General features: G+C 50.6%; 2 protein-coding genes across 2 annotated transcripts; one reads left to right on the top strand and one right to left on the bottom strand.

Moving 5' to 3' along the window:
- Nucleotides 1–28481: 28481 nt before the first annotated feature.
- Nucleotides 28482–33396, bottom strand: LOC100286172 (digalactosyldiacylglycerol synthase 1). Its single transcript, NM_001159060.1, is given in 7 exon segments — nt 28482–29190; nt 29302–29651; nt 29726–29992; nt 30075–30541; nt 30624–30711; nt 31240–31272; nt 32655–33396. Coding segments are annotated over 7 exon segments (2379 nt in total). The 5' UTR covers nt 33303–33396; the 3' UTR covers nt 28482–28664.
- A 432-nt stretch (nt 33397–33828) lies between these two features.
- Nucleotides 33829–38120, top strand: LOC100272272 (uncharacterized). The gene is made up of 5 exons (NM_001146760.1): nt 33829–33954; nt 34076–34724; nt 36424–36499; nt 36595–36721; nt 37511–38120. Exons 2-5 carry the CDS (start codon nt 34165–34167, stop codon nt 37708–37710), a joined length of 963 nt encoding a protein of 320 aa, NP_001140232.1. The 5' UTR covers nt 33829–33954; nt 34076–34164; the 3' UTR covers nt 37711–38120.
- Nucleotides 38121–71848: the final 33728 nt, after the last annotated feature.

Raw genomic sequence — 71848 nt, 5'->3', positions numbered from 1 at the left:
CAGCAAGGCCGACCGAGCCGAGGGACTCCTACGCCTCCGGGATACGGATACCTCACTCGTCACCTTGACACGGGGCGACTCATGCTTGGTGAAGCAATTCAGATAATCAACAGACGAGTCTTAGCGCTCAAAAATGAGGAAAAAACACGGCTCCGTGCCGACGTTACATACATGTTTAGGCCCCGAAAGCCGTAATGAACAAAAAACCCTGGCATTCGGAGTGCCATTACAAACGGAACTCCGGTTCCGTCTCCACGGGTATGGACGACCCCCACGCCGGGGAAGCCCGTGGAGCGACAAGCTCTGGGCGAATCACCAGCAAAACGCGGGTCGCCCCCAAGCGTACCGGCAGATCCTCGCTGCCGTCCTCGTCGCGAATGCGAGGAAGAGGGCAGAATGTTGCATCCTAGCTAGGCAGCAACAGTTCGCCTTCCCCGGCATGGCTGGAGGACGTCTCCGCCGTAGGGCTAGAGGGCGATTGCCACCACCAGAAGCTGGAAGAAGAGGTGGTCCGCCGACCCGCGCAGAAGGTGGAGCCCCGGCTCGTCTCGCTCCCCGCCCCAGCGAGGGTGACGAACACCCTCAACACTGAGGGCGGGACCGGGATCACAGCCCGGTTTGCCTCTCCCCATCCAGGAGCTGGAGGTCACCGTCTTGGGTGACCACCAGCGGAGAGGGGCAACCGGGCTGAGTGATGAAAATCCTTGAAGCCGAACGATGGCTGAAAGGTACCAACTCCCGCGGAGTTGCGTTCCTCCAACGATGAGGCGAAAAGACGGCGGGTTCCCCCCGTCCGGGGGCTTGGAAGGTGGAAAGGCGCGGCGCATAAGGGAGCGAGGAGACATGGTCGCCTTACGAAAGGGGTCGCCCTCCTTTTAAAGGCAACTCTCCCTACGCGCGCCCCCAACCGTCACGGGCGGAGTCTTCTCCGACACGCTCCAAAGCCCTCCCCTACGGCGCGGGGGCTGGACCCCGCATGTCATGCAGACCGGCTCCGAGCAGAAGAAGCCAAACCGCCGCGCGTGGTGCACGCAGCCGCCCAGCGGTTACAAGTGACCCTCCACTTTTGCCCAGACCAACGGGCGAAAGGGGTGGGCAGCCATGCAGGCGGCATGCAACCGCGCCAAGTGGACGCACTTCTCCAACTCCCGACACACCAGCATGGAGGCCCAGGCCCACGCGTCGCGCAACTGGCGCGCCGTGTGCTGCATGCAAGCAATTGCACCGCCTGCGCCACCACCGCGCCTCTTCAATTGCGGAACCAATACCGCGACTCGAGGCGACCCAGCGCGCGACCCAGCAGCGCCAGCCTGACGCGGCGGCCAACGCGGCCAAAAGTGGGCCGGCAGTAATGACGGTGGCAGGCGCGCGGGAGCAGCGGTCACGTCGTCAGCCAAGCTCACGTCCCATCCGGGGGCAGCGAGAGAACCCCCTCTCACGGCGTGAAGACAACGCGCCCATGATCCGTTCCTCGAACGGCTCGCGCACGCGCAACGGCTGCCCCGCCAACTACTCGCCCCGTCGCATTAACTCCGCGGCTGGACAGGCGGCGTTTCTGGCAGGAGCAGCGGGCGACGCTTCGCCTTCGCCGTAACAACCGCGCCAGAAAAGGTACGCCGCGTCGTTCGGTTTCGTATCCTTTTCCCTTTTTCCTCTTTTCTCCATCTCTTGCGACAGGGACCGAGAAAGGGGGATACCACGAAAGGGATCCTTCCCCGTGAAGGAACCAGGCTCCGAGCCTCCTTACTGATCAGAGGTTCGAAGGCTGGCCCCCCGAAGGGTTCAACAGCCGCCTCAGATCGCGTGGGCCCGACACCCACTACTGGTCAGAGGTTCGAAGGCCGGCCCCCCGAAGGGTTCCACGGCCGCCTCAGGCTACTCGAGCTCCGCGCCCATTACTGATCAGGGGTTCGAAGGCTGGCCCCCGAAGGGTTCACAGTCGCCTCAGACACCGAGCGAGGGATGACCAGGGGTACGTTCGATACATAACCAAGGCTCGGGCTGCGCTCCCGAGGTACCCTAGGACATTTCCGAGACCAGCGGGAACGATCTTGTAACGGAATCCCATCGGAGGGAGGCATCGAGCCCTCGGACCCCGTCGCCAGGGGACCGGGTCCGGCAGATCACCCGCAGGTACTTTTGGGCGTGCCTCTGGGCCCCTAGCCGACCCCCAACGAACGGGGCACGGACGTTGTCGGTGTTTTGGGTCCGACCGCACACCCGGGGTTGCCCCTCAAGGTGTTTTTAGGAGTAGGGCGGTATCGACGACTGTAGCAAAATGGTTCGTGCCGATCGCACGAGGGACAGTGGACAAGATGTACAGGTTCGGGCCGCTTAGAAATGCGTAACACCCTACGTCCTGGTGAGTATGCTTGGTGGGCGTGGTTACAAGAGGACTCTCTGGATTGAAGACACAAAGAGTTTGGATGGGTGGCTAAGTAGATGGGTCGATCGTTCTGAAGGGGTGCCCCCTAGGCCTTATATACTCGACCGTGGGGCAATACACGTGGATATGATAACAACAAGTAACTAAAAGATAGTGAACCTCTCGAGTTTATCCTGCGTGATCCTCGCCGACTTATCCTCGCACGGCTCCGCTGCATGGGGGCTCCCGTGCGGGAAAATCGGGTCTCTGTTGCGATCATTCGCTCGACGATGTGGGCCGTTCGGGTTTGCACCAATCCGGCCTCATGTCGTTCTCCCTTTGAGAGCACCTAGAGGGGGGGGGTGAATAGGTGATCCTGTGAAAACTTAAGCTTATAGCCACAAAAACTTGTTAAGTGTTAGCACAATAATTGCCAAGTGGCTAGAGAGGAGTCACAACAAAACACAATACCACAAGAGATCAAACACAGAGATGACACAGTGGTTTATCCCGTGGTTCGGCCAAGACCAACGCTTGCCTACTCCACGTTGTGGCGTCCCAACGGACGAGGGTTGCAATCAACCCCTCTCAAGTGGTCCAAAGACCAACTTGAATACCACAGTGTTTTGCTTTGCCTTTCAATATCCCGCTTGCGAGGAATCTCCACAACTTGGAGCCTCTCGCCCTTATACTTAAGATTCACAAAGAAATACGGAGTAAGGGGGAACTAGCAACGCACACAAGACTCAAAATCAGAGCAACAGCACGCACACAAGTCGCAACAAGAGCTCGCAACACAACTCAATGAGTTCACAACTCAACAAGAGCTCTAGATGCTATCACAATGAACCAAATGCGTGGAAACGATGTCTTGGTGCTTAGGAATGTTGTAGGAATGCTTGGTGTACTCCTCCATGCGCCTAGGGGTCCCTTTTATAGCCCCAAGGCAGCTAGGAGCCGTTGAGAACAAATCCAGAAAGGCCATCCTTGCCTTCTGTCGTCGGGCGCACCGGACAGTCCGGTGCACACCGGACACTGTCCGGTGCCCGATTTCCTTCCTTAAACAGCGCAGTCGACCGTTGCAGATCTGGGAGCCGTTGGCACACCGGACATGTCCGGTGCACACCGGACAGTCCGGTGCCCCCTTCCGACCGTTGGCTCGGCCACGTGTCCCGCGCAGATCGCGCGGCCGACCGTTGGCTCACCGGACAGTCCGGTGCACACCGGACAGTCCGGTGAATTTTAGCCGTACGTCGCCAGTCAATTCCCGAGAGCGGCCAGTTCGCCCGAGGCAGCCTGGCGCACCGGACACTGTCCGGTGCACCACCGGACAGTCCGGTGCCCCAGACCGAAACAGCCTTTTGGCTGTACACAGCCAACTCTTCTCTTTTCCTCTTCTTCCTGTTTCTGATACTTAGACAAGTATATTAGTACACAAAACCAATGTACTAAGACTTAGAAACATACCTTTGCTATAGATTTGCACTTTGTTCATCCATGAGCATAGATTCCCATTTAAGCACTTGTGTTGACACTCAATCACCAAAATACTTAGAAATGGCCCAAGGGCACATTTCCCTTTCAATCTCCCCCTTTTTGGTGATTTATGCCAACACAACATAAAGCAACTAGAACAAGTGCAATATCACTTCAAATAAAAACTCAAATTCATTTTGATTCAATTTGGCATATATGGATCATCCTTTGCCACCACTTGGTTTGTTTTTGCAAATCAAACTCAAATCTCTATCTCTAAGTCAAACACACATGTTGAAGCACAAATAGAGTCATTCCAAAAGAGATTGATCAAAGATTTCAAAAACTCCCCCTATTTCCCATAATCAACACTTCTCCCCATAAGAGGCCAACTTTTGACAAAAAAACAATGCAAGAGTTTTGACAAACCAAAAGCTCTATCCTACTGTTTTCAAGGTTTCTCAAGTGGTAGCTGATCCATTTATCACTTTGGCCTTTATTTTCTCCCCCTTTGGCATCAAGCACCAAAACGGGATCAATCTTGGCCCAATAACCCCATTGCCTCACCAAAGTCTTCAATTAAGAGCAAATGGCAATAAGATTTCATGAGATGAACTTGGAATAAGTTACCCTCTCATCGGAGTGCAGTGGAAGTCTTTCATGGTCCAAGTCCACCTTTTCCCTTTCAATCCTCCTTCGAGACTAAATCATCAACTCAAGCACATGGTTAGTCTCAAAGGGTCAAGTTGTAACACATCTCCCCCTAAACATGTGCATCACTTTGCAACGGACTTGTGAGGTCCAGGGATTGTTTGTACAACTTGAGCACCACAATAAGCAACAAAATGCAAAAAGGAACATGATCAAAAGCATAAATACATGTATGCTACAATTCAATCCCAGTTCCGCGAATCTAAGACATTTAGCTCACTACGCAACCTGCAAAAGGTCTTCTCATCTAGAGGCTTGGTAAAGATATCGGCTAGCTGGTTCTCGGTGCTAACATGAAACACTTCGATATCTCCCTTTTGCTGGTGGTCTCTCAAAAAGTGATGCCGGATGTCTATGTGCTTTGTGCGGCTGTGCTCAACAGGATTTTCCGCCATGCGGATAGCACTCTCATTATCACATAGGAGTGGGACTTTGCTCAGATTGTAGCCAAAGTCCCGGAGGGTTTGCCTCATCCAAAGCAGTTGCGCGCAACACTGTCCTGCGGCAACATACTCGGCCTCAGCGGTGGATAGGCCAACGGAAGTTTGTTTCTTAGAGTTCCACGACACCAGGGACCTTCCTAAGAATTGGCACGTCCCCGATGTACTCTTCCTATCGACCTTACATCCAGCATAGTCGGAATCTGAGTATCCAACCAAGTCAAAGGTAGACCCCTTTGGATACCAGAGCCCGAAGCAAGGCGTAGCAACCAAATATCTAAGAATTCGCTTCACCGCCACTAAGTGACACTCCTTAGGATCGGATTGAAATCTAGCACACATGCATACGCTAAGCATAATATCCGGTCTACTAGCACATAAATAAAGTAAAGACCCTATCATTGACCGGTATGCTTTTTGATCAACGGACTTACCTCCTTTGTTGAGGTCGGTGTGTCCGTCGGTCCCCATCGGAGTCTTTGCGGGCTTGGCGTCCTTCATCCCAAACCGCTTTAGCAGATCTTGCGTGTACTTCGTTTGTGAGATGAAGGTGCCTTCCTTGAGTTGCTTCACTTGGAACCCAAGGAAGTAGTTCAACTCGCCCATCATCGACATCTCGAATTTCTGCGTCATCACCCTGCTAAACTCTTCACAAGACTTTTGGTTAGTAGAACCAAATATTATGTCATCGACATAAATTTGGCACACAAACAAATCACCATCACATGTCTTAGTGAACAGAGTTGGATCGGCTTTCCCAACCTTGAAAGCATTAGCAAGTAGAAAGTCTCTAAGGCATTCATACCATGCTCTTGGGGCTTGCTTAAGTCCATAGAGCGCCTTAGAGAGCTTACACACATGGTCGGGGTACCGTTCATCCTCGAAGCCAGGGGGTTGCTCCACGTACACCTCCTCCTTGATTGGCCCGTTGAGGAAAGCGCTCTTCACATCCATTTGGAACAACCTGAAAGAATGGTGAGCGGCATATGCTAGCAAGATATGAATTGATTCTAGCCTAGCCACAGGAGCAAATGTCTCCTCAAAGTCCAAACCTGCGACTTGGGCATAACCTTTTGCCACAAGTCGAGCCTTGTTCCTCGTCACCACCCCGTGCTCGTCATGTTTGTTGCGGAACACCCACTTGGTTCCCACAACATTTTGCTTGGGACGAGGCACCAGTGTCCAAACTTCATTGCGCTTGAAGTTGTTGAGTTCCTCCTGCATGGCCAATACCCAATCCGGATCTAGCAAGGCCTCCTCTACCCTGAAAGGCTCACTAGAAGAGACAAAGGAGTAATGCTCACAAAAATTAACTAATCGAGATCGAGTAGTTACTCCCTTGCTAATGTCACCCAAAATTTGGTCGACAGGATGATCCCTTTGAATCACCGCTCGAACTTGGGTTGGAGGTGCCGGTTGCGCTTCTTCCTCCATCACGTGATCATCTTGTGCTCCCCCTTGATCACACGCCTCCTTTTGATGAACTTGTTCATCGTCTTGAGATGGGGGATGCACCGTTGTTGAGGAAGAAGGTTGATCACGTTCATCTTGTTCCTGTGGCCGCACTTCTCCAATCGCCATGGTTCGTATAGCGGCCGTTGGAACATCTTCTTCATCTACATCATCACAATCAACAACTTGCTCTCTTGGAGAGCCATTAGTCTCATCAAATACAACGTCGCTAGAGACTTCAACCAAACCCGATGATTTGTTGAAGACTCTATACGCCTTTGTATTTGAGTCATAACCTAACAAAAACCCTTCTACAGCTTTGGGAGCAAATTTAGAATTTCTACCTTTCTTCACTAGAATGTAGCATTTGCTTCCAAATACACGAAAGTAAGATACATTGGGTTTGTTACCGGTTAGTAGCTCATACGAAGTCTTCTTGAGGAGGCGATGAAGGTAGACCCTGTTGATGGCATGGCAAGCCGTGTTCACGGCTTCCGACCAAAAACACTCGGGGGTCTTAAATTCTCCAAGCATCGTCCTCGCCATATCGATTAGCGTCCTGTTCTTCCTCTCTACCACACCATTTTGCTGTGGTGTGTAGGGAGCGGAGAACTCGTGCTTGATCCCTTCCTCCTCAAGGAACTCCTCCACTTGAAGATTCTTGAACTCGGACCCGTTGTCGCTCCTTATCTTCTTCACCTTGAGCTCAAACTCATTTTGAGCTCTCCTTAGGAAGCGCTTGAGGGTCCCTTGAGTTTCAGACTTATCCTGCAAAAAGAACACCCAAGTGAAGCGGGAAAAGTCATCAACAATAACTAGACCATACTTACTTCCCCCTATGCTCAGATAGGCGACGGGTCCGAAGAGGTCCATATGCAGCAGCTCCAGGGGTCTTGAAGTGGTCATCACATTCTTGCTGTGATGCGCTCCTCCCACCTGTTTACCTGCTTGACAAGCTGCACAAGGTCTATCTTTTTCGAATTGTACGTTAGTCAAACCTATCACGTGTTCTCCCTTTAGAAGCTTGTGAAGGTTCTTCATCCCCACATGTGCTAAGCGGCGATGCCACAGCCAGCCCATGCTAGTCTTAGCAATTAAGCATGCATCTAGACCGGCCTCTTCTTTTGCAAAATCAACTAAGTAGAGCTTGCCGTCTAATACACCCTTAAAAGCTAGTGAACCATCACTTCTTCTAAAGACAGACACATCTACATTTGTAAATAGACAGTTATATCCCATATGACATAATTGACTAACAGATAGCAAATTATATCCAAGACTTTCCACTAAAAACACATTAGAGATAGAATGCTCATTGGAGATTGCAATTTTACCTAGCCCTTTTACCTTGCCTTGATTCCCATCACCGAATATAATTGAATCTTGGGAATCCTTATTCTTGACATAGGAGGTGAACATCTTCTTCTCCCCCGTCATATGGTTTGTGCATCCGCTGTCAATAATCCAGCTTGAACCCCCGGATGCATAAACCTGCAAGGCAAATTTAGGCTTGGGACTTAGGTACCCAACTCTTGTTGGGTCCTACAAGGTTAGTCACAATTGTCTTAGGGACCCAAATGCAAGTTTTATCACCCTTGCATTTTGCCCCTAACTTCCTAGCAATCACCTTTCTATCCTTTCTACAAATTGCAAAGGAAGCATTCAAAGCATGATATATTGTAGAAGGCTCATTAACTTTCCTAGGAATGTTAACAATATTTCTCCTAGGCATATTATGAACAACATTCCTTCTACCAACATTTTTATCATGCACATATGAAGAACTAGAAGCAAACATAGCATGAGAAAAATCATCGTAAGCATTATAACTCCTATAAGCATTTCTAGTTTGTCTCCTATCATGATACAAAAAGGCATGATTCTTTTTAGCACTAGTAGCCATAGGGGCCTTCCCTTTCTCCTTGGCGGAGATGGGAGCCTTATGGCTTGTCAAGTTCTTGGCTTCCCTTTTGTAGCCAAGTCCATCCTTAATTGAGGGGTGTCTACCGATCGTGTAGGCATCCCTTGCAAATTTTAGTTTATCAACTTCATTCTTGCTAGTCCTAAGTTGGGCATTAAGACTAGCCAATTCCTCAGTTAATTTGGAAATTGAAACTAAATGATCACTACAAGCATCAACATCGAAATCTTTACACCTAGTGCAAATCTCAACATGTTCTACACAAGAATTTTTACTAGCTACTTCTAGTTTAGCATTTAAGTCATCATTAACACTCTTTAAAGTAGTAATGGTTTCATGACAAGAAGATAATTCACTAGAGAGCACTTCATTTCTTTTAACTTCTAAAGCATAAGATTTTTGTGCCTCTACAAATTTGTCATGCTCTTCATATAAAAGATCCTCTTGTTTTTCTAAGAGTCTATCTTTTTCATTCAAGGCATCAATCAATTCATTAATTTTATCTACTTTAGTTCTATCCAATCCCTTGAACAAACTAGAGTAATCTATTTCATCATCACTAGACTCATCATCACTAGAAGAATCATAAGTGACATTGTTTTGATTACATACCTTCTTCTCCCTTGCCATAAGGCATGTGTGACGTTCGTTGGGGAAGAGGGATGACTTGTTGAAGGCAGTGGCGGCGAGTCCTTCATTGTCGGAGTCGGAGGAGGAGCAATCCGAATCCCACTCCTTTCCGATATGCGCCTCGCCCTTGGCCTTCCTGTAATGCTTCTTCTTTTCCCTCTTGCTCCCATGTTCCTGGTCACTATCATTGTCGGGACAGTTAGCAATAAAATGACCAATCTTACCGCATTTGAAGCACGAGCGCTTCCCCTTGGCTTTGGTCTTGCTTGGCTGTCCCTTGCTTCCTTTAAGCGCCGTCTTGAAGCGCTTAATGATGAGGGCCATCTCCTCATTATTTAGCCCGGCCGCCTCAACTTGCGCCACCTTGCTCGGTAGTGCCTCCTTGCTCCTTGTTGCCTTGAGAGCAAGGGGTTGCGGCTCGTTGATCGGACCATTCAAGGCGTCGTCCACGTATCTTGCCTCCTTGATCATCATTCGCCCGCTAACGAATTTCCCAAGTACTTCTTCGGGCGACATCTTGGTGTACCTAGGATTTTCACGAATATTGTTCACCAAATGAGGATCAAGAATAGTAAAGGACCTTAGCATTAGGCGGACGACGTCATGATCCGTCCATCGCGTGCTTCCGTAGCTCCTTATTTTGTTGATAAGGGTCTTGAGCCGGTTGTATGTTTGAGTTGGCTCCTCGCCCCTTATCATTGCGAACCGTCCAAGTTCGCCCTCCACCAACTCCATCTTGGTGAGTAAGGTGACATCATTCCCCTCATGAGAGATCTTGAGGGTGTCCCAGATCTGCTTGGCATTGTCCAAGCCGCTCACCTTATGGTACTCGTCCCTGCACAAAGAGGCTAACAACACAGTAGTAGCTTGTGCATTTTTATGAATCTGTTCATTAATAAACATGGGACTATCCGTACTATCAAAGTGCATTCCACTTTCTACAATCTCCCATATGCTAGGATGGAGAGAGAACAAGTGACTACGCATTTTGTGACTCCAAAATCCGTAGTCCTCTCCATCAAAATGAGGAGGTTTACCAAGTGGAATAGATAATAAATGAGCATTAGTACTCTGAGGAATACGAGAGTAATCAAAAGAAAAGTTCGAATTAACCGGTTTCCTTCTCTCGTATTCGTTGTGGTCGTCGTCCTTTTGGGAGGAAGTAGACTCATCGCTGTCGTAGTAGACAATCTCCTTGATACGTCTTGTCTTCTTCTTCTTCCCATCTTTGCGTCTGTGGCCCGAGTCGTTGGACTTGTCATCCCTTGGCTCGTTGACGAAGGACTCCTTCTCCTTGTCGTTGATCACGATTCCCTTCCCTTTAGGATCCATCTCTTCGGGCGGTTAGTCCCTTTGTGAAGAGAACGGCTCTAATACCAATTGAGAGCACCTAGAGGGGGGGTGAATAGGTGATCCTGTGAAAACTTAAGCTTATAGCCACAAAAACTTGTTAAGTGTTAGCACAATAATTGCCAAGTGGCTAGAGAGGAGTCACAACAAAACACAATACCACAAGAGATCAAACACAGAGATGACACAGTGGTTTATCCCGTGGTTCGGCCAAGACCAACGCTTGCCTACTCCACGTTGTGGCGTCCCAACGGACGAGGGTTGCAATCAACCCCTCTCAAGTGGTCCAAAGACCAACTTGAATACCACGGTGTTTTGCTTTGCCTTTCAATATCCCGTTTGCGAGGAATCTCCACAACTTGGAGCCTCTCGCCCTTATACTTAAGATTCACAAAGAAATACGGAGTAAGGGGGAACTAGCAACGCACACAAGACTCAAAATCAGAGCAACAGCACGCACACAAGTCGCAACAAGAGCTCGCAACACAACTCAATGAGTTCACAACTCAACAAGAGCTCTAGATGCTATCACAATGAACCAAATGCGTGGAAACGATGTCTTGGTGCTTAGGAATGTTGTAGGAATGCTTGGTGTACTCCTCCATGCGCCTAGGGGTCCCTTTTATAGCCCCAAGGCAGCTAGGAGCCGTTGAGAACAAATCCAGAAAGGCCATCCTTGCCTTCTGTCGTCGGGCGCACCGGACAGTCCGATGCACACCGGACACTGTCCGGTGCCCGATTTCCTTCCTTAAACAGCGCAGTCGACCGTTGCAGATCTGGGAGCCGTTGGCACACCGGACATGTCCGGTGCACACCGGACAGTCCGGTGCACACCGGACAGTCCGGTGCCCCCTTCCGACCGTTGGCTCGGCCACGTGTCCCGCGCAGATCGCGCGGCCGACCGTTGGCCCGGCCGACCGTTGGCTCACCGGACAGTCCGGTGCACACCGGACAGTCCGGTGAATTTTAGCCGTACGTCGCCAGTCAATTCCCGAGAGCGGCCAGTTCGCCCGAGGCAGCCTGGCGCACCGGACACTGTCCGGTGCACCACCGGACAGTCCGGTGCCCCAGACCGAAACAGCCTTTTGGCTGTACACAGCCAACTCTTCTCTTTTCCTCTTCTTCCTGTTTCTGATACTTAGACAAGTATATTAGTACACAAAACCAATGTACTAAGACTTAGAAACATACCTTTGCTATAGATTTGCACTTTGTTCATCCATGAGCATAGATTCCCATTTAAGCACTTGTGTTGACACTCAATCACCAAAATACTTAGAAATGGCCCAAGGGCACATTTCCCTTTCACCCTTGCTGGTTGTTCCTCCCCAGGCCCACGAAAGAATGACCTTACGAATTATCGGGCCCTTGGGCCTTTCGTGAGGTCTTTTACTCCTTTAGTGGACCTAGGGGATATCTATCCCCCACAAGCCCCCGATCTTTGGGTTAATTTAGAGGTAATCAACCCGAAGATCCCAGGTCCAGCTTGCAGATGATTCGAAGAAAAAATGACTTCCTGTTGTCTCCTTCTGCCTCGATCACTCGTTAACCGAAGCTTAGTTTCGTGCCCGTGCCTTAGAGGTCGGCATTTCAAGTTGTAAGATTCTGAACTTCATTGGGCGCACCGAAGGTGCACCCAATGGGTGTAGCCCCCGAGCTTCGAGTAGATTTTAGAAAATAATCTACTCGAAGGTCTTCCTCAAAGATTATCCCCATTGGTGCTCCTGCGTTTTGGTTGAGGGTTGGCCTTTTAATCTTGTCTCACGCCTTAGAAGTTGGTACTTTCTTGGTTTGGAATGGTAATCCATGGGGTGCACCGGAGGTGCACCCAATGGGTGTAGCCCCCGACCTTCAAATGGATTTTTAAGGATAATCCATTCGAAGGTCTTCCCTTTGTGTCTCTTTGCTTGCAAATTATTCCTTTTGCTTGTAGAAATCGGCACGAAGCTATTTGTATTATGCTTTGGTGGTCAGCATTATGTCATCAATATTTCGCTGCAGAGGTCAGCATATATTTTGTCTTTAGCAGCCGAGTTTGCAGTCTATCCATATCTTGCTAGGTAACGCCATTTATTTGCTTCTGCGACTGATTGGACGTTTGATGGACGTTGTCTGTCCAGTCTTCACGTCGCTTCTGTCGGCCATATCTTGTACTTTGCTGGCTATATTTGGCTTTCCTCTGATCCTTACTGATATCTCATTTTTGTCTTGGGGTATTCACTGCGTGCCCTGCACAGATGTGACCGTTTTGAAAAATATACTAAAAATTCCTGGGCGTCCCCCCTCAATGGGTGTGGGCAAGGGACGTCTTGGTACGCTGAGTGTTTTAACCGGTTGCTTCTGAGTAGTAATGTGACGGGACAGCGAGTGTAATCATATCCTTTGCGCTGTTGACTGGAGTCCCAATGGGTGTAGAGTTGCATGAAACGGCGTCAGCCGCCTGACGTGTCTTCAGACGGGTGGAAGTGCTTATTGAATGCTTTGCGACTGTTCAGTGACCGCGGTTGGAGGTGAGCGGTTGCCTTCTCCCTTTATAAATAACGGAGCTGCCTTTCTGGTTTTTTCACATCTCTTCGCTGTTCTTTACTACTGCTTCCTTCTCTTCCTTCTCGCCTGCTTCCATCATGGCCAAGAATAACAAACGCAAGCGCGAGCCGACTCCTCCATCGGAGGACTTCGGCGACTCGGAGTACTCGGAGGAGGAGTTCTCCTCCGAGTCCGAGGGGTCTCCAGCTCCCGTCTCTCCTCCGGCGTCGTCCGATGACTCGGACGACTCCCAGGGGTTAGCCGCGGAGGTCTGGACATACATCCGGGCCGTCGAGCGCTCCGGGCTCGAGGGCTCGGATGAGTCGGAGTACTTCTCGGATGAGGAGGACTCGGACGGCGGCGGTGAGGACGAGGACGACGACGACGGTGGCGACGGCGACGGCAGCGGCAGCGGCAGGGGCAGCACCAAGGGCGGCAGCAGCAAGGGCAGCACCAAGGGCGGCGGTGGCGGCAGCAGGGGCAAGGCCAGTGGCTAGACGCCACTGGTCTTCTTAGATATTAGTATAGCGTAGTATAGTTAGAATAATGTAGTAGTAATGTAGAGTAGTATAGCGTAGTGTAGTAATAGTAGTAGGGAAGTATCAACTCATAATGAGTTGATTTGTAAGTTTACTATCTTCCCTTAATGAAAGAATGACGTTGATCTCTTCTGAATGACTCATTGAGTTTGTTTATAAAACCAATTCCTTCAAGGCAGTGAATGAAATACTTGGGAGTCATACTGACGCTTCCTGAAGTGGCTGCCGAGTAATTTTATAGACGGTGTCAGCGTTTTTAGAGGTAGCACCGAGCGACTGATCATTATGTCGGCGTTTTAGAGGCAACGCCGAGTGATTGGAGGGCGACGTCGGCATTTTAGAAGTAATGCCGAGCGACTGAACTTGAAAATGGCATTTTAGAGGCAACGCTGAGTGACTGGAGGGCGACGTCGGCATTTTAGAAGTAATGCCGAGCGACTGAACCTGAAAACAGCATTTTAGAGGCAACGCCGAGTGACTGGAGGACAACGTCGGCATTTTAGAAGTAATGCCGAGCGACTGAACCTGAAAACAGCATTTTAGAAGCAACGCCGAGTGACTGGAGGGCGACGTCGGTCATTTTAGAAGTAATGCCGGGTGATAGCAGGCCGTGCGAGCCACCTTTGAAGAAGATGACCGAGTGATGAGGTGGCGTGTCGGTTTTTTTGAAATATCCGCCGGATGACCACGTGGCATGCTGGGGTTTTGGAAATAACCGTCGGGTGATGACTGGGCACTTTTTGAAACGGTATCTGGCCCGAGAATATCCATAAGAGCTGCGCTTTTAGCCGCCTTTGCTTTCCGTGCCCTAGTTCTTGCATTCCTGCACCCGAATCCTCTCTGCTGCTCGCCTCCACTCTGCCTGCTAGTAGAATCGATATGGCGCCCAAGAGAAAAACCGCGAATTCATCTGCTGCGGTGATCCCACCAATCGACCCCAACAGCCAGCTGCCTTTCGCAGGTAACCATATGTCCATAATTTCTGAAGCTGAACTCCTTCACCTCGTATCTATCGGGGTTCTTCCTCCGCGGGAACTCTGTTCCTGGCGGATTTGCCACGGGACCACTGTTTCGACAGAGGATACCCATGAATCTGTAGTTTACGCCCCTTTTCTTCTCCGCGGCCTTGGCCTTCCCATCTCTCCCTTTTTCCGAGGCCTTCTTGATTTCTACCACATTAACCTGACCCATCTGAACCCCAACTCGATTCTGCAAATCTCCATCTTTGTTCACTTGTGCGAAGCCTTCCTTGGCGTGCTGCCGCATTTCGGCTTGTGGAAATACCTGTATCATTGTCGCCCTGGGATGGCCGGAGGACAGCATCAGTTGGTCGGAGGTGCCAGTCTGGAGATGTGTCGCGGGCGGAAAACTGAATACCTTGAAATTCCCCTTAAGGACAGTATCAAAGGGTGGCGTCTAGAATGGTTCATAGTTGACAATTATGGAAATTCTCTCCCCTCCCGGTCGGGAAGACAGCCAGACGTTCGCACTCCAAGTTGGACCGAGTCTCCCACAGACGAGGAGGTAGCTGAGGCAAGTGTATTGCTAGCTGAAGTCGGACTGCTGAAAGAAAGAGGTCTAACTGCTGAAGCTGTGGTCACTGACTTTGTTTTCAAGAACATTCAGCCTCTGAAAGACAGGGCCTACCCAGCTTATCTGTATCGAGGGTTAGGCGACTCAACACTGGTTACCAATAGGAGAATTCCTCCTGCAGACTTGGTGAGCCGACTTGAAATGATCCTCAGGGGCAAGGTGTCAAATGTTGGTGCTCCAGTGGCATACTCGGCCTGGAACCTGCCTCCTCCCAAAGCATTCACCCTCTTTGTGTCAAATCCACCTGTTACCGATGGCAGTTTGGGCCTTAGAGTGCGACCCTCTGCTGAAGAAGTCAGTGCTTTGGTTGCTTCGCTTGGGGAGATTCCAGATGATGAACGGCAAGTCCATTTTGAGGTGCCCCTGAACCCTAGCGATGCAGATATAAATGCCATGCTTGATCTGCTAGCTGAGGATTCTTCTGACGCTGCTCCTGCTGGTATTTTGGCTGTGGTGCCCCTTCCAGAGGTTGATACAACTTTGGATGTTCAGAAACCTGTCAGCACTCGCCCGAGGCGCCCTAGCCGAACCAATCAGCCTGAGCCTTCTGCTGATGAGCAGAAGAAGAAGAGAAGACGCCTCCGACGAGTATCCAGTTTTGATGAAGACGCTGGTACCTCAGTTCCTGCCGCTGAAGAAGTGCCTGCGACTGGAGCTACCGGCGCTGATCCCAATGGGTGTACCCAGACTGCTACTGATCCCAATGGGGGTGTTGCTTGTGTTGTCACTGTGGAGGATGAGGAGAAAGAGGATGAAGTTCCTTTGACTCGGAAAAACAGTCGGCAGCTCATCGCCGGCGGTGAGAGTAGTGGAGTTCCTTCTCCTGCTCTGTCTGCCCTCATTGATCTGCAAGAACTGTCTCTGGCCAATTTCGATCAAACTCTTGAGGATATGGTCCCAGAAGACTTGTTATCAGAGCCAGTGGGTGATGATGCAACAGAGGCTTGTGCTGCTGTGCCTGATGCTGGGTTGAGGTCATCCCGTGCCTCGTCGACCTTAGAGCGCGATCTCGAGGGTCGGGAGACTGACTTGGATCGTCCTGGTCCCATGGAAGTAGTTGAGGGCCCATCAACCTTAGAAGTGGTTACTGCAGAGGGCCTGGACCTCAAGAATGGTGCTAGCGCATGCCCAGCCCCCGAGGATGTCGCCGGGGATGACTTAGCTCGGGCGAAGAATATAAGCCACTGCCCAGCCCCCGAGGGTGCTGTCGGGGATGATCCGGCTCAAGTGGGCAGCGCCAGCTATGACCCAGCCCCCGAGGGTGCCCGAGCAGGGTCTCCTTCCTGTACTTCCATGGACGTTCACGCGGGATCTCCTCCACACTCTGGCTGTATGGTAGTAGCCCAGAATTTGGATCAGGGAGTCGCTTTAGAAGGCAGCGCCCCTGCTGACCGAGTGTTGGGCTCTGTTGAAGGTGCTGAATTGGTCTTTGCTGGCTCGTTGCAAGCTACTCCGGGTGGTGTCCTTACGTCTGATTATCCACTGATCTCTCCTGATTTGGGAATACCTTCGTTCTTCTCCAACCTCCAGGTATTTGTGCTGTATTGTAGCTTGATCCCTACATTGCATGAACTGTTGCCATTATACTCATCTGTTCTTCTCATCAGGCTTTGGTGGATGGGATGGCCAGCCAGCTGAGATTGCAGGGTGCTTCTGCCCCGGAAGTGGCTTCGTTTCTTGCGTGCTGGAATCCAGTGTCGCTTCAACGTCGTGTATCCGAGTTGGAGGCAACAAGTGCTGGTTAGCGCCTTTTTCTTCTCTTTGCCCTTTGTTGTGGACTGTTTTATCTTCTGACCTTGTTTTGTTTGATTACCTCTTGCTAGGAATGACTCTGCAGATTGCAACTCTTGAGGAAAAAACTCCCGAGATCAGGCTGAAATGGCTCGACGGTGCGCCGACTTCGAGGAGAAGTATTTTCAGAGTCAAACTGAGTTGAATCAGGTCTCTGCTGCCTTGGATGACGCCAATGCTCTGAGTTCTTCTCTCCATGCTCGGCTCGACTCTGAGAAGGTGACTTACAAAACTGTGCCTTGCCTTGCTGTGTTCCTATCACTTGTTTAGTTCCTCAAAGGGTTGATTTTTGTTTGCAGGAAGAAAAGCGTATCCTTGCTGCTTCTCGCGACAATCTTGACAGATTGTATCGTGATTCCAGTAACTCGCTAACCATCTTGGAGAGGAGTCACTGCTTCACAATGGAGGAGTTGGACAATCAGCGTTGTAGGCTGCAGGAATCTTCAGATGAGGTGACTCGCCTCAAGCAGTTGATATCAGCAAAGGATGCTACTATCAAAGAGCTCCGAGCTTCCAAGAAGTCCATCGCCCAGGAGTTAGAGACCGCCCGACTGGCTGCTAAAGTTGCTGAGGAGACTGTTGTTACTCTCAAAGCCCAGCGCGACAAAGCCATGGACAAGGCTATTCGGGCAGGACGAATCTTGATGAGGAGACCCGGCGTGGTTGTTCCTGAGGACATAAGGGCTGACGTGATCGCTGCCCCTGATTCCTCAAGTCGCCCTTCTTCGTCGGTCGCTCCTGAGAAAGACATTGCCAAATAGAAAACATTTTGCGTGCTTTGAGCGCACGGTTAGCATAATCAAGTATCTGTTAGAGGACATCAGCTCAGCATTCGAATGATATAATTACTCTCTTATTGTATCAGAATTCATTAGTTCATAAATTTGCAGTAATGAAAACGACGCACGATGATTATGAGATTTGTTTGCGGGATATAGAAGTCATCCCCTTAATTGCATGGGCATGAGCATGTTGCGCCGGCTTAAGTCGTTGCCGACTTAAGTCGACTGCTCCGTTAACAGGGCATAGTGGTCACCCCGAGTTAAGTAAGCGTGAGCATGTGGCACCACCTTAAGTCGTCGTCGACTTAAGTCGATTGCTCCGTTAGCAGGGCATAGTGGTCACCCCGAGTTAAGTAAGTGTGAGCATGTTGCACCGCCTTAAGTCGTCGCCGACTTAAGTCGATTGCTCCGTTAGCAGGGCATAGTGGCCACCCCGAGTTAAGTAAGCGTGAGCATGTTGCACCGCCTTAAGTCGTCGCCGACTTAAGTCGATTGCTCCGTTAGCAGGGCATAGTGGTCACCCCGAGTTAAGTGAGCGTGAGCATGTTGCACCGCCTTAAGTCGTCGCCGACTTAAGTCGATTGCTCCGTTAGCAGGGCATAGTGGTCACCCCGAGTTAAGTGAGCGTGAGCATGTTGCACCGCCTTAAGTCGTCGCCGACTTAAGTCGATTGCTCCGTTAGCAGGGCATAGTGATCACCCCGAGTTAAGTAAGAATGCAAGTCAATCGTAGATGAACTGAGTATCTTTGAAAACCTCTTTTTTATTGATGACATATTTCCACTTTACAGATTACATCGTTATCCCAGCAGTTTTGAGATACAGCTAGGGATAAAACTTCCTGAGGTGTTCTATATTCCAGGAGTTCCCAACTTCTGTGCCATCCATCTGAGTGAGACGATACGATCCGGGCCGAGTGACTTCTGCTACCATGAAGGATCCTTCCCATAAGGGTGATAACTTGTGCCGTCCTTCCCCCGTTAGAATTCGGCGGAGGACGAGATCTCCTACTGAGAAGAATCGTTGCCGCACGGCCTTGTCGTGATAGCGTCTTAGAGTCTGCTGGTACCGTGCTGATTGGATCACTGCATTTAGCCGTTCCTCCTCGAGTACATCAATATCCTCTAATCTGGTGGCTTCAGCTTCTGCTATACTGTCGAAGATCAACCTTGGCGCCCCGAACTTGAGATCAGCAGGTAGCACTACCTCCGACCCATAGACCATGAAGAAAGGGGTGTTCCCATGCAGGGCTCGGCTAGGTTGGGTTCTTAAGCTCCAAACAACATAAGGCAATTCCCTTATCCACTTTCCTGCGAATTTTTCATTCTTATCAAAGACTTTTTTTCCTGAGTGCCTCCAATATCATTCCGTTGGCTCGCTCAACCTGCCCGTTGGCTCTTGGATGTGCTACAGATGCATACTTGATCTGAATGCTCTTTTGCTCGCAGAAGTCGAAGAATTCTGAACTGGTGAAGTTGGATCCTAAGTCAGTGATGATGCTGTTTGGTATCCCGAATCTGAATATTATGTCTTGTATGAATTCCACGGCTTTAGCAGAGGTTAAAGAAGCAATGGGCTTGAACTCTATCCATTTAGTGAATTTGTCAATCGCCACCAATACATGAGTATATCCTCCTTGAGCTTTCTTGAAAGGTCCAATCATATCCAGTCCCCAGCATGCGAAAGGCCAGGTTACTGGTATGATCTGTAGTTGCTGTGCGGGCATGTGCTGTTGCTTTGACGAGTATTGGCAAGCTTCACACCTCTGAACTAACTCGGCTGCATCATTCTTCGCTGTTGGCCAATAGAATCCTGACCTGAAGACCTTCCCAACTAGTGTTCTGGAGGCTGCATGTATTCCACATTGCCCAGCATGGACCTCCTCCAGAAGTTGCTTCCCAGTGGACGAGAGAACGCACTTCATGAGGACGCCCGATGCACCCCTTCTGTATAATGTCTCCCCAATGAGTGTATAGTGAGCCGACTGCCTGGCAATTCGCTCTGCCGAGTTCTTGTCGTCTGGTTCTTCTTCATTCTTTATATACTTAATGATCGGCCTTCTCCAGTCATCAGAGTCTGACTCGGGTTGACCTATGATGTTGCACTCTTCTGTTTGATCCATTGAGATACTCGGCTGCAGAATTTCTTGCACGAAGACTCCGGGTGGGACCTGAGTTCGACTGGATCCGAGCTTGGACAGTACATCAGCTGCTGTGTTACGATCTCTTTCCACATGATGAAATTCCAGACCCTCGAATTTGTCTTCCAGCTTTCGGACGGCAGCGCAGTATTTTCCCATTGAATCACTTGAGCAATCCCACTCTTTGTTTATCTGGCTGATGACTACCAGAGAATCTCCGTATACCATCAATCTCTTGACGCCCAGTGATATGGCAATGTTCAATCCGTGAATCAGAGCTTCATACTCGGCTGCATTGTTGGAGGCCGGGAATAGCAACTGGAGGGCGTATTTGAGGTGCTCGCCTCCAGGTGCAGTGAAGAGAATCCCTGCTCCTGCTCCCTGCAGCTTCAGCGAGCCATCAAAATACATTTGCCATACTTCTGCAGTCTCTGGATTATCCGGTACTTGCTGTTCGGTCCATTCTGATACAAAATCAACCAGTGCTTGGGTTTTGATGGCGGTGCGAGGTCGGAACTCGATGTCGTGGGATCCTAACTCGCAAGCCCACTTGGCTATTCGGCCAATAGCTTCCTTGTTGTGAAGAATATCCCCTATTGGAAAACCAGTGACTACTATGACTTTGTGGTTGTCAAAGTAGTGACGCAGCTTGCGGGCAGTTAGAAGTACTGCGTATAATAACTTCTAAACTTGAGGATACTTTTTCTTTGAGGGGCCTAGAACCTCGCTGATGAAGTATACAGGATGTTGTACTGGATAGGCATGTCCTTCTTCTACTTGCTCGACTACCAACGCGGTGCTTACCACGTGAGTCGTGCAAGAGATGTACAATAGCAAATCTTCAGCTGGTTGAGTTGATGTAGCTCGCCGGGGTGGTTTCAGTACTGGTGGTGTTGTCAAGAACTTTTTCAGTGCATCTAGAGCTTCTTGTGCTTCTGAAGTCCATTGAAACTTATCCACCTTCTTGAGTAGCTTGTAAAATGGCAAACCTTTTTCTCCCAGTCTGGATATAAATCTGCTCAGAGCCGCCATACATCCAGTAAGTCGCTGCACCTTCTTTTGTGATCGAGGAGCTTCCATTTTCATGATAGCCTCAATCTTATCTGGATTAGCTTCAATTCCCCGGTGGCTGACGATAAACCCGAGCAACTTTCCTGCTGGTACCCCGAAAACACATTTTTCGGGATTGAGCTTCCATCTATATCGTCTTAGGCTGTTGAAAACCAGCTGCAAGTCTTCGATGAAGTTTTCCGAATTCTCTGTTTTGATTACCACATCATCTACGTAGGCCTCCACACGCTTGCCCCAGTGATCGGCTAAGCATGTTTGAATGGCTCTCTGATAAGTTGCTCCAGCGTTTTTGAGGCCAAACGGCATGGAGGTATAACAGAAAGCACCAAACGGAGTAATGAACGCCGTTTTTTCCTCATCTTCTTTTGCCAGACTAATCTGGTGATACCCGGAATAGCAATCTAAGAAAGACAACACAGAACATCCAGCGGTGGAATCCACCACTTGATCTATCCTCGGGAGCCCGAAGGGATCCTTCGGACAGTGTTTGTTGAGATCAGTATAGTCGACGCACATGCGCCAATCCACTTTATTCTTTTTGAGTACAAGAACAGGATTGGCTAACCACTCAGGGTGTAACACTTCTCTAATAAATCCAGCCGCGACCAGGCGAGCTAATTCGGCGCGAATGGCCTCTCTTTTATCGGGCGTGAAGCGACGTAGCTTTTGTCGAATCGGCCTCGCCTGGGGGTAGACTTTCAGTTTGTGCTCGGCCAGTTCTCTTGGGACTCCCGGCATATCCGCAGGTTGCCATGCGAATACGTCCCGGTTATCTTGCAGAAACTGGACGAGCGCGCTTTCCTATTTGTCGTCCAAGCTGGAGCTGATGATAGCCGTCTTGCGCTCGTCAGCAAACCCCAGGTTGATTCTTTTGGTTTCTTCAGTCGGCCGCATAGAGGTCGCGGCCTGAGCTTCATTCGCCGGTACCGTGAGGTCCTCCTCAGGCTTAGAGTTCGCCGGTGTAGAAGGAACCGTCGACGGCTTGGTGGTGAGGGCTGCTTGAATGGCCGCTCGGAAACATTCGCGGCGCCTTGGAAGTCGGCGCGCACAGTTATGATTCCTCGCGGTCCTGGCATCTTCAGTATCATATATGTGTAATGTGGAATGGCCATGAATTTGGCCAATCCCGGCCTTCCGATGATGGCATTGTACCCGCAGTCGAAGTTCGCCACTTCGAACCTCAGGAACTCGGTTCTGTAGTTCTCCGGAGTTCCAAAGGTGACCGGCATGTAGATGTGGCCCAGCGGGTACTCTCCTTCAGTCGGCACGATGCCGAAGAAAGGAGTGTCTGACTTGTGGAGCTCTTTGAGGTGAGCTCCCAAGCCTTGGAGTGTCCGGGGGAAGGTGACGTTGATGCTGCTCCCCCCGTCCACTAGCACCTTCTTCACCCGGCTCTCTCGGATCACCGGATCGACGAGGAGCGGGTATTTGCCGGGATGGTCGAAGTTGAGCCATTGATCCTCCCGAGTGAAAATGATCGGGTGCTCCGACCACCGGTATGGGGCGGGAGGACCGGTGGTCGCCACCAGTATCTGACGGTCGTTGAGCTTTTGTTGTCTTTTGTTCTCCTGCGACCCATGTCCGCCGAAGATGACGTTGACCTCCCTGTCAACACGCGGGAAAGCTCCTCCTCCTCCCTCCTCCTGCTGATGGGGTTGTCGTGGTTCATCTGGTCCTCCCCTCGGCGGAGGAGGAGGTAGAGGTTGGAAGGGTCGGCCATGCCCGACGGAGTGCTTGAAGTCCCGGCAGTTGCGAAGAGTGTGGCGCATGTCCTTGTGGTATGGGCACTGGGCGTCGAGGATGTCGTCCAGCGTGCGTTCGCCTCCGCGAGGTCCTCCTCGGGCACGAGAGGCAGGTGGTCCGGCGGCGTGCACTTCTTCGCGAGGCCTCTTCTCCCAGCGTTTGTCGGTCGGCTGGTTCGTGTCCCGTCGCGGTGCTGCCGGTGCGGGCTTCGCTCCTCCGATGAGGTCCTGAGCTCGCTCATCGGCGGTGATGTAGAGGTCGGCTTCCCGGAACAGCTCCTCGGAGGTAGTCGGCGCCTTCTGTAGTATGGTTCGGACAAAAGCCGAGTCGTCGGATCCCCTGTAGAAGTCCTCAATCACGGCCGCTTCCGTGACCTCGGGGATGCGATTTCTCATGGTCTGGAACCTTTTGAGGTACGACCGGAGAGTCTCATCCCCTCGGTGCTTGATGGATTTGAGGTCCCATGGTTGCGCCGGTTTGTCGGAAAGGGACTGGAAGTTGGCGGTGAAGCGTCGACTGAAGTCTCCCCAGTCGTCGATGCAGTGTCGGGGTAGGTGTCGCAGCCACTGCAGCGCATCTTGCCCAAGGACAATGGGCAAATACGCGGTCATGACGTCCTCGGATGCTCCGGCCGCTCGAGCAGCGGTGGTGTAGACAGCCAGCCATCCTCCTGGATCCTGCTTAGGTTCATACTTGTCAACGTTGGATACCTTGAAGTTGGGAGGCCATTGAATGGCCCTAAGGCGCGGAGTAAGGGCGGACACTCCGCACGTGTCCTCCTGTCGTCGGGGACGATGTCTGTCCCGGGGAGGGGAGTTGTGATTGTAGTTCCTCGACCGTCCCCGGGTGGTACCGCCAGTTGAAGCTGTTGCCGACTCAGTCCTGGTGGCCTGGCTCTGAGTCGGGATGCCATGATCCCTGTCATACTCCTCCCGACGGCGAATCTCATTCTCATGCCGCCGTTCGCACGAAGCATTGATGGAGCTTCGCGCGTCCCGGCGGCTGTTGATGGCGTGTCGCAGATCGTTCGGCGGATGAGCAAGCGGTAGAAGATGGTTGGCTGCTTGGGTGAACAAGCGTCGGTAGCCCTCAGCGTCGGGAGTCCGAGGAAGTCCATCTGCTATCCGAGCTAGTACCCCTCCGACTTCGCTTGGCGTGTTCATAGCCCGGGCGAAGTCGGGATTCAGGTTGCGTCCGAAGAGTGGATTCTCCCGGCGTTGCCTTGCATCTTGCTCGGCTTGTTCCTGGGCTCGCCGGCGATCACGTCGTCGAGAGTTCCTTCGTTCTCTGAAGACGCGTTCTTCCGGAGTTTCTCCTATCTCTGAGACCTCGTCTCGCGAGACAGGCTGCTCCGGATCTCGCTCTCCGGCTGCGTGATGTCGTCGAACGTTCCTGCGCCGGTTCCTCTGTCGGCGGGATTCTCGTTGAGGTGGTTCTTCTCCGGGTGCGGTTGGTTCATCGTCGGAGACGGCAGGCGACTCCACTCTCCCGATGAAGAGGACGTCGGGGTAGAATGGCGTTGCTGTCGTGGCGACTTTCTTTCCGTTCTCCTTTGAGGTCGGAGGAACAGGAAGAACGGCTTGCTTCTCCCCAGTCTTCTTCTTCCTTGCAATCCGTGTCCATTCTGTTGTCGGAGAGGTAGACAGTGGAGTTCTTCGGGTCAGCGGACCCTCAGCCCCTGACTTTCCGGAGACGATCCTTTTCCGGAGAGCTGGAGGTTGTGCTTTCCCGGCATTTTCGGAGTTTGTTGGAGGAGACTTCTTTTCTGGCGGATCCGCAATGCGGTGTAGAATTCCCTCTTCATCCGCTACAGACGAGATCGTCCCAAAGCGGAACACGGATCCGGGACGCATGTTGATCTTGCTGTAGAAGGTGACGGCCATTGAGCTAGCTTGGATCGTCGACACACCCCCTACCTGGCGCGCCAGCTGTCGGTGTTTTGGGTCCGACCGCACACCCGGGGTTGCCCCTCAAGGTGTTTTTAGGAGTAGGGCGGTATTGACGACTGTAGCAAAATGGTTCGTGCCGATCGCACGAGGGACAGTGGACAAGATTTACAGGTTCGGGCCGCTTAGAAATGCGTAACACCCTACGTCCTGGTGAGTATGCTTGGTGGGCGTGGTTACAAGAGGACTCTCTGGATTGAAGACACAGAGAGTTTGGATGGGTGGCTAAGTAGATGGGTCGATCGTTCTGAAGGGGTGCCCCCTAGGCCTTATATACTCGACCGTGGGGCAATACACGTGGATATGATAACAACAAGTAACTAAAAGATAGTGAACCTCTCGAGTTTATCCTGCGTGATCCTCGCCGACTTATCCTCGCACGGCTCCGCTGCATGGGGGCTCCCGTGCGGGAAAATCGGGTCTCTGTTGCGATCATTCGCTCGACGATGTGGGCCGTTCGGGTTTGCACCAATCCGGCCTCATGTCGTTCTCCCTTGCTGGTTGTTCCTCCCCAGGCCCACGAAAGAATGACCTTACGAATTATCGGGCCCTTGGGCCTTTCGTGAGGTCTTTTACTCCTTTAGTGGACCTAGGGGATATCTATCCCCCACAGACGTCCACTCGGATTACCCGCTTGCAGCTCACCGGAGACACCATGTTCGGTGCCCATCGAGGGTAACATGGCGCTCTCCCCCCTCCTCCTTGCGGAAAGGCGACGTAGGGGCGTATGTAAAAAAGCCGAGTCTGTCCCTGATCGCCCTCTCGCTCTGTGCAGAGGCTCGGGGGCTGCTCTCGCAAACCCGGCTCCGGCCAAACCGTTGACAGCGTCAACATACCAGCCCGAGAACTTGGGCCCCGACCGTGCACCCGGGCTACGGCCTGCTCGCATGAGGGAACAACCAGACCAGCCGAAGCATTACGCAAGGCATTAAGACCTCGAAGGAGTGAAACCACTCCTCCGAGGCCTCGGGGGCTACACCCAGCGGGTGCGCTCGCGCGCACCCACCGGAACAAAATGCAACCGAGAAAGGCTGGTCCCCTTGCAAAAAAGTGCGACGAAAGCCTCCAAGCGAGTGCTAACACTCCCTTCGAGGCTCGGGGGCTACTGTCGGGGACCATAATTAGGGGTACCCTCAAGACGCCTAATTCTCAGCTGGTAACCCCCATCAGCATAAAGCTGCAGAGGCCTGATGGGTGCGATTAAGTCAGGGATCAGTCCATACGAGCGACTCGATCACGCCTCGCCCGAGCCTAGCCTCGGGCAAAGGCAGCCGACCCCGAGGGGTTTCCGTCTCGCCCGAGGCCCCCCCTTTTTAACGGCGGACACATCTCCGGCTCGCCCGAGGCCTTGCCTTCGCTAAGAAGCAGCCCTGACTAAATCGCCGCGCCGATCGACCGAGTCGCAGGAGCATTTAACGCAAAGGTGGCCTGACACCTTTATCCTGACACGCGCCCTCCGGCAGAGCCGAAGTGACCACCGTCACTTCGCCGCTCCACTGACTGGTCTCACAGAAGGACAGCGCCGCCTGCGCCACTCCGACTGCAGTGCCACTTGACAGAGAGAGACTGACAGGCAGTCAGGCCTTGCCAAAGGCGCCATAGGAAGCTCCGCCCGACCCAGGGCTCGGACTCGGGCTCAGCCCCGGAAGACGGCGAACTCCGCTCCGCCCGACCCAGGGCTCGGACACGGGCTAAGGCTCCGGAAGACGGCGAACTCCGCTCTGCCCGACCCAGGGCTCGGACTCGGGCTCAGCCCCAGAAGACGGCGAACTCCGCTCCGCCCGACCCAGGGCTCGGACATGGGCTAAGGCCCCGGAAGACGGCGAACTCCGCTCCGCCCGACCCAGGGCTCGGACACGGGCTAAGGCCCCGGAAGACGGCGAACTCCGCTCCGCCCGACCCAGGGCTCGGACTCGGGCTCAGCCCCAGAAGACGACGAACTCCGCTTCGCCCGACCCCAGGGCTCGGACTCCGCCCTGGCCTCTGCCGAACAACCTCCGCCTCGCCCGACCCAGGAGCTCGGGCTCGGCCTCGGCCATGGAAGACAGACTCGACCTCGGCTTCGGAGGAGCCTCCACGTCGCCCGACCTAAGGCACAGGCCCGCCACGTCCACAGGAAGCGCCATCATCACTCTACCCCGAGCCGACTCGGGCCACAGAGAACAAGACCGGTGTCCCATCTGGCTAGCTCCGCCAGATAGGCAATGATGGCGCCCCGCTAGCCCTGTGACGACGGCGGCTCTCAGCTCCCTTACGGAAGCAGGGGGACGTCAGCAAGGACTCAACCGCTCCGACAGCTGTCCCTCCGCCAGGCTCCATTGCTCCTCCGACAGCCACGACATCACACCAGCAGGGTGCCAAGATCTCTCCGGCTGCCACATTGGCATGTACTTAGGGCGCTAGCTCTCCCCCGCTAGACACGTAGCACTCTGCTACACCCCCATTGTACACCTGGATCCTCTCCTTACGCCTATAAAAGGAAGGACCAGGGCCTTCTTAGAGAAGGTTGGCCGCGCGGGGACGAGGACGGGGCAGGCGCTCTCTTGGGGCCGCTCGCTTCCCTCACCCGCGTGGACGCTTGTAACCCCCTACTGCAAGCGCACCCGACCTGGGCGCGGGACGAACACGAAGGCCGCGGGATTTCCACCTCTCTCACGCCCGTCTCCGGCCACCTCGCTTCCCCCCTTCGCGCTCGTCCACGCGCTCGACCCATCTGGGCTGGGGCACGCGGCACACTCACTCGTCGGCCTTAGGGACCCCCCGGTCTCGAGACGCCGACAAGTGGGAAGCGGATCAGCGCCCGCGCTGTGGCTCGGTGCAAGCGTGGTTAATTGCAGCCGGGTATTTATGGAGGATCGGTCTGGGACCGGATGCGGGATCCACTCGAGTGGTTCCATTCCGACACTCCCCCCTCCCCTCGTCAGGTTCCGCCATGTCCGACTCCAAGCTCGGTGCCGCGGGATTCGACCGGGAGCGAGTTCTTTAAGGGTTGACGTATCCACCTCTTCTAACTGACTAACGGGTCCTAGTGACCAGGGCTCATTCCCTCAGCGCACTCTCTGACTGATGGGGTTGAGGAATGGGAATGTGTTACGCGGTATGGTAATTAAAAAAGATTTTAACACTATGGGGATGAGATTATTTCCATGTTCCCGGAATAGAACGACCTTTTTCGGGACGAGAAATGTGGACAATTTTCATGTCCCCGGTTTCTAAGGTCTATAGCATGAAAGTTCTTCCATCATCCTTCATTCATCAAATGATGAACAATAATTATTCATAATGTAGCCAACTATGCTAACTTTGATTATTGCACATAGCATGAAGTTTTTGTATCATCCATCATCAAATGATGAACAATGATCATCAATAGTATATCCAATCATGCTACTTTTGATCATTGCATATATCATAAAGTTTCTCTAGCATCCATTTATTAAATGATGAACAATGATCATTCATAGTGTAGCCAACCATGATATCTTCGATCACTGCACAAAGCATGAAGTTCCTCCGTCGTTCTTCGTCAAGCCACTTGATCAATAACATAGATCAACACTTGCTTGATCTCCCTTTAATGATATATGACCCACCTCGTGTCATCGTGTGGCCTTTTATGATCGCAACATCTCTTTCTCTTCACTGTCGCACCCGGTCCATCATCAGTAAGTACTTGTTCTAGCTTAATTGTCACTCGATCCATCCTAACCAAGTTATGTCTCTTCATCCTCTCTAGCTATAGCCACAAAACATCATGCCCCCGACGAGAAATGTATTTTCCTCAGCCGAACAAATTTGAGCACCCGGCCCATTGGGTGTGTGTGAGAGAAACAAGTAAGCAAAAGAGAAAGCGCCCCTCCAACAAAAAAACATTTCCTCCTACCACTAGAGATGCTCTTAACTTTTTAAGACTATGTTTCTCTAATTCAATGGCAAAAGCAGACAAATATTGTGCTGACAGTCTTCTGGAGTCATGAACTTTTGATGTCCATGTACTACACATTTCTGCGATAAAACTCCAATTTAAGGAGAGAACCTTATTACAGAGTACAAAACAATGGGCAAAGGTCGTCATGCATGCTACAATTACAATACTCCAAACATTGGTCGACATAAGGGCGACATGGTGTATTATGTACATATATACCTACGATTAGCTTTGGGTGCTCATCAGTCATCACCGGCCATATCACCAGCCATATACAGGGTGCTGTACTTGAGGAGGCAAGAGACCCATATCCACACAGTGCTGCTTATCGTAGTCCCGGGTACCAGGAATGGCTCCGGTTGCCAGCCTGAGAACCTCATTGCCAGTTAAGCATCGATGGGCCAACGCTAGACCGCCATCCATTATGTCGGACAAATTAGGCTGTGAGGTTCTTTTATTCTTTCTTTTCCTACCTTGTCCAGGCTGAGCAGCCTCATTGTTCAGAACCTTGTCAAGGTCTGAGTACTCCATGAATCTCTCAGTCGCTGCCTCCCACGAAAGGTTGTATCTTTGCTCAGGGGTTAGCGGTTGGGGTTCTCTATCCATTGCCTCTTTCACTCTCGCAACAAACTCCTCTGAAGTCTTGTATGTCAAACAGTTCGGAAATGACATGAAAAACTCATTTGATGGATGTTCTGCGCAGATCACGAATTTCCCCATTGCAAGAGCCTCTGCCGTTGCTGTGCACAGGACATCACTAATGCTCGGATTTATGAAAACCTTGTACCTGAAAAAAATACAAACAGCAAATGGCAGCATCAGTAATCAACAAAAAAAAGTGGAATACAGAATTAATTATCTTTGACAATTGCCTTAAAGTTTCTTGTTTGATACGTACCCATGGAGTGAATTATCAGCATGATCCCTTCCCTTGAAAAAATTGAGACTCAAATCTAACCTCCTGGCAGTGGATTGAACTTCTTGCGAGTCCTCACCACTTCCGTATACATCTAACTTGAATCCTTCTAAGTCGCTTTTATGTTTAGCCATCAAATCTATGAGTTCCCTATAACCTTTGGCCCAAACCATCTTCCCAAGAAAATATGCTCCCTTGGAAAATGGAGGCTCCCCACTCCCCCTATTGGCAGTTATTTCTTCTCCAATCTTCAGGAACTTTGGGTTAACACCATGAACATTGCAAACAATAGACTTTGGTAAATCTTGAGTTGCTGCAGAAAGACGTAAGACCTATAGATGAATAACATTAGGAGTGTTCATGGGCATCCGTGTAATTAACAAAACAACTAAGCTATACAAAGTACCTTGTCACAGTATGCTCTGGTCACCCAATTGTTGATGTGTTTAACTAGAAAGGCCTGAAGAGCTCCATTCTTCTCTCTCTTGATATATTCCAGGTAGTTTGTATGAACTACACCAACAACATGGTTGAACTTGTCAGTCCAGCGTTTCCCATGATGATACCAATTGAGATGTTCTGGTTCTTCCAATATTGCTATATCAGCTTCTCTTGACGGTATGAACTGAGACGTATCACCAGCTGGAATGATGCTACGCCGCTCTTTTGAGAACTGTAAAACATATAACATGTCAATATCAAGTCATTGAAAATATCGAATTTGAGTATTTGACATAATACACATTAAATGTAACCTTGCCAGGATAAAAGGATATCTTGAAGTTTGATTCAAATCCTAGTCTTTCCTCCAGCCAGCTCCTTATATAAGTTTCCTGCTCTTCTGGTGAACTGAACGTCATGCTATTTGGGTATACCAGTTCTTGGTCTGATTTGCAAAGCCAAGGCACTACCAGTGTCACATCTTGTCTAGTACCTTTTGCGAGATATGCTGCACGGAACAATGGATTAACTGCTGTTCCTGTCATCCATGGTAAACTTGCTGTGGTGACTATAGCCACATGTCTTTTATCGTCTGAGACCTCAGACTTTGTAGGTTCACTCCAGAAACCATCATCAGCATGATAACCAGAACTTTGAAGCACGCTTGCGATTCTCAAGTCAAGTTCGTCTGATGACTTATCATTTACAGGCAAGGATGTGTTTTCTGAAAGGGAATGATTTTGTTTCCTACACAATGCCTCCACTAGTTTGTCACACTGATCTGAACAGTATGAATATATACAAGGGTCAGCTATTGATAAATGGAAGAAAATAGGATAAAGGTGCCTGTTAATGATTTTTACCTCTCCGTACACCAAGTTGATCCAAAAATGGTTCAGACTGCCTTACAAGATTTGCCAGTATTTCAGGTAGATCCAGTGGTTGGATTTCCTGCATCAAACACTAAGGTTAGGTTACCAATAATATATACTTCGCAATGAAATATCTTTGCGTTTGCATTATCAGGTAGCATCAAGATCAAATATCTAGACAAATGGTTGCTCCTTTCTTTTGAAAAGTTTCACAGTTCAGTGTTCATATCCAACACAAAATAAAGTATATGTCTTCAAGATCCAACACATAGATAATATCGCGTAAAAGGAAAGTATCGGTGCCCATGCAGTTTTTAGAAATCACCTCCACCAATAAAACAAAAAAAAGGTAGACCCACTGCTGGTGGCTGCCACATGAGTGGGGTATTGGGGTCTAACCGAGGCAAACCTTACCGCTACATTTTTGCATGTTAATGCCCAGAACACAAAATTCAGTTAAACATAAAATCATAATTAGAGTGCTTCAAAGTAGTATGTGATTAATGCTCAGAGCACAAAATTCACAACTATGTCTGACAAAATCAAATTATATAACTTTGCATCAGTTAACCATATAATAATAATTAGAGTAGTTTTGTGGGCTTACCTTGGATCCTTGAGACTCCATGTTGAATGATTTCTGCATAAAAAATGAGTAACTATGAGGCCCACATAACACAATATAAACCAGTTTTAGCAGTTGAGTATAAATATTGGACACAATAATTCATTTAAGGTTTGCTCTATAACAAGCTAGTCAGTTGAGCAGAGATTTGTCACAAGGTTAATAGAAATTTTAAGCACCGCAACTTAAATCTGATCAGCACTCCTCTTCCAACAAAACAGGGACTACAGAATACAAATGAAACTGAATAATCCTAGTAAAGGTCAAGCATTTACGCTCGGGGTTAAATATATTTACTTCTTTAAATTTTACTAGCATTTATCATCTCACAAGTCATAAATAGTCCTGATAACGTTTATCCATGTTTTCAACGTAGTCATTAATTATGCCTACATTCAGGAGGTGCTCTGCAGTTTCTTGATACACTACTACAATACCAGTGCGTTGGACGGTACACAAGAAGAAATAGTACACTTTATCTTAGCCAAAAGGCCTAGAAAGGTATGAATTGAAAAGTAGCCCGACCCCTTTTTTATAGCTCGCTCGTTCATCTTTACCTAGCGGGGTGGTACTATGAGGGAGCGTTGCGCTACATGCGGCTTCCTGTTGTGTTTGGCTTAGGTGGTGTTGAGCACCAAAATTGACCGTGCGGGCCGAAGAGAGGTCAAGTAATAGGTCAAGGAAGACTAATACTAGGGCTACACTAAGGCTAGATTACTCTTATTCCTAAGGAATGGAAAGAACATTGCAAATAAGGTAAATATGAATAATAGGTTTGATTGGATCGATTGTGGGGGGTCTCAATCGACTGTACCCCTTTATCTATATAAAGGGGGAGGTCTGAACCTGTTACAAGTCAGTTCTCAAGTTAACCCCACAGGTTTTGCTAACAAATCCTGCAAGAAATCTAGAACCCTAACTGATTCTGCGCACGCACGCACAGTCCGCGCCGCTATGGCGGACCGTCCGGCCTCAGGGTCGGACCGTCCGCACGATCAATTTTGGTGCTCAACAGGTGGTTCTCACGGTCCATCTATAGGGTAATGGCCCACTAATAGAGGTTTGGGTGGTTTTCACGGTCTATCTATCAGGATAATCGCCCACTGGTAAGGGGGAATAGACTTATGCAGAACGATCGTTGAAACTGGTGAATTATTATAGTAGAGAAGAGAACTGAAGTAACTAATGCCAGAGGTTATCACGATAGCATATGATCATTACTCCATTAGTCCACTTGGTTCATATTAATTCTTTAGAGCCTAATCGCATAGGAGACATTGAATTGATTCCTAAAAACAAATTCTACAAAATTCCCAAGGCAATCCACCAAATCAAAGCAGGGCAGCAACATTGGTCAATTAATTAGAATAATCTGCGAGATGGCTGTGCAAAATTACCAGGCTGGACTTGAATTTCTCGACGAGCTCGCCGGTACTGCGCAATCCCTCAAAAATCTCCTTGGTCTGGCTCCGGCGCTCGAACTCTTTGATGCCGTCCCGTATCATCCTGAGCACCTCCCATTCTTTCCCCTCTTCCGCCTCCCCGTTCCACACCACGCGCCTCCAGCGCTCCCCGCCATCCACTTCAGAGACGATGGCGTTGCGGATGGCGGTGATCCCAGAGAGGTCAACACGTGCGCGCGCGGGTTTCCCCGCCCCGCGCGGCGCCCACCCCTCGAGCACCCTGCGGCCGAGCTCCCGCTCCTGCGACACGTACCGGCGCCGCAGTTCGGAGATCTTGGGCTGGATCCGTGTGCGCACGAACTCGAGCTCGGCTATGGGCGCCCCCGCGGCGAGCGGCGGCGGCGGCGCGGAGGTCAGCGCAGTGGAGGCGGACGCGAGGATGTGCTCGAGCTCGCGGTCCGCGAGCGTGCGGAGGGAATCAGCCCTCGCACGCATGAGGCGCAGGTCGGCGGTGGCGGAATCCCGCACCTCGCGCCACCCCTTTGAGAGAAACGAGAAGGCGCTGTCGTCACCCCGCCCAGCTCCGAAGCCGCCGCCGCCACCGATGGAGACCGACGGACGCGGCGACGCCCTCGCCTCCATGGCCAATTCCGGAATGGCCGCGGCTAGGGTTTTGGCGTTTTGCCGTTTGGGAGTCGCGAGAACCGAGAGAAGCAGCTAGAGTGCTAGACAACACGCGAGGTGTTGGGAAAGAGAGGGGAGAGGACGACGACGCCACGGAGCTCCGACGCCACGCGTTGATTCGGGCCGGACCGCCGGAGGAAGGAAGCCGCGTTCCGACTTGGAGGTATCCCATCCGTCAATCCGTGGCTGGCTCTTGCTGTGGGGTCGGCATGGCAGTGAGAGTGATTGGAGAATTGGATCCGCAGGGCAGATGTGGAATCCAGCTTTGTGGTGGGGTGGAACGGTGCTACGGTGACGTGGGCATACGTGCGGTCGGGAAGTGAGCGGGGACCGTCCGGGGGTTGGCAACGCAAGGCCGTTGCCCATGAGCCAGGAGCCCAGGACTGCAACGCAAGGCCCATTTCGTTCCGCCGCCAGCTTCAAGGCCGCAAGGCCCATTTGCGTTGATCAACCGCGTCCTCGACGATTGCGTTCACCCGAATCACGCCTCCCTTTCCTTTCTCCTCCCTCACTACTCACACCCCTCACTTTTGGCGGCGCCGACTGGGCACCCGCGTCGACCTTCGCCAGGTCTTCGTCGGCCCTTTGGCTGGAAACAAGCATCCACCAGGTATGCCAGCAACTCCTCTTCCTGCTGTGCGAAATCGAGCACACCAAACCCTTCCCAAACCCTAATGCAGGCTATTTTACATTCGGATCTGACCCAAAGCTGCTGTTTTTCCATATGAAAGGAACAACGCAAGGGATGCTCGATTGGCTCTAGTTACTTAGCAGAACCAAAAGAGGAAGGCCATCAAAGATACGAGGGCTTTTTCTCGCCATGTCTCGGTCGCCACACCTCCCACCCCGCTGCCCACCCCTGGGTCCTCAGATCACTCGAAGGGATGACAGCATGTTCACGCAGAGCTGCAGGTTTCCATCTGGGGATACGTTCTTTAGTGAGCCACCGTGCTGGCTCGATGATCTCCTTGCAGATTCCGGGAAAGCTCCCAAGCTTCCTCCTCTCAGAAGGGCCTGTAGCGATTCTGATGCCATCTTGGATGCTCTGTCAACATTTGAAAGCCCAATTTGTCGAATTGAGGAAGGCAATCAAATCTCTGGTGGTGAAGCTGATGACTTGTTGGATGCTGGCGAAGGTGGTGAAAGCGGTTCTGTGGTCGAGGCTAGCTGTGTTTATGGTCCGAATTCACCAAGACAGAAGAGTAGGCTGACAACTTCAGAGAGTTCCATGGTAAATGCTGTGCTTGAGAATGTACCCAGCAACCCCTTGCAGTACTTGAGCATCGATGCCTCCAGCGGTATGAATGGTAATGTGGCCAATGGAACTGCTGATACCTGTGATGCTTTTGGCCACCCTGATCAAGACAAGTCATTTAAAAGGTACACTTACATTTGTGAGTGAAATATCTAAAATACTTCCTTCGAATATTCTCTGGTAAAGTAGCGGTACATTGCTGCTTTTACTAAACTGGAGTTTTTTAGTGAAAATGCTAGAAAGATATAAATTATCAAGTGCAGATGTGAACTTTGGCTCTCGCCAACAGAAATGGAACACGACACTCTACTGCTTTGCAGAAATTAAATTAACTGATGGCGCTTCTAATTGAGTAACACTAACGACAACAGCTACTATGCAATCAGGTCTTAGGTGCAAGTGTGTAATGAACCTCTTGGTCCGTTAGATCATTATCCCACCGTAGATATAACTATGGTTTGTTAGAGGTCTTTTATAAATCTACGCGAGCTGATGGTGGATGGGTTTAAGTGTTAAATGTGATATGTGGTTAGGTCACGATCTAACATTCTAACGGACCATGAGTCTCACATGCACGCTTGCATTTAAAATATAACTGTACAATAGTCGTTGCCTGACACTAACTTATGTCACCATCAGTAGCAATGCCAGATAGAATTTATTGTCATATGATCTTGGCAGCATAAGTAGTCCAAACCATGTGGGTATGTGGTGTGTTGAAAAGTTAGTTCGTAAACCCTGATTGGTTGAATATTGTGAAAGCAACAATTTCCTTGAGTTTTATAATACTACTCCCCCAGATTGTCCAACAGTCAAAGTCTATGTTATGTGTCAATTAGAATTCTTATTTTTTCCAAGATGCATACATTACATAGGCTCTGTACAATTAAAAGGGAGCCTAAACATCATTATACCGGAAAGATATTTACTAGTCCCTTAATTCCAAACTATAAGCCGTTGTAGCTTCTCTAGGTACATATAGATTTTGTTATGCATCTAGATATATACTTTTGTCTATATACATAGCTTTTACTATGTATCTCAAAAAGCGAGAACGGCATAATTTGGGATGGAGGGATTTTTTCCCTCAAACTACAGGAGAGTTGTGTGCCATTTCTTTAAGGAAAAGGAATACAAGAATGATGCGAGAACAGCCCCACCCAAACCCACGCCACACAAACCACGCTAACTACAAAGGCACGCACCATTGAAAATAGGACACAACCAACCCAACTATAAACTAAGGTTATGTGGCCTTGGACTCAGGGGTAGGTCCTAGAGGTTAGAGGTCCCTGCCATGCACCAAGAACTGCATTCAAGAGCACTCTTTTATATAAGGCTTTGAATATTTGGAGAAAGACCCTTAGACACCCAAGCATTCCTAAATTTTCATAGTGTAGAGAAACGTGTACGCAACACACTAGCATAGCTATCACGTTCAAGGTTCAACCAGGACAACATGCGAGCAAATGATCATGGATCATTACCACTAGATATGCAACATAAAAGAAGAAGAGTGTGTCGATGTAGTGGAAGTAGTCGTACGTCTTCGCAATGTTTTCAAGTCGGACGACTTGGTGGTCGTTCTGGCTAACCGACTTGGGCGATTAATCACGATTAGTCGGACGACTTGGCGATTAATCGCTATTTTCCCGAACCGACTTGGATGACTAATCGCGATTAATCGGATGACTTGAAAACATTGTGTCTTCGTTTGATGAATGTTGAACTTTTCTAGTTGAAACACTACAAGGCAAGAGAAAACATGGCATGTCCTTTGAGATTCAATATTGATGCCTACTCAGCAATTCAACACTTCTGCAGGCGTTCAGGCCAAAGATCTAGGGTCCGGAAACTTCAATACATTGCTGAACTTGAAAGAACTGTTGACTCACTTCAGGTAATTATGTTGATATTTTATTTTACTGCCATGGCCCATGGGTTTCATAGTACTTATTTTATGGGATGGGAATGACGTCATTTTATTCTTTTCAGAACATTGGTGCTGATTTGGCTGTCAGAGTGTCATCACTTTTCCAGCTTCATAATGCTCTATCTATGGAAAACAAGCAGCTGAGGATACAGATTTCTAGTCTTCAGCGTGCAAAACTGATTAAGGATGGTATGCCTGAGAAACATAGTGCTCTTTTTTTGAGTCATTAGTGCTACTTTAGAGTATAATTTACACTAGGAATCCTTATTAGTAACATGTGGTTCATTGAATGTTTGTAGTTATGCTTATGCAGCTAGACAATAACATGGCCTTAGAAACAAATATGATGCACTCAGCACTCTATATTTTGAAGTCATAAGGGGGAAACAGTACTGCTGCTAAACCAGACGTTACTAAGTGGGGTTCAAAGGTTTTTTATTGTGATTATTTGGTTCAGTGGCATGCTTCTGGTTCAGATTTGGTGCAAGTTGTACGCTCAAATGTTAAATGCAGTCCAACGTTGTTTGATAAAATAACACCCCCCCCCCCCCCCCCCCCCCCCCCCGAAACATTGCAAATTTAGTCCGCGGAGGGTCGGTAAACCCCTTTCGGGTTTTGAAGTCCATACTCAATAACTTGCTAACTTCTGTTTTTCTTAATTTTAACATTACAGCTTTAACTACAGCTTGCCAGGAATTTCTGTTGGATTGTTTATCTAAGTATAATCTGAAATATAACTTAAGCATATGCAAAGTAGTTCCTTTTGTAATTCATTCTCGGACAAAATTAATATACATATTTTTTTTGTATTATCGCATGTACCAATACTACTAAGTATGAACTATTCGGCCCTCCTTCCTAATGTTTATCAACGAGCATGAAATGCATGTGATTATCTTAGCTGAAGTCTATGATGGTTCCGAAAATATGGTTCGATCTCATCTACTACATGAAATGCTTTTGAAATGGAATCCGCAGGTCAGACGCAGGCCCTAAAGAACGAAGCCGAAAGGTTGAAGCGGATGTCCGCCCGCCGGAGCAGAAGCGCCACGGCCTCCTGTTACGACCCGGGCTCGTTCTCGTTCGGAGCAGATGCTTCGTCAGTCAGCTGGCAGATGCCTGACATGGCAAGGCTCAGCCTGAACGGCGGCTCCCCAAGAGGCAGCTATGGCCTGTGACAGCGGCCGGCCCTAACCCCCACCCCCACCGTCAGAAGAAAGGCCGAGGCGTTACCCTAGATAACTTTTCGCTAACCTTACCCAGGCACAGATTTTGAGGGGCCCATCTTTGAGTAGGAGAGAGTAGGGTGTTTCGGTCTTTCGCTTTCGCGGGAATTTTACCGAGGTTGTCAGCTTATTAGTAGTTACAAGTAGAGTGGTGAAGTGGAGGGTGTGTTTGGTTTGGCTTTTGGCTTTGGCTTTTGCCTCCTAAAAGCCAAAAGCCAAACCAAAGTACTGGATCCAGAAAGCAGCTTTTTCTAAAAGCTGACTTTTTCGCAGTGCAAAACTAAAAGCACCTCTGGACCTGCTTTTAGTGGCTTTCAGATGAAACTGTGAAAACATATATCGAAGAACTTTTAACGGCTTTTAGTGGTTTCCACCAAACGATTTTTAGCTTTTTAACAGCTCACAGCCCACAGCAGATTTTTTCACAGCTCACAGCAGCTTTTTTCACAGCCCAACCAAACAGACTCTGCTGTGTAGCGGCGTGTTTGGTGGCTTTGCTGTGTAGCGGCGTGCGGTCTACTCGTTTGTTTGACGCTCCATCATAATTGCAGTGAAGTTGCAGACCATACCATCACCCACTCGCAGCCCACGTGTTGGTTGGAGGTCCGCTCTTTGGTTGTGCTTTTTATCCATTGCAGTTCGTAGGCCATTTCAAAGTTGTGATGGTGCCTATGGTGGCCAGATGATTTTCTGTTACTGCGTTCTGTATGTGGTGGTGTACTGGTGTTGCGTGGGCATGGTCTCACGGGAGCCCTACTCAGATGCAAGGTGACCCTGTGCAATAATGTGCTAGCCGTCTCTTTGAAAAACTTCTTTCTCCAATTATTAAAAAAAACACTTTTGGGTGTGGGGACGGGGAGAGAAGATTCGAGGTGAATTAATTCTCCATGCTTTCCAGCGGCTACCAACCTGCATAGGTCTATAAGGGAAAAAAATTTTCTTTGCATCCAGAATACAAAGAATCTCTTTTACAGCTCTATTGTTGTAGATGTAATCTATAGAAATAAAATACTTGAGATGATGCAGACAAAACAATGTATAAGCAGTAGAAATCAGTACGGATTGTCAAGTTGGTGGTGGGGTGATGACTCTGCTTTTGGCAAGCCTACTGAGGCCGGAATGAGAATTTTTAGAACACTTTCTACAGGCCTCATATATACGCAGTCGGTACTGTGGGGGAGTAGATAAGGAGCCAATGGAGAAGGTTCGGTCATTAACGGGCCGTCTGCTCCGTCGGTGTTTTTGTGTACGGCGGATGGACTCGACGTCGGAGCTACCAAACGTGATGATTGCTGAACGCGCGCCCGACGCATTGTGTTACGCCCCACCAACCATCTCCACTACGCCTGGCACGGACATTTCCAAACGAGATTGTACTGAAATGCTTCACATGTGAACAGATGTACATAAAAGTACTGTTGTCTCGTTTTCCATCATTTATAATAATCTGTACGGCCGAGTTCGATATATATATATATATATATATATATATATATATATATATATATATATATATATATATATATATATATGGCAATGTATCTTGTGTAAAAGGATTTCTTGTGCTAACATGCTAAAACGCCTTAAGAGCCCTTTGATCCAGGATCAAAGGATAACTATAATCCCAACTCCTAACCTTGGTCTTTTGTAAAGAACCCCTTCGACCCTTCCTTTCCATCTGTGTTTTCTGTTCCGCACAACTTCTCTTCGTGAGATCTCTCTCCCCCTCGTTCTCTGCTGCCAGGAGTTCGGCGCTTCCATTCTCCGCCACCGCACAGTCAAGGATGCCCGCCTCCAGGACGTCAACCATTGATCCCATCGGCAAGAGGTGTCCCCTTTTGATACGGTACCTCCGTTCCCCGCTGCCCTGCCTCCAGGACGTGAATCCGCTTATCCCCGCCGACAAGGGTGTCTCTCCTTCCATCCCTGCTGCTAGGAAGGAGATGAAGATGGATGAGACGGAGGAGAGACAGGAGTGGAGAGGCCCCGTCTATCTGCTCTGCTCGTGTATGCCGCGTTCTGTGGAACCCAACAGCGTGCTCTGCTCGTGTATGCCGAACCCAACAGTGTGCTGTAGAAACAACTAATGCAGAGTTGGCACATGTGCCGTTGGGATCAAATTTGCAGCAAGTTTCTCAACTGATGAATATTTTTTAAGAAAAATGAAGTTTTGAAAACATATATTGCAGAATCAATATCTCAAGCAAGCAACCATGTACAAAGATTCAGGGCTGTCAGTTTTTGAGCACCTGATGAATTGCTACAGTAGTTCAAAAAACACAACTTTACATGGCCTAAATTCCATCTGTACGGTGTGCTATCTGAACCAGAGGACTGCTATCTGAACTCAACAGCGTTTTGTTTTACCTATCTATGCACATGAAAACCATCACTGGGAATCTACTTGTTTGCAACACCTGCACATACGAATGGCTTCAGACTTTCAGAATTTTGTCCAACAGGCTTCATGGATCCACGGGGCTATGCTCGATGGGGTCAGGATCGATGGACCGGGGATGGAGAGAACAACTGCAGTCGGCGAAGAAGGACTTGTTCGACTAGCAGGCACCGGAAAAGATCGAGACGAGTCGGCGTCGACCATTGTAATGATTATATACTAATGCTTGGACATAATGAAACCTCCTAGCGGCAGGGATTGGAATGGGGACCGATTTGATCGACAGTTGACGTCCTGGAGGCGAGGATACTTGCCTGTGCGGTGGCGGAGAACGGAGGCACCGACCTCCTGACACCAGAGAAACAGGAAATAGGACCGGAGATAGGACAACAAGAGAAAGGAAGGGCTTCTTTAGAAAAGACCAAGATTAGGAGGTGGGATTAAATTTATCCTTTGATCCTGGATCTAAGGGCTCTTAAGACGTTTTAGTATGTTAGCACATGAAATCCTTTTATACAGGATACGTTGCCTATATATATATATATATATATATATATATATATATATATATATATATATATATATATATATATATATATATATATATATATATATATATATATATATATATATATATATATATATATATATATATAGGGCAGGTATAACGAGAGCCCTAGGCTTCTAATAGTTAAAGGAAGTCCAGGCCGACCATCCCTACAAACTGGTTCAATCCAGCGCGTGCCAACCAGTCTGTCGGGTGCGCCCCCTGCCCCACGTCTGTTAGCGCAAAAAAAAGAATGCATGCATGAGTCAAACACGATCCAATGCATGCGCGTAAATTTAGGAAAAAAATGTGCGGCGGTTTCTATTTTTAAATGCTTTATTTCCTCCATAAATTTAGGATCGCTGCAACAGCCATGCAGCTAGACACGTAAGGACCATTTTATGATATATACTGAAACTAAATATGCTACATTGTGTAGATAATTATGCAATTCGGTATACTGCGTAAAATCTGTTACCAGCTGCATGCGCACGAATTTATGATGAAAATAATGTGCAATGAAAGGAAATGAATTGCATGCATAGAAACATAAAATCGTATTTAATGTTTAATTTGCTTCATAAATATAGTATCCCTCCAACAACCATGCAGCTAAACACATTAGAACTAGTTTATGATTTATACTTATACTAATTATACTACACGGTGTAGGTATTTATGCAATTCGGTACACTGCGTAAAAAAATCTAGCAAGTTGTTCACTGGTGGACGCATCTCCAGGTTGGAGCGTAAAAACCTTAAGTTTTAAGCATAAAATCTCTCAATTATAAGCGTAAATACCTGACCAATGTGAGAGGTTGATAGCTCTGGTAGGTTGTTATTACGATCCTATTTTTATGACAGATTCGAAAAATATGGCAGTCGCATGCATGAAGTTTCTATTTTTATACAAATCCAAAAATTATGGCAAAATGCATACATAAGTCAAACACGTTCCCTTGCATGCGCGTAAATTTAGGAAAGATATGTGTGGCGGTTTCTATTTTAAATGCTTTATTTCCTCCATAAATTTAGGATCGCTGCAACAGACATGCAACAAAAACTCGTAATGACCATTTTATGATATATACTAATACTAAATATGTTACACTGTGTAGATAATTATGCAATTCGGTATACTGCGTAAAAATCTGCTACCAGCTGCATGCACACGAATTTATGATAGAAATAATATGCAATGAAAGGAAATAAATTGCATGCATAGAAACATAAAATCACATTTAATGTTTTATTTCCTTTATAAATATAGGATCCATCCAACAGCCATGCAGCTAAACGCATTAGAACTAGTTTATGATGTATACTGATACAAATAATACTAAACGGTGTAGGTATGTATGCAATTCGTTACACTGCGTAAAAAATCTGGCATGTTGTTCACTGGTGGACGCATCTCCGGGTGGAGCGTAAAAACCTTAAGTTTTGAGCATAAAATCCCTCCAACAACCATGCAGCTAAACACATTAGAACTAGTTTATGATTTATACTTATACTAATTATACTACACAGTGTAGGTATTTATGCAATTCGGTACACTGCGTAAAAAAATCTAGCAAGTTGTTCACTGGTGGACGCATCTCCAGGTTGGAGCGTAAAAACCTTAAGTTTTAAGCATAAAATCTCTCAATTATAAGCGTAAATACCTGACCAATGTGAGAGGTTGATAGCTCTGGTAGTTTGTTATTACGATCCTATTTTTATGACAGATTCGAAAAATATGGCAGCCGCATGTATGCAGTTTCTATTTTTATACAGATCCAAAAATTATGGCAAAATGCATGCATAAGTCAAACACGTTCCTTTGCATGCGCGTAAATTTAGGAAAGATATATTAGGAGCCCTGAGCTTCCAATAACTAGAGTAAGCCCAGGTCGGACGGTGCAATCCGGTCGAGCCGAACCACATCCGGACGTCTATAAAATAGGACCCGGAGTGCTAGGGTTTAGTTTTTTACGCTCCACCCTGATTCATTAGCGACGCCGCGTGCGACGACGGCGGTTGCCCAGAGCGTGCGCGGTGGTGGATCCCCAGCCGGTGGCCGCAACTCCATGACCTCGACGCGCGGTGGCGGAGGTTCCTCGATCCGGAGTAGTGGCGGCGGTTCCCAGGTCGGTGGCGGCGGCTCCCTGATCCAGAGGACGAGCGACAGCGGGGCCCTTTGTGCGGGCAAGCGGCGTCATCCCCGAGGTCCCGAGGAGGCGGCACTTCCAAGGCCGGCGAGCAAGCGACGCCCGTCGACGTGCGAGTAGCGACGGCGACGTATGAGGCGCGATGTTCGAGCGAGCGGCGTCACGGAAGGCCCGAGATGCGCGCAACGATGATCGCGCGTGACATCCTCCGATCCGGCGCAGTTTTCTTTTCGATTATTGTGTTTTATGCCTACCACATTGTCGGGGACCATAATTAGGGGTACCCTCAAGGCTCCTAATTCTCAGTTGGTAACCCCCATCAGCATAAAGCTGCAAAGGCCTGATGGGTGCGATTAAGTCAGGGATCAGTCCATTCGAGGGACTCGATCACGCCTCGCCCGAGCCTAGCCTCGGACAAGGGAAGCCGGCCCCGGAGGATTTCCGTCTCGCCCGAGGCCCCCCTCCGGCGGCGAATATATTTTTGGCTCGCCCGAGGCCCTGTCTTCGCCAAGAAGCAACCCTGACCAAATCGCCGCACCGACCGACCAAATCGCAGGAGCATTTAATGCAAAGGTGGCCTGACACCTTTATCCTGACGCGCGCCCCCAGCCGGCAGAGCCGAAGTGACCGCCGTCACTTCGCCGCTCCACTGACCGGCCTGACAGAAGGACAGTGCCGCCTGCGCCGCTCCACCTGCGGTGCCACTTGACAGAGTGAGGCTCACAGGCAGTCAGGCCCAGCCGAAGGCACCATAGGAAGCTCCGCTCCGCCCGACCCAGGGCTCGGACTCGGGCTAAGTCCCGGAAGACGGTGAACTCCGCTCCGCCCGACCCAGGGCTCGGACTCGGGCTAAGTCTCGGAAGACGGCGAACTCCGCTCCGCCCGACCCAGGGCTCGGACTCGGGCTAAGTCCCGGAAGACGGCGAACTCCGCTCCGCCGACCCAGGGCTCGGACTCGGGCTAAGTCCCGGAAGACGACGAACTCCGCTCCGCCCGACCCAGGGCTCGGACTTGGGCTCAGCCCCAGAAGACGACGAACTCCGCTCCGCCCGACCCCAGGGCTCGGACTCCGCCCTGGCCTCAGCCGACGGTCTCCGCCTCGCCTGAACCAGGGGCTCGGACTCGACCTCGACCACGGAAGACAGACTCGACCTCGGCCTCGGAGGAGATTCCACATCGCCCAACCTAGGGCGCAGACCAGCCACGTCAACAGGAGGCGCCATCATCACCCTACCCCGAGCCGACTCGGGCCACGGGGAACAAGACCGGCGTCCCATCTGGCTCGCTCCACCAGATGGGCAATGATGGCGCCCCGCATATTCTGTGACGACGGCGGCTCTCAGCCCCCTTACGGAAGCAAGAGGACGTCAGCAAGGACTCGACAGCCCCGACAGCTGTCCCTCCGCCAGGCTCCAGCACTCCTCCGACGACCACGACATCACACCAGCTGGGTGCCAAAATCTCTCCGGCTGCCAAGACGGCATGTACTTAGGGCGCTAGCTCTCCTCCGCTAGACACGTAGCACTCTGCTATACCCCCCATTGTACACCTGGATCCTCTCCTTACGCCTATAAAAGGAAGGACCAGGGCCCTCTTAGAGAGGGTTGGCTGCGCGGGGACGAGGACGAGACAGGCGCTCGCTTGAAGCCGCTCGCTCCCTCTCCCGCGTGGACGCTTGTAACCCCCTACTGCAAGCGCACCCGACCTGGGCGCGGGACGAACACGAAGGCCGCGGGATTTCCACCTCTCTCACGCCGGTCTCCGGCCGCCTCGCTTTCCCCCCTTCGCGCTCGGCCTCGCGCTCGACCCATCTGGGCTGGGGCACGCGACGACATTCACTCGTCGGCTTAGGGACCCCCCGTCTCGAAACGCCGACAGTTGGCGCGCCAGGTAGGGGCCTGCTGCGTGTTGACGAACAGCTTCCCGTCAAGCTCCAGATGGGCAGTCTCCAGCGACCTCTCCAACCCGGGACGGTGCTCCGTTTCGGGAGTCTCGAGTTCATGTCCCTCGACGGCAGCTACGACATGATACTCATTCCACCGCCGGGCGACAGCGGCAACGGCGGCCGACAGCCCGCCCGCCGACGGCGGAATTGACGACGTCTTCCCCACGTGGTGGAAGAACAACCTTCGAGCTCATCCCGCCCTCTTCCCCGCCGACGGAGGGGAAGGCGGGGCAACCAAGGCCAAGCAGGAGGTAGTGCCTCGTCGGCTGTCGAGCGAGTCGACAGCGCCGGCACCCCAACGGGGGGCGCACCGGGTATCGACCTCGAGCTTGAGACGAAGACGAGCGCCGTCTCCCCGCGACACGCCAATCCCGAGCAAGCAGACGACGCCAGCACGCTCGCGAAAAGCTTGCTGGACGTCACCCTCGTACCTGAGACGACGGTGCATTCAGTCCCCGACGTGATTTCATCACTGCCCGTCGACCAAGAGGTACCGACCGATTCTCATCCCATGTCATTTGGGTTCAGCCTCAACCCGCCTGGCGGTTTCGCTTTGGCGGGCGCTCTCGTAGAGGCGAGTCCAAACCCTCTGGGGTTTCATATGCGGTCACCTTGGGACCGGCTGACGGACGTCTCGACCTACGGGCCCTCTGGGTCCGAGGAAGACGACGAGCCCAGCTTCTGTTGGGATTTCTCTGGACTTGGCAACCCTAGTGCCATGCAGGACTTCATGACCGCATGCGACTACTGCCTCTCCGACTGTTCCGACGGTAGCCGTAGCCTCGGCGACGAGGACTGCGGCCCAAGTCGCGAATGCTTCCACGTCGATCTAGCGGGTCCCTCCGAAGGCAACCATCTCGGCATGCCGGAGGACGGTGATCTCCCTAGGTCGGTGCCTCGCGTTGACATCCCACGGGAGCTAGCTGTGGTCCCCGTTCAGGCGGGGGGCCATGACCCACAGCTCGAGCAAATCCGCGGGGTGCAGGCCAGGCTCGACGAGGGAGCAGGAGCGTTTGAGCCGATCCGCCGGGACGTCGGGCAGGCATGGGCGGGCCAACCTCTGGCCGGGGAAATACGTCATCTGCCCCAGGGCTTCCAGCACCGCATCGCCGACGATGTCAGGGTCAGGCCACCACCCGCATCTAGTGGGGTCGGCCAGAACCTGGCTGCAGCAGCAATGCTCCTCCGCGCGATGCCGGAGCCATCAACCACCGAGGGGCGGCGAATCCAGGGAGAGCTCAAGAATCTCCTGGAAGGCGCCGCGGTCCGATGGGCCGAGAGCTCCGCCTCCCGAAGGCAGGGGTACCCCTCGGAACCTCATGCCGCGACTTCCCGATTCATGCGGGAAGCCTCGGTCTACACCGGGCGCACGCGCAACACAGCGCCTGCGGCCCCGGGTCGCCTCGGCAATGAGCACCATCACCGCGACCGTCGGGCCCACCTCGACGAGAGGGTGCGCCGAGGCTACCACCCTAGGCGTGGGGGACGCTACGACAGCGGGGAGGATCGGAGTCCCTCGCCCGAGCCACCCGGTCCGCAGACCTTCAGCCGGGCCATACGACGGGCGCCGTTCCCGACCCCCGACTACTATCACAAAGTACTCGGGGGAAACGAGACCGGAACTGTGGCTCGCAGACTACCGTCTGGCCTGCCAACTGGGTGGAACGGACGATGACAACCTCATCATCCGCAACCTCCCCCTGTTCCTCTCCGACACCGCTCGCGCCTGGTTGGAGCACCTGCCTCCGGGGCAGATCTCCAACTGGGACGACCTAGTCCAAGCTTTCGTCGGCAATTTTCAGGGCACATACGTGCGCCCCGGGAATTCCTGGGACCTCCGAAGCTGCCGACAGCAGCCGAGAGAGTCTCTCCGGGACTACATCCGGTGATTCTCGAAGCAGCGCACCGAGCTGCCCAACATCACCGACTCGGATGTCATCGGCGCGTTCCTCGCTGGCACCACCTGCCGCGACCTGGTGAGCAAGCTGGGTCGCAAGACCCCCACCAGGGCGAGCGAGCTGATGGACATCGCCACCAAGTTCGCCTCCGGCCAGGAGGCGGTCGAGGCTATCTTTCGAAAGGACAAGCAGCCCCAGGGCCGCCCATCGGAGGATGCCCCCGAGGCGTCAACTCAGCGCGGTGCCAAGAAGAAGGGCAAGAAAAAGTCGCAAGCGAAACGCGACGCCGCCGACGCGGAACTTGTCGCCGCCGCCGAGTACAAAAACCCTCGGAAGCCCCCCGGAGGTGCCAACCTCTTTGACAAGATGCTCAAAGAGTCGTGCCCCTATCACCAGGGGCCCGTCAAGCACACCCTTGAGGAGTGCGTCATGCTTCGGCGCCACTTCCACAGGGCCGGGCCACCCGCGGAGGGTGGCAGGGCCCGCGACGACGACAAGAAGGAAGATCACCAGGCAGGAGAGTTCCCCGAGGTCCGCGACTGCTTCATGATCTACGGTGGGCAAGCGGCGAATGCCTCGGCTCGGCACCGCAAGCAAGAACGCCGGGAGGTCTGCTCGGTGAAGGCGGCGGCGCCAGTCTACCTAGACTGGTCCGACAAGCCCATCACCTTCGACCAAGCCGACCACCCCGACCATGTGCCGAGCCCGGGGAAATGCCCGCTCGTCGTCGACCCCATCATCGGCGACGTCAGGCTCACCAAAGTCCTCATGGACGGGGGCAGCAGCCTCAACATCATCTACGCCGAGACCCTCGGCCTCCTGCGTGTCGATCTGTCCTCCGTCCGAGCAGGCGCTGCGCCCTTCCATGGGATCATTCCCGGGAAGCGCGTCCAGCCCCTCGGACAACTCGACATTCCCGTCTGCTTCGGAACACCCTCCAACTTCCGAAGGGAGACCCTGACGTTCGAGGTGGTCGGGTTCCGAGGAACCTAACACGCGGTACTGGGAAGACCATGCTACGCGAAGTTCATGGTCGTCCCCAACTACACCTACCTGAAGCTCAAGATGCCGGGCCCCAACGGGGTCATCACAGTCGGTCCCACGTACAAACACGCGTTCGAATGCGACGTGGAGTGCGTGGAGTACGCCGAGGCCCTTGCCGAGTCCGAGGCCCTCATCACCGACCTGGAGAGCCTCTCTAAGGAGGTGCCAGACGTGAAACGTCACACCGGCAACTTCGATCCAGCGGAGACGGTTAAGGCCGTCCCCCTCGACCCCAGCGGCGACGCCTCCAAGCAGATCCGGATCGGCTCCGGGCTCGATCCCAAATAGGAAGCAGTGCTTGTCGACTTTCTCCGCGCGAACGCCGACGTCTTCGCGTGGATTCCCTCGGACATGCCCGGCATACCGAGGGATGTCGCCGAGCACTCGCTGGACATCCGAGCCGGGGCCCGACCCGTCAAGCAGCCTCTGCGCCGATTCGACGAGGAGAAGCGCAGAGCCATAGGCGAGGAGATCCACAAGCTAATGGCGGCAGGGTTCATCAAAGAGGTATTCCATCCCGAATGGCTTGCCAACCCTGTGCTTGTGAGAAAGAAAGGGGGGAAATGGCGGATGTGTGTAGACTACACTGGTCTAAACAAAGCATGTCCGAAGGTTCCCTACCCTCTGCCTCGCATCGATCAAATCGTGGATTCCACTGCTGGGTGCGAAACCCTGTCTTTCCTCGATGCCTACTCAGGGTATCATCAAATCAGGATGAAAGAGTCCGACCAGCTCGCGACTTCTTTCATCACACCCTTCGGCATGTACTGCTATGTCACCATGCTATTCGGCTTGAGGAATGCGGGCGCGACGTACCAGCGGTGCATGAACCATGTGTTCGGCGAACACATTGGCCGCACGGTCGAGGCCTACGTCGATGACATCGTAGTCAAGACAAGGAAAGCCTCCGACCTCCTTTCCGACCTTGAAGTGACATTCCGATGTCTCAAGGCGAAAGGCGTCAAGCTCAATCCCGAAAAGTGTGTCTTCGGGGTGCCCCGAGGCATGCTCTTGGGGTTCATCGTCTCCGAGCGGGGCATCGAAGCCAACCCGGAGAAGATCGCAGCCATCACCAGCATGGGCCCATCAAGGACCTGAAAGGCATGCAGAGGGTCATGGGATGTCTCGCGGCTCTGAGCCGCTTCATCTCACGCCTCGGCGAAAGAGGCCTAACTCTGTACCGCCTCTTAAGGAAGGTCGAGCGCTTCACTTGGACCCCTGAGGCCGAGGAAGCCCTCGGGAACCTGAAGGCGCTCCTCACGAAGGCGCCTATCTTGGTGCCCCCAGCTACCGGAGAAGCCCTCTTGGTCTACGTCGCCGCGACCACTCAGGTGGTTAGCGCCACGATTATGGTCGAGAGGCAAGAAGAGGGGCATGCATTGCCCGTTCAGAGGCCAGTCTACTTCGTTAGCGAAGTACTGTCCGAAACCAAGATCCGCTACCCACAAGTTCAGAAGCTGCTGTACGCGGTGATCCTAACGCGGCGGAAGCTGCGACACTACTTCGAGTCTCATCCGGTAACTGTGGTGTCATCCTTCCCCCTGGGGGAGATCATCCAGTGCCGGGAGGCCTCGGGTAGGATTGCAAAGTGGGCGGTGGAAATCATGGGCGAGGCGATCTCGTTCGCTCCTCGGAAGGCCATCAAGTCCCAGGTCTTGGCGGACTTCGTGGCCGAATGGGTCGACACTCAGCTACCGACAGCTCCGATCCAACCGGAGCTCTGGATCATGTTCTTCGACGGGTCGTTGATGAAGATGGGAGCCGGTGCAGGCCTACTCTTCATCTCGCCCCTCGGGAAGCACATACGCTATGTGCTACGCCTCCATTTCCCGGCATCCAACAATGTGGCTGAGTACGAAGCTCTGGTCAACGGATTGCGGATCGCCATCGAGCTAGGGGTCCGACGCCTTGACGCTCGCGGTGACTCGCAGCTAAGGGTGGTAATGGATTGTGATCCATATGGTTCTTCACAAAATGTCAAGGCCCTAAATAAATTATAGTTCAAAAATGACTAGAAATAAAGCCCGATCCTAATCCGACTTGATCCTTAAATCTTATAGTGCAAAATTTACAGCCCATTGTCAGCCCTACTCGCAGCCCGTCATCGACCAAGTCATGAAGAGCTCCCACTGCCGCGACCCGAAGATGGAGGCCTACTGCGATGAGGTTCGACACCTGGAAGACAAGTTCTACGGGCTCGAGCTCAACCACATCGCTCGGCGCTATAACGGGACTGCGGATGAGCTGGCTAAAATAGCCTCGGGGCGAACAACGGTTCCCCCGGACGTCTTCTCCCGGGATCTACATCAACCCTCCGTCAAGATCGACGACACGCCCGAGCCTGAGGCACCCTCGGCCCAGCCCGAGGCACCCTCGGCTCGGCCCGAGGCACCCTCGGCTCGGCCCGAGGCACCCTCGGTTCAGCCCGAGGTACCCTCGGCCCCCGAGGGCGATACGCTGCACGTCGAGGGGGAGCAAAGCGTGGTCACGCCTGATCAAAACTGGCAGACTCCATACCTGCAATATCTCCACCGAGGAGAGCTACCCCTCGACCAAGCCGAAGCTCGACGGTTGGCGCGGCGCGCCAAGTCGTTCGTCTTGCTGGGAGATGGGAAGGAGCTCTACCACCGCAGCCCCTCAGGCATCCTCCAGCGATGCATCTCCATCACCGAAGGTCAGGAACTCCTTCGAGAGATACACTCGGGGGCTTGCGGCCATCACGCAGCACCTCAAGCCCTCGTCGGGAATGCTTTCCGACAAGGCTTCTACTGGCCGACGGCGGTGGCCGACGCCACTAGAATTGTCCGCACCTGCGAAGGGTGTCAGTTCTACGCAAGGCAGACCCACCTGCCCGCTCAGGCTCTGCAGACGATACCCATCACCTGGCCTTTCGCTGTGTGGGGTCTGGACCTCGTCGGCTCCTTGCAGAAGGCACCCGGGGGGCTACACGCACCTGTTGGTCGCCATCGACAAATTCTCCAAGTGGATCGAGGTCCGACCCCTAAACAGCATCAGGTCCGAACAGGCGGTGGTGTTCTTCACCAACATCATCCATCGTTTCGGGGTCCCGAACTCCATCATCGCCGACAACGGCACCCAGTTCACCGGCAGAAAGTTCCTGGACTTCTGCGAGGATCACCACATCCGGGTGGACTGGGCCGCCGTAGCTCACCCCATGTCAAATGGGCAAGTAGAGCGTGCCAACGGCATGATTCTACAAGGGCTCAAGCCTCGGATCTACAACGACCTCAACAAGTTCGGCAAGCGATGGATGAAGGAACTCCCCTCGGTGGTCTGGAGTCTGAGGACAACGCCGAGCCGAGCCACGGGCTTCACGCCGTTCTTCCTAGTCTACGGGGCCGAGGCCATCTTGCCCACAGACCTGGAATACGGCTCCCCGAGGACGAGGGCCTACACCGACCAAAGCAACCAAGCTAGCCGAGAAGACTCGCTGGACCAGCTGGAAGAGGCTCAGGACAGGGCCTTACTGCACTCGACGCGGTACCAGCAGTCCATGCGACGCTACCACGCCCGAGGGGTCTGGTCCCGAGACCTCCAGGTGGGCGACCTGGTGCTTCGGCTGCGACAAGACACCCGAGGGCGGCACAAGCTCAAGCCCCCCTGGGAGGGGCAGTTCGTCATCGCCAAAGTTCTGAAGCCCGGAACATACAAGCTGGCCAACAGTCAAGGCGAGGTCTACAGCAACACTTGGAACATCCAACAGCTACGTCGCTTCTACCCTTAAGATGTTTTCAAGTTGTTCATATACCTCGCTCCCACGCAAAGTTTAGTCATCAAGGAAGGGTCGGCCTCGCCTCGGCAAAGCCCGACCCTCCCTCGGGGGCTAAAAGGGGGGAACCCCCTCTGCGTCGAAATTTTCCTCGAAAAAAGATCTTTTCTGCCAGAATGTCTTTCGTGCTTTTTGACTACTTCGAAAGTGGATCCTGAAAACGACGGAGTACACGTAAGCAGCCAAGGCTGACCGAGCCGAGGGACTCCTACGCCTCCGGGATACGGATACCTCACTCATCACCTTCTACGATAAGTAACTCACGTTCAGATAAGTGATTCCACGGACCGAACAAGTCTTCACGGGAAGCTCTTCTGCCGAAGCGATTTCTTCGGGCCTTCTCGACTGCGTCGGTGACAGAGCCCCATGGACGGGTAAGAGTGCGCGTAAGCGGCAAGGCCGACCGAGCCGAGGGACTCCTACGCCTCCGGGATACGGATACCTCACTCATCACCTTCCGCGAGAAGCAACTCTCGCTCGCACAAACATTTCTGTTACCGACAAAAAAGTCCAGATACTCGAAACAAGAGGAAAAGAGACGCAGCTTTACAACACGGCGAGGGTGTGTTTTGGCCTCGGCGGCCGCAGGAAACACATGCTACAAGACAATCCGATCCTGCAGGCTCAGATCCTGACGCTTGAAGGGAGCAGCAGCACCCTCGGCGTCGACAACACCTTCGGCGAGGTCCGACCTAGCCTCAGACGGCGACGTGGTCCGAAGATCTCCACTCTAAAGGATGGCGTCATCACCAAGCCCGGGCCATCGCTGCCAGGGTCTTCTCCGGGAATCCGGCTCGGGCAGGCGGCTCGGCTGGTCACCCCGAGGCCTCGGCCGGCCGTCCACCACGGACATCAGCCCGACCCGAGGCCTCGGCAGGTCAATTCTGGCGTCGGTCCCGCTAACGGGCAACCCGGCCAGGCTCCAGCCGACCAGGTCTTCGTTTCGGGCCAACTCTGCCTCTGTTCGCACTGACACCGCTACCCCCGGCCTCGGCTCATCGAAGGGCGGTCGAGGGGTTCCTTTAACTAAGCAAGAGAAGCCTCGGGCAACAAGGCTGACCGAGCCGAGGGACTCCTACGCTTCCGGGATACGGATACCTCACTCGTCACCTTCGCACGGGGCGACTCATGCTTGGTGAAGCGGTTCAGACAACCAACAGGCGAGTCTTAGTGCTCGAAAATGAGGAAAAAACATGGCTCCATGCCAAAATTACATACATGTTCAGGCCTCGACAACCACAATGAACAAAAACACTGGCATTCAAAGTGTCATTACAAACGGAACTCCGGTTCCACCTCCGCAGGTACGAACAACCCCACTCGATGGGGGGGCCTGCGGAGCAACAGAAGACTGACGAACGGCGCGCCGTCGCCCGCTCCAGCAGCGGCGACGACGACGACTTCTGCTCCGGGGGGCCGAACAGCGGCAGCGATGACCTCAGGGCAGATGCTGCTGCCAGGAGGCCCCCGCCCATGCCCAAACTCGTGAGGCAAGGACGAGCGGAAGGCCGTAGAGTTGGAGGTCGGTCCGTGGGCGGCCCTGGCTGTCTCGCTGGCGGGAGAACCTCTTCCAGCTGCCGTGGCAGAAACCGGCGCCGAGAGCGGCTCCGAAGCCACTCGCGTCCGAGAGCCAGGCACGCGGCAGCTGCCGGTGCCACGGACAACAACCGCCCTTCCCCCCGATCACTGAGGGAAGGAGCGGGCCGCCGCCCACGCAGGGGCCGACCCCAACTCGGCACACTCCCCTCCCCAGCCCTGGTGATGAAAATCCTTGAGGCTGAGGGAGGGGCAGAGGCCGCAGCCCGACTCGCTTTCCCCCACCATCAAACTGGAGGTCACCGTCTTGGGTGACCACCGGCGGAGGGGGGCAGCCGGGCTGCATGATGAAAATCCTTGAAGCCGAACGATGGCTGAAAGGTACCAACTCCCACAGAGTTGCGTTCCTCCAACGACGAGGCGGAAAGACGGCGGGTATCCCCCATCCGGGGGCTTGGAAGGTGGAAAGACACGATGCATAAGGGAGCGCGAAGACATGGTCGCCTTCCAAGGGGGTCACCCTCCTTTTAAAGGCGACTCTCCCTACTTGCGTCCCCAGCCGTCGCGGGCTGAGTCTTCTCCAACGCGCTCCAAGGCCCTCCTCCTACGGCGCGGGGGCTGGGTCCCACACGTCATGCAAGCCGGCTCAAAGCAGAAGAAGCCAAACCGCCGTGCACGGTGCGCACAACCGCCCAACGGTTATAAGCGACTCTCCACTTTTGCCCAGACCAACGGGCGAAAGGGGCGGGCAGCCATGCAGGAGGCATGCAACCGCGCCAAGTGGGCGCGCTTCTCCGACTCCCAACACGCCCAGCATGGAGGCCCAGGCCCACGCGTCATGCAACCGGCGCGCCGAATGCTTCGTGCATGCAACTGCACCGCCACTTGCGCCACCACCGCGCCTCCTCGACTGCGGAACCAATACCGCGACTCGAGGCGACCCAGCGCACGACCCAGCAGCGCCAGCCTGGCGCGACGGTCAATGCGGCCAAAAACGGGCCGGCAGTAATGGCGGTGGCAGGCGGGCAGGAGCAGCGGTCACGTCGCCAGCCAAGCCTACGTCCCATCCGGGGCAACGAGAGAACCCTCTCTCACGGCGTGAAGACAACGCGCCCGTGTTCCGTTCCTCGAACGGCTCGTGCACGCGCAACGGTCGCCCCGCCAACCACTTGCCCCGTTGTTGGGGACTTGTTCTCAAATGCTATGAATTAAGAACAAGGCAACATAAAATGTTAAATGTTAACGTCCTTCGTCCATGAAACATTATTCCCTTGAGGATAATGAGCCTTGGACGAAGGTTAACGAGAATATGATTACGAAGATTAAATCTTCGTAATAAAGTTTCAATAGACTTTATGAAATGACATAAAATAAAGGGTACAAAAGGGTAAATAAATCACAAACGAATTATATTATATTTACTTAATATATTGAATCATTGAATACAATAATACCTCTGCCTTGGCAAAGGTTGGTTCCCGAAAGATGCAATTGCAGTTATCAGAAAATCGTGAACAGTAAAGGGATACTGTTCACTATTTATAGGCACAGGACACAGCCTGTGAGAAATTACAAGTATGCCCCTTATAAAAGTTTACATCATTGACTCAGACCTTTATGGACTAAAAGGTCATTCTATCTTTAAGTCGGTTTGTAATACCGAAGCTTCATGATTAAGAACCTTCGGCCATCTTATACAAACAGCTTCAGCCGAAAGCCGCTTCTTCCTAGGAGACCTTCGGCGACGAAGCATAGACCCAACACCCGTCGCATTAATTCCGCGGCGGGACAGGCGGCGCCTCTGGCAGGAGAAGCGGGCGACGCTTCGCCTTCGCCATAATGACCGCATCAAAAAAGGTACGCCGCGTCGTTCGATTTCGTATCCTTTTCCTTTTTCCCTCTTTCTCTCTCTTGCAGCAGGGACCGGGAAAGGGGGATACCCCGAAAAGGATCCTTCCCCGTGAAGGAACCAGGCTCCGAGCCTCCCTACTGATCAGAGGTTCGAAGGCTGGCCCCTCGGAAGGGTTTCGACAGCCGCCTCAGGTCGCGTGGGCCCTACACCCACTACTGGTCAGAGGTTCGAAGGCCGGCCCCTCGGAAGGGTTCAACGACCGCCTCAGGCTACTCGGGCTCCGCGCCCACTACTGATTAGGGGTTCGAAGGCTGGCCCCCGAAGGGTTCACAGCCGCCTCAGACACAGAGCGAGGGATGACCATGGGTACGTTCGATACATAACCGAGGCTCGGGCTGCGCTCCCGAGGTACCCTAGGACATTTCCGAGACCAGCGGGAACGATCTTGTAACAGAATCCCATTAGAGGGAGGCATCGAGCCCTCGGACCCCGTCGCCAGGGGACCGGGTCCGGTAGATCACCCGCAGGTACTTTTGGGCGTGCCTCTAACGAACGAGGCACGGACGTCCACTCGGATTACCCGCCTTCAGCTCACCGGAGACACCATGTTCGGCGCCCATCCAGGGCAACATGGCGCTTTCCCCCTCCTCCTTGCAGAAAGGCGACGCAGGGGCGTATGTAAAAAAGTCGAGTCTGTCCCTGATCGTCCTCTCGCCCTGTGCAGAGGCTCGGGGGCTGCTCTCGCAAACCCGGCTCCGGCCGAACTGTTGACAGCGTCAACATACCAGCCCGAGAACTTGGGACCCGACCGTACACCCGGGCTACGGCCAGCTCGCATGAGGGACGACCAGACCAGCCGAAGCATTACGCAAGGCAATAAGACCTCGGAGGAGTGAAACCACTCCTCTGAGGCCTCGAGGGCTACACCCGGCGGGTGCGCTCGCGCGTACCCACTGGAACAAAACGCAACCGAGAAAGGCTGGTCCCCTTGCAAAAAAGTGCGATGAAAGCCTCCAAGCGAGTGCTAACACTCCCTTCGAGGCTCGGGGGCTACTGTCGGGGACCATAATTAGGGGTACCCTCAAGGCTCCTAATTCTCAGCTGGTAACCCCCATCAGCATAAAGCTGCAAAGGCCTGATGGGTGCGATTAAGTCAGGGATCAGTCCATTCGAGGGACTCGATCACGCCTCGCCCGAGCCTAGCCTCGGACAAGGGCAGCCGGCCCCGGAGGATTTCCGTCTCGCCCGAGGCCCCCCTCCAGCGGCGAATATATTTCCGGCTCGCCCGAGGCCCTGTCTTCGCCAAGAAGCAACCCTGACCAAATCGCCGCACCGACCGACCAAATCGCAGGAGCATTTAATGCAAAGGTGGCCTGACACCTTTATCCTGACGCGCGCCCCCCAGCCGGCAGAGCCGAAGTGACCGCCGTCACTTCGCCGCTCCACTGACCGGCCTGACAGAAGGACAGTGCCGCCTACGCCGCTCCGCCTGCGGTGCCACTTGACAGAGTGAGGCTGACAGGCAGTCAGGCCCGGCCGAAGGCACCATAGGAAGCTCCGCTCCGCCCGACCTAGGGCTCGGACTCGGGCTAAGTCCCGGAAGACGGCGAACTTCGCTCCGCCCGACCCAGGGCTCAGACTCGGGCTAAGTCCCGGAAGACGGCGAACTCCGCTCCGCCAGACCCAGGGCTCGGACTCAGGCTAAGTCCCGGAAGACAGCGAACTCCGCTCCGCCCGACCCAGGGCTCGGACTCGGGCTAAGTCCCGGAAGACGGCGAACTCCGCTCCGCCCGACCCAGGGCTCGGACTCGGCCTAAGTCTCGGAAGACGACGAACTCCGCTCCGCCCGACCCAGGGCTCGGACTTGGGCTCAGTCCCAAAAGACGACGAACTCCGCTCCGCCCGACCCCAGGGCTCGGACTCCGCCCTGGCCTCAGCCGACGGTCTCTGCCTCGCCTGAACCAGGGGCTCGGACTCGACCTCGACCACGGAAGACAGACTCGACCTCGGCCTCGGAGGAGCTTCCACATCGCCCAACCTAGGGCGCAGACCAGCCACGTCAACAGGAGGCGCCATCATCACCCTACCCCGAGCCGACTCGGGCCACGGGGAACAAGACCGGCGTCCCATCTGGCTCGCTCCACCAGATGGGCAATGATGGCGCCCCGCATATTCTGTGACGACGGCGGCTCTCAGCCCCCTTACGGAAGCAAGAGGACGTCAGCAAGGACTCGACAGTCCCGATAGCTGTCCCTCCGCCAGGCTCCAGCACTCCTCCGACGGCCACGACATCACACCAGCTGGGTGCCAAAATCTCTCCGGCTGCCACGACGGCATGTACTTAGGGCGCTAGCTCTCCTCCGCTAGACACGTAGCACTCTGCTATACCCCCCATTGTACACCTGGATCCTCTCCTTACGCCTATAAAAGGAAGGACTAGGGCCCTCTTAGAGAGGGTTGGCCGCACGGGGACGAGGACGAGACAGGCGCTCGCTTGAAGCCGCTCGCTCCCTCTCCCGCGTGGATGCTTGTAACCCCCTACTGCAAGCGCACCCGACCTGGGCGCGGGACGAACACGAAGGCCGCGGGATTTCCACCTCTCTCACGCTGGTCTCCGGTCGCCTCGCTTTCCCCCCTTCGCGCTCGGCCTCGCGCTCAACCCATTTGGGCTGGGGCACGCGGCGACATTCACTCGTCGGCTTAGGGACCCCCGTCTCGAAACGCCAACACACATGTATTATTTACGCCAAAAACTGTACGATTTTATGCTTAAACACGGAGTTCGTATATCAGTTTACTGCATGCACATTGGAAAGGCAATTCCTTGATTTATGATGTTCGTAATTTCCGCGCATGCAATGAAACTCCCACGATTTTTGCCATATTTTTTGGATCTGTATAAAAATAAAAACCGCATGCATGCGGCTGCCGTGTTTTCGGATCTGTCATAAAAATAGGGTAGTAATAACAACCTACTAGAGCTATTAACCTCTCACATTGACTCGGTATTTACGCTTATAATTGAAGGATTTTATGCTCAAAACTTAAGGTTTTTACGCTCCACCCGGAGATGCGTCCACCAGTGAACAACATGCCAGATTTTTTACGCAGTGTAACGAATTGCATACATACCTACACCGTTTAGTATAATTTGTATCAGTATACATCATAAACTAGTTCTAATGCGTTTAGCTGCATGGCTGTTGCATGGATCCTATATTTATAAAGAAAATAAAACATTAAATGTGATTTTATGTTTCTATGCATGCAATTTATTTCCTTTCATTGCATATTATTTCTATCATAAATTCGTGTGCATGCAGCTGGTAGCAGATTTTTACGCAGTATACCGAATTGCATAATTATCTACACAATGTAACATATTTAGTATTAGTATATATCATAAAATGGTCATTACGAGTTTTTGTTTCATGTCTGTTGCAGCGATCCTAAATTTATGGAGGAAATAAAGCATTTAAAATAGAAACCACCACACATATCTTTCCTAAATTTACGCGCATGCAAGGGAACGTGTTTGACTTATGTATGCATTTTGCCATAATTTTTGGATCTGTATAAAAATAGAAACTTCATGCATGCGGCTGCCATATTTTTCGAATTTGTCATAAAAATAGGATCGTAATAACAACCTACCAGAGCTATCAACCTCTCACATTGGTCAGGTATTTACGCTTATAATTGAGAGATTTTATGCTTAAAACTTAAGGTTTTTACGCTCCAACCTGGAGATGCGTCCACCAGTGAACAACTTGCTAGATTTTTTTACGCAGTGTACCGAATTACATAAATACCTACACCGTGTAGTATAATTAGTATAAGTATAAATCATAAACTAGTTCTAATGTGTTTAGCTGCATGGTTGTTGGAGGGATACTATATTTATGAAGCAAATTAAACATTAAATACGATTTTATGTTTCTATGCATGCAATTCATTTCCTTTCATTGCACATTATTTTCATCATAAATTCGTGCGCATGCAGCTGGTAACATATTTTACGCAGTATACCGAATTGCATAATTATCTACACAATGTAGCATATTTAGTCTCAGTATATATCATAAAATGGTCCTTACGTGTCTAGCTGCATGGCTGTTGCAGCGATCCTAAATTTATGGAGGAAATAAAGGATTTAAAAATAGAAACCGCCGCACATTTTTTTCCTAAATTTACGCGCATGCATTGGATCGTGTTTGACTCATGCATGCATTCCTTTTTTTGCGCTAACAGACGTGGGGCAGGGAGCGCACCCGACAGGCTGGTTGGCGCGCGCTAGGTTGAACCAGTTTGTAGGGGTGATCGGCCTGGGCTTCCTTTAACTATTGGAAGCCGGCTCCCGTTATACCTGCCATATATATATATATTCAGTGCCTGTGATTTTTATTCTTCTCATTCTTCTAATTTGATTCATGAATACCTACTGCCACAGCGGAGTAAAAACAGCTAATGTTTCGTGCGGTGGTAAATGTTTTTGCATCTGTAACGCACGAGATATTCGTGTCGGAGTTGGAGAGGCAACATCAAACCCCCACCGCCTCATTTGCATCATCCTCACTCTTTTTTGACAAAGGTGGAATGGAAAATTTGACGTCCGCTAGTTCATTTTTTTTAACTAAACCACGACAAATAAAAAAAATGGAGGGAGCATAGAAAAACGAGGGTTTAGGTGGATCCATGTTTAGGTGGATCCTTATATCACCACTTCGCTTAATTAGAATATGGTAGATGATCACCATGGACCTCTCCAAACCTTGAATGGTTCTAGTATAGTTACTCTTTATGAATCTCCCACGGGGAATAAAGCACAAAGCCTCTCGTAACAGCCAATCATCGATACGGCAACAATCACCAAGAGCCCCTCAGTGATAGTGATAGTCGTCTAGAGGGGGGTGAATAGGGCGAAACTGAAATTTACAAAATTAATCACAACTACAAGCCGGGTTAGCGTTAGAAATAATAACGAGTCTGAGAGAGAGGGCGCAAAACAAATCGCAAGTAAATGAAGAGTGTGACACGCGAATTTGTTTTACCGAGGTTCGGTTCTCGCAAACCTACTCCCCGTTGAGGAGGCCACAAAGGCCGGGTCTCTTTCAACCCTTACCCTCTCTCAAACGGTCCCTCCGACCGAGTGAGCTTCTCTTCTCAAATCAAAACCGGGAACAAAACTTCCCCGCAAGGGCCACCACACAATTGGTGCCTCTTGCCTTGATTACAATGGAGTTTTGATCACAAGAACAAGTGAGAAAGAAAAGAAGCAATCCAAGCGCAAGAGCTCAAAAGAACACGGCAAATCTCTCTCGCTAATCACTAAAACCTTGTGTGGAATTGGAGAGGATTTGATCTCTTTGGTGTGTCTAGAATTGAATGCCTAGCTCTTGTAAGTGGTTGAGAAGTGGAAAACTTGGATGCAATGAATGGTGGGTGGTTGGGGGTATTTATAGCCCCAACCACCAAACTAGCCATTTGGTGGGGCTGTCTGTCGCATGGTGCACCGGACAGTCCGGTGCACACCGGACATGTCCGGTGCGCCAGCCACGTCACCAAAACCGTTGGGTTCTGACCGTTGGAGCTCTGTCTTCTGGACCCGCCTGGATGTCCGGTAGCGCACCGGACATGTACTGTAGAGTGTCCGGTGCGCCACTACGCGCGTGCTTGACTTCTGCGCGCTCTGGCGCGCATTAATTGCTGTTGCAGGTGACCGTTGGCGCGAAGTAGCCGTTGCCCCGTAGTTACACCGGACAGTCCGGTGTACACCGGACATGTCCGATGAATTATAGCGGAGCAGCCGCTGCGGTTTCCCGAAGCTGGCGAGTTCCTGAGGCCGCTCATCCTTGGAGCACCGGACACTGTCCGGTGTACACCGGACAGTCCGGTGAATTATAGCGGAGCGCCTCTGGAAATTCCCGAAGGTGGCGAGTTTAAGTTGGAGTCCTCTGGTGCACCGGACAGTCCGGTGCCCTAGACCAGAGGTGCCTTCGGTTATCCCTTTGCTCTTTTGTTGAACCCAATACTTGGTCTTTTTATTGGCTAAGTGTGAACCTTTTACACCTGTATAACTTATACACTAGAGCAAACTAGTTAGTCCAATTATTTGTGTTGGGTAATTCAACCACCAAAATCTTTTTAGGAAATAGGTGTAAGCCTAATTCCCTTTCAATCTCCCCCTTTTTGGTGATTGATGCCAACACAAACCAAAGCAAATATAGAAGTGCATAATTGAACTAGTTTGCATAATGTAAGTGCAAAAGTTGCTTGGAATTGAGCCAATATGAATACTTACAAGATATGCATGGATTGTTTCTTCATTTTTTTAACATTTTGGACCACGCTTGCACCACATGTTTTGTTTTTGCAAATTCTTTTGTAAATCCTTTTTCCTTTTCAAAGTTCTTTTGCAAATAGTCAAAGGTAAATGAATAAGATTTTGCAAAGCATTTTCAAGTTTTGAAATTTTCTCCCCCTGTTTCAAATGCTTTTCCTTTGACTAAACAAAACTCCCCCTAAATGAGATCCTCCTCTTAGTGTTCAAGAAGGTTTTGATATATCATTTTTGAAATACTACTTTCTCCCCCTTTTGAACACAATAAGATACCAATTGAAAATACTCTTTGAAAAACTAAGTTTTTGAAATTGGTGGTGGTGCGGTCCTTTTGCTTTGGGCTCATACTCTCTCCCCCTTTGGCATGAATCGCCAAAAACGGAATCATTAGAGCCCTAGAAGTACTTTCTTCCCCTTTGGTAATAAATAAATGAGTGAAGATTATACCAAAAACGGAGTCCTTTTGCTTGGTGCTCATGCTTTCTCCCCCAAAAATGGAGAGTTGCTTGGAGTGACGGCGAAGGATGAGTTACGGAGTGGAAGCCTTTGTCTTCGCCGAAGACTCCAATTCCCTTTCAATACACCTATGACTTGGTTTGAAATAGACTTGAAAAACACATTAGTCATAGCATATGAAAGAGACATGATCAAAGGTATACAAATGAGCTATGTGTGCAATTTAGCAAAAGAAATTGCGCGAATCAAGAATATTGAGCTCATGCCTAAGTTTGTTAAAAGTTTGTTCATCAAGAGGCTTGGTAAAGATATCGGCTAATTGATCTTTAGTGTTAATGTAAGAAATCTCGATATCTCCCTTTTGTTGGTGATCCCTAAGAAAGTGATACCGAATGGCTATGTGTTTAGTGCGGCTATGCTCGACGGGATTATCCGCCATTTTGATTGCACTCTCATTATCACATAGCAAAGGACTTTGGTTAATTTGTAACCGTAGTCCCGCAGGGTTTGCCTCATCCAAAGCAATTGCACGCAACAATGGCCTGCGGCAATGTACTCGGCTTCGGCGGTGGAAAGAGCAACCGAATTTTGCTTCTTTGAAGCCCAAGACACCAAGGATCTTCCTAAGAACTGGCAAGTCCCCGATGTGCTCTCCCTATTGATTTTACACCCCGCCCAATCAGCATCCGAGTAACCAATCAAATCGAATGTGGATCCCCTAGGATACCAAAGCCCAAACTTAGGAGTATAAGCCAAATATCTCAAGATTCGTTTTACGGCCGTAAGGTGAGATTCCTTAGGGTCGGATTGGAATCTTGCACACATACAAATGCAAAGCATAATGTCTGGTCGAGATGCACATAAATAGAGTAATGAACCTATCATCGACCGGTATACCTTTTGATCGACGGATTTACCTCCCGTGTCGAGGTCGAGATGCCCATTGGTTCCCATGGGTGTCTTGATGGGCTTAGCATCCTTCATTCCAAACTTGGTTAGAATGTCTTGAGTATACTTCGTTTGGCTAATGAAGGTGCCTTCTTGGAGTTGCTTGACTTGGAATCCTAGAAAATACTGCAACTCCCCCATCATCGACATCTCGATTTTTTGTGTCATGATCCTACTAAATTCTTCACATGTAGATTCGTTAGTAGACCCAAATATAATATCATCGACATAAATTTGGCATACAAACAAATCATTGTCAAGAGTTTTAGTGAATAAAGTAGGATCGGCCTTACCGACTTTGAAGCCATTAGCTATAAGGAAATCTCTTAGGCATTCATACCATGCTCTTGGGGCTTGCTTGAGCCCATAAAGCACCTTAGAGAGCCTATAGACATGGTTAGGGTACTCACTATCTTCAAAGCCAGGAGGTTGCTCAACATAGACCTCTTCCTTGATTGGTCCATTGAGGAAGGCACTCTTCACGTCCATTTGATAAAGCTTGAAGCCATGGTAAGTAGCATAGGCTAATAATATGCGAATTGACTCAAGCCTAGCTACGGGTGCATAGGTTTCACCGAAATCCAAACCTTCGACTTGGGAGTATCCCTTGGCCACAAGTCGAGCTTTGTTCCTTGTCACCACACCATGCTCATCTTGTTTGTTGCGGAAGACCCATTTGGTTCCTACAACATTTTGATTAGGACGTGGAACTAAATGCCATACCTCATTCCTAGTAAAGTTGTTGAGCTCCTCTTGCATCGCCATCACCCAATCCGAATCTTGGAGTGCTTCCTCTACCCTGTGTGGCTCAATAGAGGAAACAAAAGAGTAATGCTCACAAAAATGTGCAACACGAGATCTAGTAGTTACCCCCTTATGAATGTCGCCGAGGATGGTGTCGACGGGGTGATCTCGTTGGATTGCTTGGTGGACTCTTGGGTGTGGCGGCCTTTGTTCTTCATCCTCCTTGTCTTGATCATTTGTATCTCCCCCTTGATCATTGCCATCACCTTGAGGTGGCCCTTTTGCTTGATCTTCTACTTCATCAATTTGAGCTTCATCCTCATTTTGAGTTGGTGGAGATGCTTGCGTGGAGGAGGACGGTTGATCTTGTGCATTTGGAGGCTCTTCGGATTCCTTAGGACACACATCCCCAATGGACATGTTCCTTAGCGCGATGCATGGAGCCTCTTCATTACCTATCTCATCAAGATCAACTTGCTCTACTTGAGAGCCGTTAGTCTCATCAAACACAACGTCACAAGAAACTTCAACTTGTCCAGTGGACTTGTTAAAGACTCTATATGCCCTTGTGTTTGAATCATATCCTAGTAAAAAGCCTTCTACAGTCTTAGGAGCAAATTTAGATTTTCTACCTCTTTTAACAAGAATAAAACATTTGCTACCAAAGACTCTAAAATATGAAATATTGGGATTTTTACCGGTTAGGAGTTCATAAGATGTCTTCTTGAGGATTCGGTGTAGATATAACCGGTTGATGGCGTAGCAGGCGGTGTTGACCGCCTCGGCCCAAAACCGATCCGAAGTCTTGTACTCATCAAGCATGGTCCTTGCCATGTCCAATAGAGTTCGATTCTTTCTCTCCACTACACCATTTTGTTGTGGCGTGTAGGGAGAAGAGAACTCATGCTTGATGCCCTCCTCCTCAAGGAAGCCTTCGATTTGAGAGTTCTTGAACTCCGTTCCATTGTCGCTTCTAATTTTCTTGATCCTTAAGCCGAACTCGTTTTGAGCTCGTCTCAAGAATCCCTTTAAGGTTTATTGGGTTTGAGATTTTTCCTGCAAAAAGAACACCCAAGTGAAGCGAGAATAATCATCCACTATTACAAGACAATACTTACTCCCGCCGATGCTTATGTAAGCAATTGGACCGAATAGATCTATGTGGAGTAGCTCAAGCGGCCTGTCGGTCGTCATGATGTTCTTGTGTGGATGATGGGCTCCAACTTGCTTTCCTGTCTGGCATGCACTGCAAACGCTGTCTTTCTCAAAATGAACATTGGTTAATCCTAAAATGTGCTCTCCCTTTAGAAGCTTATGAAGATTCTTCATCCCAACATGTGCTAGTCGGCGATGCCAGAGCCAGCCCATGTTAGTCTTAGCAATTAAGCATGTGTCGAGTTCAGCTCTATCAAAATCTACCAAGTATAGCTGACCCTCTAGCACACCCTTAAATGCTATTGAATCATCACTTCTTCTAAAGACAGTGACACCTACATCAGTAAAGAGACAGTTGTAGCCCATTTTGCATAATTGAGATACGGAAAGCAAATTGTAATCTAATGAATCTATGAGAAAAACATTGGAAATAGAATGGTCAGGAGATATAGCAATTTTACCCAATCCTTTGACTAAACCTTGGTTTCCATCCCCGAATGTGATAGCTCGTTGGGGATCTTGATTTTTCTCATAGGAGGAGAACATCTTCTTCTCCCCTGTCATGTGGTTTGTGCACCCGCTATCGATGATCCAACTTGAGCCCCCGGATGCATAAACCTACAAAACAAGTTTAGTTCTTGACTTTAGGTACCCAAACGGTTTTGGGTCCTTTGGCATTAGAAACAAGAACTTTGGGAACCCAAACACAAGTTTTGGAGCTCTTGTGTTTGCCCCCAACATACTTGGCAACGACCTTGCCGGATTTGTTAGTCAAAACATATTGTAGGAAACGGGTGACGCCTAAGAGGGGGGGGGGTGAATTAGGACTTCTAAAACTTTCTCTAAACTAGGCCACAATTAAATCCCTAGAGCAAAACCTAAGCAAATAAACAAACTAAAATGTGCAAACTAGGTTTTGTCTAAGTGTTGCTATCTCTACCGCAAACGCTAAGTTTCAATCTACACTATATAAGAATGAATACAAGATTGAAACTTAAATGCTTAATATAAATGCGAAATATTAAAGAGCAAAGTAGAGATGCAAACTCTCGTGGAAGACGCCGGTATTTTTACCGAGGTATCCAGAACCACGCAAGGTTCCGACTAATCCTCGTTGGTGCCCCTACGCAAAGGGAAGCCCACGCGAGGGCCAAGCACCTTCGGTCGAGTAACTCCGTAGAGAGCCATGGGCCTTCTCCACACGCAAGTGGTGCTCCGCTTCCGGCTCCTCTCGGACGCTCCCCGCCGTCTCCACTATCGAGCTTCCGGCCGAAACGCCGCGGGCCTCGTTCCCTCCGGTACACGGTGGCGGCCGTGACACAAACGCGGTTGTCACGGTCTCGCAAGACTCTCACCCCACTCGGTACAATTACAACGACTCACGCAAGAGCCGAGGGGTTGTGTGGTTTGTCTAAACTCACTCAACTAACTAGGGTTTACCTAGAGCAAGCGCTAGAGCGGTCTAACTAACTTAAGCACTTCGCAAAGCACCTACGCTAATCACCGAGTGATTCTATTAAGCACTTGGGTGTTTGAGCTCTTGGAAATGTGCACTATATGCCTTGGTATGTTGCTTGGGCTCCCACACTTGAGAATGGCCGATTGGGGGTGTATTTATAGCCCCCAACACAATTGTAGCCGTTGGAGAAAAGATGCTGCTCTCTGCGGCACACCGGACAGTCCGGTGTGCACCGGACAGTCCGGTGGTGCACCGGACAGCGCACTGTAGCCTGTCCGGTGCGCCTAGCCGTTGCCTGTCTGACTCCTGTCAGAGCAGGTGACCGTTGGCGCCGCAGGCTCCGGGTGCCACCTGGAACTAGCCGTTGGGCTGCAGTTCCCAGGTGCACCGGACAGTCCGGCGTGTGGGCACCGGACAGTCCGGTGTGCCACCGGACAGTCCGGTGCTCCACGCACAGACAGTCCGCAGGCAGCACACGCCTCCTTTCTTGGACTTTTCTTGATCTTCTTAATGTCTTCTTTTGAGGTGTTGCTTTCCTCAATTCCTTAGTCCAAGTAGTTCTTGCATCCTGTGAACTACAAACATAAACACTAGGAAACTTGTTAGTCCACAGATTGTGTTAATCATCAAACACCAAAACTTACTTAGCCAAATGGCCCGGGGTCCATTTTCCTTACAATCTCCCCCTTTTTGGTGATTGATGACAACACAACCAAAGCAAGCAAATAATACAAGTATTTGAATGTAAATATGCAATCTACTTGCTAGGTTGCATGATTGTCCCCTTAATGTGATATTATGGACTTAAGCCTCCCCCTAACTCCATAATTCACTTACTTCCTATTTTGGACCAAATAACCAAAACCACTTGACAGGGCACTTGCAGAATTTTTAAAATTTTAAATTGGTGGTGTTTGGTGTTTGATACATTTTTCATTGCTTTGGTCCCTAAAATTCTCCCCCTTTGGAATCAACCACCGAAAAGGAAGACATTAAAAGCATGTAGGAAGTAAATAAAACTTTCCCTCATAAGGAATTGAAACTCTTGTAGAACAAAAACATATGAAAAACTCCCCCTAAATGAGTGTTCTCTTTTAGAAAGAAATTTCTCCCCCTTTTTAGAGACGAAGAAATACTCCCCCTGACAGAGATCAACTACTTAGGAAAAAGCATGTGAAAATTAGAGGAGCAAGTCATGATTTGAATAGACTAACTTCCCTTATGCATAGATAACAAAATATGATTGAACCACTTATGCATTTATAGCAACAAGGAAGTATAAGATATGAAATGGTAGTCTAACCAAATGTCGGAGAAGACGTGTAAAAGATGTACAATGACAGTTCTTGGAGATATGCAGTGGAAGATTGTTGTCTTTCTCCGGGGACTTCATTTTCCTTACAATGAGACTATCACAAGAAAAAGAACTTGAAAGGGGTGTTAGTCTCAAAGTCTTAGTTTATAGAGTAATCTCCCCTAAAGATGTGCATACAAGTTTTTTTAATACTTGTAGGAGACATGCACTTTGATTTGATATCAAGAGGGGCAGGTTATCCATAATCCGAGCTTTGGCACATATAAGTTAAATGATACCAAATGAAAGATAAGAGTGTTTTACCACTACTAGAATTCATAGTTATCAAAAGATGTATCATTTACTATGAAGTGATGTAGAAGCTATGTGCCGTGCTTAAATAAACATTTTAAGCCATGTAGGTTTGCTTAGGATATAAATTGAAAGCAAGCAATCCTACCATGTGATTTACCTAGTATGTATAAAAGTAAACATCAAATGTAATACTAGGCATGAAAGGTAGAGCTAGATACAAGAAAATAGATACGCATATCTGAGAATAGTAAATATAATAAATCTAGTTACCTTAGTCATGGGTGGGGAAATTTGGGTCCAAAGTCTTTTACTAATCCACTTGGCAATAAACTCTATCCATTATGATGTATCCCATGATATACATCCCATCTTTGCCAAGTCTCCAAATTTCCCAATGACCTTTGGTCCACTCATTTCCCTTTCGGGATCCAAACCTTCTTGGTGCTTCTCATGGTCGAAATAATTTCCTTTGGCACCCAGATGCGTTTGGCCCCCTTTCCTTTGTTGGCTTGCTTGTTGGCCTTGATTGCTATCACCTTTCCATTCTTTTTCTTCTTGATCAAATATGGTGTAGCAGCCTTTTTGTCCACCTTTTTGATGTAGGTGTTGGAGATTTTGCTTGATGGCTTTTGCTTGAGTTTTTGCCTTTGCTTATCCCCGGTCATCGTCTTGCATTGGAAAGACTTGTGGCCTTCCTTGTGGCATAACCTACAAATCACGGTTTCTCCCTCCATAGGCTTGTTCACTCCCGCAGTGGTGTTATCCTGTGGAGGTTGGATTTGTTTGGCTTTGCCTTTCTTTTCATACAAAGCCTTGCCAAGACGAGCCACTTCTTGCCTTAATTGCTCATTTTCCTTTGCAACCTCATCCGAACATGTTTCTACAACAATATTCTCAACAAAAACTTGGTTGCAGGGGTTAGAATCATCAATTAAATCAAAGCAAGAAGTAGAAGCATCCTTTTTAATAATTTGAGAAATTTCAACTAAAGAAGCTACTGGGGTGCTACCAATGTTTTCTAGCTTAGTAGTTAGCTCATCATTGTGTATGCTAAGAATTTCCATTTTCTCTAGCAAATTTTCAATAGTATTTTGGGAGCTAGCTAACTTAGCCTTAAGTTTTTCATTCTTTTTAATAAGGCCATCATCGGTAGCAGTGGATGGAGCACTAGACTCTAATAGCTCAATTTTAGTTGATAGCTCACTATTTAAGTTTGCAAAAGTTTCAAATTTTTCTAGCAAACCTTTGTAATCATTTTGGGAGCTAATCAACTTATTTTTCAAAGTTTTAAGTTGGGCTTTTTGCTTAGTGCAAACATCCTGGAAAAATTCAACGGCTTCCGCAAGCTCATCTACGGAGGGCTTTCCCTCACCTTCATCATCACTACTTCTTTCATCACTAGAGGATGGAATGCTTTTGTTACCTCTTGCCATAAGGCATTTGTGTGATGACCGTGATGAGCGTGATGAGGATCGGTGGCTGTGCGTCCTTGGAGGTTCATCTTCACTTGAAGAGTCATCCCAAGTTCTAACGCTTGTTAGCGCCTTGCCTTTGCTCCTCTCCTTTTTGGGTATGGCCATAGTTGGACAGTTGTCCCTGAAGTGGCCCTTCTCCCCACATGCGAAGCATCCTCTCTTTCTTTGCTTTTTCCTGTCAATGTTAAAGAGAATATCTTCGACCTGCAGGGGCACACCCATTAGATTAATCTTGCGGATCATCCCCATTACCTTTCCGACGCGTCGGATTGTTTCTTCGTCCTCGGAGGATGATGTGCATGGTTGATTATCTTCATCATCATCACTTTCTTTTTCTTCCTCTTCTTCACTTGAGGAACTTGGTGTGGAAGCCTTCTTTTTACCCTTCCTCTCATCACATGCAAAAGCATATGGCCTTGAGGAAGTTGGCTCCTCTCCCCGACACATTTTTCGCGACATTTCAAAAGCCGCGATTTTCCCAATCACAATGGTCGGGGTGATGTTGCTCAAGTCCTCCATATTGTGAAGGATGGTGATGATGCTCCCATATCTTCGTTGAGGTAGCAGGGAGATAATCTTCCTCACAATGTCCGCATCACCTAGCTTATTAATGCCAATAGAGTTGAGCTCATTTATAATTAGATTCAAACGAGAATACATATCTCTAACAAGCTCATCATCTTTCATAGCAAAAGAATTGTACTCATTTAAGACTAGGCAATGTTTTTGCTCAAGGACAATAGTTGTGCCGTCATGAATCTCATGCAATTTTAGCCAAATTTCATTAGCAGTTTTCAAGGTAAATACTTGATTAAAAATATCCATGCTAAGAGATTCATACAAGCAATTTTTGGCTCTAGCATTTAAGTGAATTTCTTTTTCCTCACTCGTGGTTGGTTTCTCGGGATTCTTGAGGGGTTTCATCCCGTCACGAGTGACTCTCCAAACACCTAGATCAACGGCCTCTAGGTAGCAAGCCATTCTAGCACTATAATAGGGAAAGTTAGTGCCGTCGAAATGTGGTGGCCTATGGGTATCCATCCCTTCCTCTAAAAAGCGTCGGCTCTTTTAGCGGTGAAGCTAAAACGTTTCAAATGAGCCAAACCAGGCTCCGATACCACCTTGTAGGAAACGGGTGACGCCTAAGAGGGGGGGGGTGAATTAGGACTTCTAAAACTTTCTCTAAACTAGGCCACAATTAAATCCCTAGAGCAAAACCTAAGCAAATAAACAAACTAAAATGTGCAAACTAGGTTTTGTCTAAGTGTTGCTATCTCTACCGCAAACGCTAAGTTTCAATCTACACTATATAAGAATGAATACAAGATTGAAACTTAAATGCTTAATATAAATGCGGAATATTAAAGAGCAAAGTAGAGATGCAAACTCTCGTGGAAGACGCCGGTATTTTTACCGAGGTATCCGGAACCACGCAAGGTTCCGACTAATCCTCGTTGGTGCCCCTACGCAAAGGGAAGCCCACGCGAGGGCCAAGCACCTTCGGTCGAGTAACTCCGTAGAGAGCCACGGGCCTTCTCCACACGCAAGTGGTGCTCCGCTTCCGGCTCCTCTCGAACGCTCCCCGCCGTCTCCACTATCGAGCTTCCGGCCGAAACGCCGCGGGCCTCGTTCCCTCCGGTACACGGTGGCGGCCGTGACACAAACGCGGTTGTCACGGTCTCGCAAGACTCTCGCCCCACTCGGTACAATTACAACGACTCACGCAAGAGCCGAGGGGTTGTGTGGTTTGTCTAAACTCACTCAACTAACTAGGGTTTACCTAGAGCAAGCGCTAGAGCGGTCTAACTAACTTAAGCACTTCGCAAAGCACCTACGCTAATCACCGAGTGATTCTATTAAGCACTTGGGTGTTTGAGCTCTTGGAAATGTGCACTATATGCCTTGGTATGTTGCTTGGGCTCCCACACTTGAGAATGGCCGGTTGGGGGTGTATTTATAGCCCCCAACACAATTGTAGCCGTTGGAGAAAAGATGCTGCTCTCTGCGGCACACCGGACAGTCCGGTGTGCACCGGACAGTCCGGTGGTGCACCGGACAGTGCACTGTAGCCTGTCCGGTGCGCCTAGCCGTTGCCTGTCTGACTCCTGTCAGAGCAGGTGACCGTTGGCGCCGCAGGCTCCGGGTGCCACCTGGAACTAGCCGTTGGGCTGCAGTTCCCAGGTGCACCGGACAGTCCGGCGTGTGGGCACCGGACAGTCCGGTGTGCCACCGGACAGTCCGGTGCTCCACGCACAGACAGTCCGCAGGCAGCACACGCCTCCTTTCTTGGACTTTTCTTGATCTTCTTAATGTCTTATTTTGAGGTGTTGCTTTCCTCAATTCCTTAGTCCAAGTAGTTCTTGCATCCTGTGAACTACAAACATAAACACTAGGAAACTTGTTAGTCCACAGATTGTGTTAATCATCAAACACCAAAACTTACTTAGCCAAATGGCCCGGGGTCCATTTTCCTTACACATATGATGCATCAAAAGTTTTAAATGAAAAGCTATGCTCATTTGATGCACTAGGAGTTTTCTTCTTAGGCAACTTAGCACGGGTTGGTTGCCTAGAGCTAGATGTCTCACCCTTATACATAAATGCATGATTAGGGCCAGAGTGAGACTTCCTAGAATGAATTCTCCTAATTTTGCTATCGGGATAACCGACAGGGTATAAAATGTAACCCTCGTTATTCTGAGGCATGGGAGCCTTGCCCTTAACAAAGTTTGACAATCTTTTAG

Source organism: Zea mays, chromosome 5, assembly GCF_902167145.1.
Source record: "Zea mays cultivar B73 chromosome 5, Zm-B73-REFERENCE-NAM-5.0, whole genome shotgun sequence".
NCBI lineage: Eukaryota > Viridiplantae > Streptophyta > Magnoliopsida > Poales > Poaceae > Zea > Zea mays.
This window is presented reverse-complemented; position numbering and strand designations above follow the sequence as displayed.

Bases quoted from the DNA above. Each gene is read 5' to 3' on its own strand.
- LOC100272272 (NM_001146760.1), top strand. From the start codon at position 34,165: ATGTCTCGGTCGCCACACCTCCCACCCCGCTGCCCACCCCTGGGTCCT. The intron at 34,725-36,423 runs GTACACTTACAT...ACACTTCTGCAG, and splicing joins CAAGACAAGTCATTTAAAAG to GCGTTCAGGCCAAAGATCTA. The intron at 36,722-37,510 runs GTATGCCTGAGA...TGGAATCCGCAG, and splicing joins TGCAAAACTGATTAAGGATG to GTCAGACGCAGGCCCTAAAG.